The following is a 72089-nucleotide window of genomic DNA, read 5'->3' as shown; positions in this document are numbered from 1 at the left end:
TGTCAATTATACTGGCAACACAGAGCACAGGCAGGGGTTCAGTCTGCTGGTCAAGCTAGGAGTAGTTCGGTGACTGGGTCTTCTGAGACATATGGCTAGCCACAGGTTAAAGCAAATGACAAAAATGATCTAACAGTGTAATAGAAAATACATCCCTGATACATTCACATTCAGGAAATAAAAACAAAAAAACATATCTTCACCATATCGGGGCATTGACTTAGCATCTAAACACAGACATTGTGGAGATGAGCTGCAAAACAGAAGTCTGAAGAAAAACAGCTCCAGCTCTGAACTTCATGGACCGGTCCTTACGAAATACCTCGGTCTCCCCACTGCTCTCTGGATTAATGTACTTTCAGTCCACTTCAGGTTTACTGTTAAATCAAACAAATTATTTTAATCTACATAAATTATATGAAACATCTTACAGACAACTGACGTACCTTAAAGTAACCATGTTTGACCACAGACAAACAGCGACTTGTCCTGCAAACTTCTAGGTGACCATGACTTCTAGGTAACAATAAACAAATGGCAAAAGCGCCTGTTACAGGTTTTTTATTGCCTCCCCCTCTTTAGAAAAACTACACAGTATAAAAAAAGTTAGCTAAGCTAAGAAAATAGTCAGAGTAGTTAACTGGGCCAATTTAGTTACAGAGGAAATATGTCTTGGTTGTTTAGAAGTTTGTTTCACCACGGAAATGCACAGTACTGGCCACAAAGTCAAGAAATTCTGCTCGGAAATTTACGTTATTATTATCTTTAATTCTTACCTGTGAAAGATAAAGGCAGTGGGTCCACTTTGTACTGTAAAACCGTTGTAACTAGTCCACGCAGCACGTTCTCTCAAGATGGCGGTGACGTAAGTAGGACTTAGCTTATACGTAGTCATGCCTATCGTCCAATCAGCGATTTCTCAGGTCTCCAACTGTGACATACCCTTAACGTTTTGTTAATGTTGTAGTGCTTCGTTAATGTTTTTTTATTTGTAATTGTGCTTTGTTAATGTTGTTGTGTTTTTGAATTTGTAATTGTGCTCCGTTAATGTTGTTGTTTTTGAATTTCTAATTGTGCTTCGTTAATGTTGTGTTTTTGAATTTGTAATAGAGCTCCATTAATGTTGTGTTTTTGAATTTGTTGAAGTAGTTTGCACCTCAGGGCCACCGTAGTTTAGGGAGTCAGAAACTTAACAGTAGACACACTTTCTCCATTATGAAATATACTGTTTGCACCATCATGCTGTGGTTAAATTCATTCCTTCAATATGGACAAAAAAGCTGTTTGTAGTAATAGATGGAGAATTCAGGTGAAAAAAAAGTATAAGTTTGCAAGCGTCTTGAAATCATGTCAATAGTTCAAAATCCAGCAGTGTAATTACTTTACACCTTTTGTACAATTATTTCTCGCAAAATACTTCTTTGCACTTAATTTGCAACCTTAAAATTCAAACACCATTAGGCCTCAGTGGAGATTTGAAAGACGTTTCAAGGGTAGAAGTTTTGAATGCTACCCATCATGATTAGTTTTATAGCACTAGAAAATACAACACATGGTTGATCAAAGTACTGCACAACAGGTAAAACAAGAGACACAGTCAAAAACAAATAAACCCTTAAAATGCTGTTGAGACGTTTACTCAAGACACGCACCATACATGCACGCACACTCAACAACGGACACAAAAAATCTGCACAAAAGCCTTTTGTTTCATACAGACACTTTCTGTAGAAACGAAACTTAACTTTAGCTCATCGTCTGACCACTTGGTAGTGACGTAACACACCAGCAGACCAGGAGGCGGACTTTAGGATATAAGCAAGGTGTCTTCCGTGTTTGAGCAGATGCTGAATAGATTCGGGTCTTTACACTTGACACCCACATAAGCCTGTAAGGGTAAGCGTCTCTTTCTTTTTAGCGCTAAAAAGAATAAAATAAGTAAACTCTGATTATTCTGTGTTGGCTGATTTCCTGTTCGTGTGCTCACACGTTTTGGGTCCGTCGAGTTTAAATCACAACAATGCTAACAATCACTGCTACTTTCACACTGGGTTAACAAAACAATGTTTTCAATTAAGATTTAAACACAGAAGCAAAGCAATCTCTTCTTACATGCTGAGGAAGTTAAGTCCAGAGCTTTGGGGCCATGTGACAAAGTGGTTCAGTTTGTGTTCACCACTTGTCTCTTATTTTTATTTCTGATACATTTACTTTCTGTAGCTGGTCATAATGCTTAAATGTAAACATTAGTTTGCAACTTTGCTTCACTTACTATCCCGGGTTTGTTTGTGTTAGCATTATATTGCAGTTTCCATCTAGTTATATGTTTAGTTTAAAGTTACTACTTCTGGACTATTGGTTGAACTTGTTTATTTTGTTTCAAAGTATATTCATGGTATTTGTGTTTATTTTTATTTACCATTGCTTGTCCCTTGTGGATCTGCAGCTGGTCAGGAGTATGGGAGAGGCCGGCCCAGTATTTCCTGCTTAAATGGCTGGATGATGTCACTGATTGCCTTGCTGGGTTCTACCAATTAGAGGGTTTTCTTTGTAGTATTGCTTTATTTGTTTTTCTTTAAAGTAACTTTTGAGTTATCTTATATTACAGGGTCTATTTTGCAGACTATTTCATTATGTTGATGAGTTTGTAAATTAGATTAATAATATTATTCTTGTTTCTGTTTAGACTTTGTTTTTGTTTTTTTACCTGTTTAATTGTGGCTTGGTCCACTCATGTGCAGGTGTGTTGCCAATTGGCTATAAAAACAGTGTTTTTGGAAGCTCTAGGAGAAACGATGGTTGTCAGAGAGTTAAGAAGCAAATAAAATTCATCGGACGTCTCTGGAACTGGTGGCTGGTGCTGTTTGTTTTTGTTCACCCTGTGGATCCACACTACCTTACACGCCACAACATAAAACTCTCAATCACCTCTCGATGTATTCTTTGATTTAGGAGTCATCCAGCACCATGCAGATGAGCATGAAGCAAGCTTCTCATTAAGTCATTTAAAACAAATAGAGGAAGTTTAATTTGGTCTTGAAATAGGAAGTAAGTGCAATGAAGTGAAGACTGGAGTGATATGCTCTTGTTTCATTGTACCTCTTAGAAAAGCATATTTATTATCTTTTTATCTTTTAATAAATTAAAAACAAGAATCACAAAAGAACAGCTTAATTAAAAATATAAAATAGAAGATTGGTTTTAAAAAGGAATTGCTAGAATTTAGAATATAATTGGGTAAACCTCATAATTAACCTTCGTAGGCTACAGCATAACACACCTTAAATCTGAAAAAGAAAATGTTCATAAAGATTGATGGTTCTATGCAAGGTCTTGTAATAAAGTTTTTTTGATGGAGGGTGAATGCTCATTTAAACAGATAAAGTTCATAATATTTTTTCTTCCTTTTCCAAAAGCTTTGGTAAAATTTTACTACATAGTTGCTTTCTTTGGTTATTCCCATGACCTAAAGCAGAAAATATCCAACAGTCTGCAGCAATTAGCAGTTTTAATGAGTTGTCACACACACTTTCACAGCAGTGGAGCTTAAAATGCTGGAGTGAGAGGAAATTTAAAGGGTTGGCCAGAGAGGGAGGAAAGACATTTGACCTTTTGAGTCAGTTTTCAGCTTTGCATTCCAGAGAGCTTGTTATGTTCAACAGATCTATGTGATTTCTAGCTCTCTCAACTTCCTGTGGCTTCTAACCTCCCTTAAGGAAGTAGAGTTTCCACATGTCCTTTATAATAACCACTTGACTTTGGATTGTGTTCTGTACTGATTTCATCAGACCTTCACCTTCTAAGGCTAAATTTACTCAGCCATCTCACACTGAGGACCCACTGCTAAGCTTGGTTTTGCTCTATAATTACTGACCAACCTAATATTACAGAGTAGTACCTCTAAACATATACCAAACCAAGGAACATTACTTCCTGTTTCCAAAAATATCAGCAAATAACTCACGTTATACACTACACGGGGCCATCGTTTCTACTCCAAAAGCTGTATGAAAAAAATGTTAGTTGTTGAATCCACAATCCAGTGCTGATCTTCCCTCCTTCCTGTTTTACTCAGTTTTTTTTTCTGTGCAAACTTCTCATGTAAAATAGCTTTATCCCTTTAGACAAATTTGTGAATCTGAGAGCAAAACAAAGACTATGGCAAGATTCCCAGATGAAAGATGCAGTGCCACAATAGTGGCCTGCAGGCCACAGTGTCCATTGGGGAATATTCCATTGTAAAAGCACAAACGATATTCAAAGAAAAATAAATCCCTTACTTGTGGTTGGACTTTTAGGTTGCAGCCAGAAAAGGATAAGGGTGGATCACCACTGGGTTTTGTCTTGATGTGTTGTGGTTACCAGATTGCCAGTCTGCTACTGCAGTGCTTCCAATGCCTCTTTCTCTTTAGAGGGCAACAGGTTCACATGGATGGCTCAAAACAGACACACCCTCAGTGTGAAGGATTCTTCATCTGAAATATCTGATCAGACTTCAGGACAGAAGTGCCTGCTGCAAATCTTACTGAGGCTCAAAACTGGCAGCCTACAATTAACTATAAATATTATATAGAAAGGAAATGACACAGTGCTTTCTATGAAATGAAAGATCAAGAGTAACTATGGGAATGATCTCATGTCTTCTTTTCCTGAAACCATTTACGTAACCTTCGGCGCTGAAAATATAACAAAAATGGCACAAATGCAGACTGAAAATGGTATTTGTGGTTGTAGTTTTATTTTCCTGGAGGAACCTTGACAAAGTTTAATGAGGTGAGGTGTTTAATTATAAAAGAGCACATTCATGCAGACTCGTGAAGTTTTGTGTATGTTGAAATTATCAACAAAACTATTGTTTTTCTTTGTTTAAGTGCCTTTGAGTATAACTGACATTATATAATTACTACTTTACTCTTAATTATTAACTTTGGGTTTATCTAACCACTAGAAAACAACCAGCCATTATCCTTAATTTATGGTAAGTTTCTAACAAACAGACATGCATTGACTGTTAAAGTTTAACAATAATCTAATACTTTATCTTGGAAGTTTGTTGGCTTTTTGTACTTTGCTGTGCTTTGGAATACAATGTAGTTAAGGTAAATTGTTCAGAGGACGAGTAGGGCTAACCCTATATTTAACCCTAACCCTAAATTTAACCCTAACCCTCAAGGACTTGGCAGACAGGAAAAATGCACTTCAAGCGCTTTGTTTGGAGTTCATTTCGAGTCCAGTGAGGTAAGGGGGGCAGGACCTCGCCAACACTTCCAGCCGAGTGAGGGGCCAACCCTATAAAGCCTCTGGTGTGAGTAAGGCTCTTTGGGTTAACGATGTTGGTCCCCAGGCTGACACTTAGCTGGAAGTCTGACGGGGACAGAGACACCCATAGAAAAGCTCCTCTAACGCCAGCTCGAACTGAAATGCCCTCCAACATGCATCATACCTGGCCACTCCCTCGTTCTTGTCAAAAAGGCTCTGCAGCTCCTTCACGAAGTAGCAAAGCACTTTGTCCAGGGTTGAGATGAGGCAGTGTTGGAAACCCGTGTCCCAAAAGGGGATAACCAACAGGTTCTCCAACAGCAACATGGTTGATGCCTGTCCACAGAAAAAGGACTTGGGATCGATCTCCCAGGGAATGTCGCCCTTGAATCTGCGGACTTGCTTGATCCGTACTCCAAGCTAGAAGACCAGCTTGTCCTTCAAATCCTCCATGTGGCCGATGTACTGCCACTCCCTGGACAGCAGCGCCCGCTGGAATTGAGGGTCTGAGAGATGACGGGTAACCAATGCGCCACTGATTGGATGCCTATATGGCAGTTGTATGTGGACGTGTGGGGAGTCCACATACAACTGCACAAAGTTAAGCTTACCGTCAGCATCAAGGACATCCATGAGTGCTGACTGCAAGCTGAGTGGTAAGTGATCCAGATCAGTTTGGTAATTGGTGGCCTCGTGGATCCCTAAGGTGGAATAAAGGGATTGAAGAGGACCTACCATGTCCTGCAGAGCATACCTGGAGAACAGGAGGTGGATGTCCGGGTCCCGGGCTGATATTTTTCACGCCACATGGACAGACAGACTGGCGATACCGTTAAGATCTACCAGGTCTGTCATATCCACAGGATCCTCATCCTTCTGGCCAAACATGGTCAAAAAGAGAGCCGGCTTCAGGAGGTGGCTCTCACCAATATTCCTGATAGCCTTGTCGACAAGGGAGAGGATAAAAACCAGGTCTCGCCGGAGAACATGACATCGACTGGTATTAGTCAATATTTGCTTCTGCAGGGTCGGCTTGCTTTTATCCTTTCGCTTTGTTATCATCAGCTCCTTTTGGAACTCAAACACAATGCAATTAAACATCTCACAAGCATAAATCCCAAACAGGGACATCTTTGTGAGACGTGTGTCTGGGTCGGTCAAGGAGACAGGCGTGAATATTAGTCTCGGTTGGTAACCACCATCCACATGTCCAATTGTGTACCCACAACTGTGTCTTAGGGCACTCAAGGCCTGTGGGGTACACTGTGTCAGGTCCACATGCTTTTTCAGGAAGTTGTAACAATCCTGAAGAATGTGGACCTGACAATGCAGCAGAGCTAAAAGTGCCATAGCACGTTTTAGCTCCACCAGGCCATCAGTGTCGAACCTGTACGTGATGTCACGTTCAGGTTCGCTAACATAGGTAGAGTGAAAACACATTCTGATGTCAGCTCCCAGAAAGTCTGACAACTTAGCATACTGTGACACAGCATGGCTAAGTGTCTGTGAGTTCAGGGAGCCAACCTCATGAACATCAGACTGGGTGACTTCCATGGTGGGCACAGCATGGCAGTCAAATGGCAAATGACACAAAGATAAGTTTCAAGTTACTTATAATTAAAAATACAAGCTTACATTAATTGCGCAATTACGCAACTATAGTAATGTAACTAATGTAATGTCTTAAATAATAAAATGTACTTTATATGTAAAAGGGGATATAACAAATTTATGTTTACATGTCTCTATGTCTCCCCCATGTATTCAACATGTCCCCCATGTCCAACGTGTCCAGTCAACTAGTCCCATGTGTCCAACGTCTCCAAAATGTGCAACGTGCCTCCCTTGTCCAACATGACCCATGTGTTCAGCGTGTGGTCTGTAAAGAAAAAATAAAACTGAAAATGTTTTACCACATTCATGAAAACTGCACTTTGATCAGTTCATTTTGAGAAAATAGGGCCACAGTGGTCAAAAAGTTTTCAAGAACCAAACTTTGCCATGATAATCGCTCAAGTTCTTGCATTTTAGATCCCAACATATAAAGGGCAGTTATTTGCAATAACTCATAGGGAATTACATTTAGGGGAAAACTAGCATTTGTAATAATGGTTTTCATAAATTTAGGGACAAAATACTGATATAGTGGGTCCTGCTTTTGATGTGGGACCTTAACAGCATTCAGAAAATTCAGTGCCATCCATCTGCTTATTTAAACCAGGCAGTCAAGGAAGACTGGCTATATAGCTATTATCAGCATAAAATTAAATACATTTTACTTAGCACCAACAAGTGGCAGCAGGTACAAAGACCTAGAAAATAGATTCTTGTGGGCCTCAGTTATGTGCAGATTTTTAAATAGTATTTCAGACCAAAAATGATAACCTGGACTGGCTTTGAATTGATAGGGTCTAAGCTGTAGTTGACAGCTACTGTAGGTCACATTTATGACCTAAGCAATTATCTCCTCAACCAAGTATTGGAATATTGGTTGTGAAACATGGATATGGTTGACAGAGCTTTATTACACTGCGATCCAGTATGAAAATGATAAGTCTGGGTGGCTGTCTCTTGTGTCATGCCAAGAATCACAAACCATCTCTGGTGTAAGTAGCAAGGAAATTGACTTCATGTAAGCAGAACCAAATGTGTTTACTCAAAAACAAACACTGAAGCAAGCAGACCCTTCTGAAACATATGCTGCTCCACTGCTTGTCTTTATCAAACATCAAGAGTGTTTTGATTTCAGTGTCTAAATACAGTCTTTCAAATATTCCAAAGTTTCCCCAAATTATTCTTGCTCCGTTTTGTTGTCTATGTCTAAATATGCGGTCAGAATGACCAGATTTGTAGGTCTGTACATCAGATCATTGTTTTAGCTTCTTGTGTCAACAGCAAGTTTGTTCCTTTCAAAATGTAAAAATCATAATTTGCAATCCACATGTGGACTGAACTTAAAATATGACAATTTCAATAACCTTAAGGCAAAAATCAAAGTTGGATAAATTAGCATGCAGTGATATATTTCAAGTCAAATCTTAGAGAAAATTAAAACCTTGAAGTTTTAAATAAATTTTAAATTCAGGAATTTCAGCTTTCTCCCAAGTATCAATTGTTTTTAAACATCATTTGTTGATTACAGAGGTTGAAAACAAAAGACTGACTGAAAAAAACAGAAATTATCAAACTAAACAAAGACAGCAAACAACGCTATGCCCAAAATTATTCATAAACCTGGCAAATTTAAATTGAAAATGTTATGACGTGAGAGTTTAAGAATGGACCAAAATGCAGACAGGAGCTGAGAGCATGTATCATGTTAAACAATTTAATGGAGAAATAAAGACAAAAAAAACATGGAAGCACAGGGACTTGGAGCCAAACAAAAACCAAGAGTCCAGAACAAAACACATTCAGGAAAATCAGGGGAAGTATCCAGGATCAATGGGAATTAACAGGAGGAACTAGCAAGGAGCATGAGCAAGAGAAGGGTTTAAATACCATCAAAATGGAAAACATCCATTTCGATAGGTGTTTTCTCGTCCCAATTGTTAACATTTGTGTGAAAGGAATATTGCTGGAACAAAAGACCTGAGCTAATGAGCTAACAGGTTGCAGGTGTGAGGAGAGAGAGACAACATGGCACAGGGGGCGAGAGAGAGCACACGGGGGGCCTGGAAAATAAATTTAATACTAAGGAATTAAGTCAATCTAAGAAATATAATGGACAAGAAATAAACTAGAATAACCAATAAAACAGAAACAAGACTGAACAAAGAAAGAGACGAAAGAACAAAAAATAATAAATAAACCTCAAAACATCTCAGGATCCTAACAGAAAATGTTTTTCATTTTACCAAGAAGTTTGTTTCTGAAAGGAAATAAGATTGGCATATAAATGTAAAACGTGCAATGTGCATCAGTTTAAAAGAAAAAAAAAGTATTTACATTTTATTAAGAAAATGGTGCACTGATGTTTATTATCTTCTCAATCAATGGAGAAAAAAATATGGAATTACATCTATTAAAGCCTTAATAGGGTTGCAAAGAAGTTCTTCACATTTCCACTGGTATTTCAGTTTGTCTTTGGTAATATCTTGGAGCTTTCTTTCAATAATCTTTAGAAAAGATTATATCTACTTTAGGATTGATGGATTGTAAACAGAGGGACCTGAACACAGGCCTCTTTTTTTTTTCTTTTTTCATGCACTTTTATTGACCTAAGACACGTAGTCTCTGTGTACCCATGCTGACACACCCTGACACCAAATTACCCTACACTATTTTTTTCATCTGAAATTCAACCTACAAAGAAATGATTGAAGGCGCAAAAGTCAGACTAAACACTCTGAAAGATCATTCAGAAGTCTCCAGAATAGCTCATAAAAGTTATGCTTTGATTTTTTTAGCTGGCTATAAATGGAGCTCCTGTGGCTTTTGACAACTCCCCATCCTCCACCCATCTTCTGTTCCACTTTTGTCTTCTCCATAAATCAATTTATGTTTGGGAGTGTGGGGCTGCTGATTGTTTTTACAGAGTGTAGATGTGTAATTTGGATAAATGGTATGTACAAACAGTTTGCTATGACGATGGTAAACAGTCTGGCTGGTTAGAAAGGGAGTGTGCTGATGGTCTCAAGGCATACAATCTGCTATAATTGGTAGTGTAAAATCTGAGCATATTTGATTACTCACCTGAATGATAGGTGTGATGACAGGCTCGTAATAATTCCCCTTGTTTTGTTAAATCGCCCGGATCAAAGTTCCCATTTCTTGTCCCTGCCAGTCCATCATTGTGTTGCATATAATCATAGATATTAGGCTGCCAGAAGGGAGTCCATCCATACAGGTATATTATTTGTGATTTTATACATAGGGTTGAAATGGTACATTCTATTGACATTTTAAAATCTTCCCACAATCTTAGAGTGACGGTCAGGAGGAGTGTGGGGTGTCGGACAGCGGGGAAGTAGGGAGGGAGAGAAAAGGGGGCGGTGGGGATTCAGTTCCCCAAACCACACACATACGCACACAAACTCAGGATGAGTGAGACCTCACACAGGATAAAAATCTTGCAGAGTCCAATGGACCCTGTCTCTTAAGACCACGTCTACATAGTGTATTAATGCTACAGCTACATTCACTGCAGCCAAATATTGCTTGGCCAACTTCTAAATTCCAACTAGCAAGCAGTTGGAATTTAATCCAACTGCTTGCTATGTCTGGCAAAGAACTTTTGCTTGCAGAGACTAAGGATTTTGTCATGTACAAAGTTTAATAAACATGTTTGCTTCTTATAGTTTTCTTGCAGTAGTTGCTTTCCTCTTGACATTTTTCTATTCAGTGAATATTTGTGAAGCATGATTAATGTTTATCAGATTCTTCCCCCTGAGCCTTGGATGTTTGCAGCTGATACTGAGTTACCATAACCCTCCTGGTTGATACTATACTAAATGCTCTCTTTGCCAGGCCTTTGAGGATAGGTGGGCAGCCATGTTTTGGAAGGTCTTGTACGCTGCTTTAAGATTGAAAGGGATTTTATTTAGGCATATGTTTTTTTTTTTTTAAGAGTAAAGGGGGCTTATTAGGCACTGTGCATCTTAAGATGTGCCTTTATAGCCTTTTTCTACCATTTTACAATTATACATTGCTTTGTGTTGGTCTGTTGCATAAAATCCCTATAAGAAACATAAATGAAAAAATATATATATTTTTCAGAATATTTCTGCAATTGTTGTCAATACAATAGATGTGTTCATTCTAAACAGAACAGGATGGGGAAGTTTAGTAAATCACCGGCCAAGGCAACAATAATAAAATTGCAATAAAACCGTACTTATATTAAGTTTCGGTTCACAACAAAGGATGCAAACTGTGTCCAAATAATGTGTTTCATTTAAAGCTGAGACACACTTAATGAACAGGTGTTGGTCCAGCAGAACACGTCATACATTCTTTCTTTATTGTTCATTTGCATGGGGAGACATGTTCATTATGAACAAAAACAGAACACTATAACATTTATGGCCTTATCTAATTTGCAATGCATGTCCCCAGATGTAGCTTAAACAACACAAAACAATTTAAAAAGACACAAAGCAACATAGCAAGATAATAATAAAGTGAGGATGAAAAGAGTGTGTGTTAAAGAGGCCTCCCACTGCCAGTAATTTGACAGTACAAAGCATGAGTTAAGTGTATAAAAAAATATGTTTTTACTTTACAGTTTTTTATGGATGTTTTCTCGTTCCAATTTTTAACATTTGTGTGAAATGAAGATTAATGATTTCAAAACTCTGATGGAGATGCACATGAGGCCAAAAAATACACAGCTGCACTAAATCTGTTCTCACGTTTTGCCTCTTTCTAGTATTTTTCCACTAACTCTAAATTGCACTGTGCCTGAACCCAGATATCCCCAACCTCCGCCCTCTTCCTCAAACATAATTAGAGAAATTTACAGTGAGCTAGCCATGTGGTATCGTGTATATACAATGTGCAAGTGCACAACTTGTTGGGCCTCTTCAAGTGATGTGCCTGGGTTTAAAAGCTCTGGCTGCATTCCTCATAATTCCTCACAGAAAAGCTTATTTGGGCTAGATATTAAAGATAAGTTTCTGGAAGTGTAAACATTTTCAGAATTTTTCAGCATGAAGCCAAGCAGAAGTTTGGAAATCACCTATGTTTAGTTAGCAAATAGTTGGTTTAGTTTACTAACAAATATCCTATGTCAATAGTAAATTCTAATTATTCTAAGTATTTTTTTAGCGCAAAGTTCAGTTTTCTTCACAATTTTGCCTTGTGGTTAAAGCTGCTGTATATAACTTTTATTAAAAATATATATTTTTAACATATTTATTCAAACTCTCACTATGTTGTGTCAGTATGCTGTTTTTGATCCAAAAAGGAATTTCGAGTGTCTTTTATGAGTAATCAAAGGCAACAGAAGCCTATGTATGAGAAATATGAAATGTTAAAAAAAAAATAAAAATATCGAGGACCTACTGCCTTCTCCCAGTGCTCCAGCTATAAACAACCAGAGCCACATTTTATTGTGAAAAACACAAAGTGGTGCATGGTTGGGGAGTGGAAAGAAAATATTTGGATTACAATTAAAAGTCTGAAGTATGGCCTTTATTAATTGGATATTATCTTGAAAGCACAATGCACCATGGTGGGATAATTTTCCCCACAGCATGAAAATGGATGGAGCTAAATACTGGGCATTGCTGGAAAAAAACCTAATATATCTATTAAAAGTTGCAACACAATTAAAACTGGGGCAGAGGTTGTATTATCCAGCAGGACATCTAAACTACAGCTGAGCTGCAATGTAATAATTTAGAAGAAAGGGTATATAAATGTGTTTGAATACCCCTTAAAACATGCAGACTTAAATCTTATTCAGAAACTGTGGTAGTATTTTATTTGCAGCTATGGACTTAGAGACTTAAATCTGAACTCAGATTACTGCTTAAAAAAATAAAATAAATTAAAACCAAGCATCATAAGAGGTAACTTAACTTCTTCAATGTAACATTTCAACAAAATACGTTTGCAGAACAATGCACAGTAGGATGATTAGGACAGTATGTGCCACAGGCAATTTCTTCCTGTATCAGAGCTGATGCAACACTTAGCTTTATGTTTTTGTTTTTATAGGTCATACCTTAAAAGTATAACTGAAGTACCCCAAGTGATCATTAAGAATTTGTTAAAAATAAGCAAAAATCTTGACAAATATATCAGATTTTTACTAAATGTTTTAGGTATTTGTTTGTTACATGGTCAGGAGACAGAAATGATAAATAGGTAGCTGCTGTTGCCACATTCCCCAGTTTTGAGTCAACTGTGATCACACAGTGGGTGGGATTAAGGAATTTCAGTTGTGATTATAGTCACATTTCTTAAAAATCCATTCAGGGCAGAGTGTAAGCTGTGGTAATACCTAAATCACTGCACTCCCCCCAAAACAGTATAGTTATTGACATATTTCTATTTACTTTAATGCATGTTATTCTGTTACTTTACTTTAAGCATGAAATATCAACAAGTTAAAGCATGCCTAAAACAACCTGCCTTTTAAGATTCAAATACAACATCTTCTTTAAATTTCCTTGCTTTGGACTAAAATAAATCAAGCTTTCTTTATCCCTTCCTCTATTTGATAAAACCATTTATGTGGCATTTTTCTATCTCGGTCAGAGTGCAGGTTTTGCTACATTCCTGGTTACAATCAATGTCACCTTTCAGAGGGTATGAAGTCGAGCCAGTTCAGGGGAAATGATGGACACAAAAGGCTCTTTCAGCAGCAATAAGTCTCCCTCCCTAGTCTGACCCAAATCTCCCCCACATGCCCCCCTCATCATAGCTGGCTCATAGAAACTACTCAGACATTCAGCCTTCATCTCGGCTTTACAAGGAGCAGAAACGTGCCTTTGGTCAGGCAGCCAGTAGCGTAGGGTGAAAACATGGCCCCTAGAGGTGGGGACAACTCTCTAGAGGTTGTGGATGTTAAAATATAATGAGAATTGATAGAGATCTGAGACCTTAGATGTTTCATATCAGTGTAGCACTGGTTTGAATTTATTCAAACTGACTGAACATCACTATTTTAAAGCATGACACCTTACCCTGTTCCACCCGCTATAGATTCCCCATCTGCACTTTTTCAGTCTTTACATCTCTGACCTGCAAAGTTTTCTTTAGGTTACATGTACATGTTTACACACTCCCTCCAAGATACACTGAACTACATTCTTACCTATGTATATCATCACACCACACCCCAAAACACACAAGTGCAGCTCCCTTCAGAGCAACCAGGTATGATTGATTCTACATGTGACATGTCCAAACTTGAAAACAACCTGAAACAGGGATAACACCATGTAGGTCTGACCTGCAGAAAGGAACTTTGACCTTTCTGCAGGTCAAAGGTCTGAACATAAATCAATAGTGAAACTCAGATATTTAGTTTAGTGTGCTCCTTATTGTTGAAGTGAGAGTGAATATCATGGTAAGATCAAAAGAGCTGTCTAAGGTCCTCAGAAAGAACATTGTAGCAACTTCTGAGACCAGATTAAAAAATATATCTTAAATGTGTTTAAGGCATCGAGATAAAGGTGTCAAGTAAATTTAGTACAATTCTGTTCACTAATTTACAAGAAACACTTGTTCTCTTATGTCACTTCACATTTAATAAAAAAGTAAATTCAACTGAATTATATAGATTCCAAGTCAGGCAGATGCATGTCAAATCGATATTAGTTATTAATGAAATCAATATCATGAGATGCCCAAGTAGAATGGGCATCTCATGGCAACACCAGGCAGGTGATGTAATCCAAACATTGTTCTGCAGACGTCGGCAGGATTTACGGGAAGGGCTGACCTGGTTTGAGAAACCGGAACAGGCGCATAATCATCAAAATAATACAGTAGCAACCATTCTTAAACAGATTTTATTCAATCTTGACAATAACTTAAACATGTTGGCTTTCTGAGTTTCAAAATCCAGTCACTCACATCTCTCTGGAGAAAAGGCATTTTTATTTACAGAAAAGCAAATGTTTGACATTTCCAATAAAGAAAAAAAAGCAGAGCAGTAAAATGTGAAAATTCTAACAGGTGAACTGAAATCCGCTGACTTGCTTGTTAGTGAAAATACTGAGATAACTAAGATAGCCCTTTTCAAAGTTTCTTCAATAGAAGTCTTGAATAAGCTGCTTCAGTACAGAAAAACAAATTAACATGCTATCCAGCAAATAAAGAAGTCGAGTAGCACCAGTAGTAGAAAGCTTCAAACTTTTTATACCTGAAAAACAATTACTCTAGTTAAATGTGCACATGCTTCAGCTGCTTGTTTGTGAAGATACCAGTGTGTATGACGGCTACCATGATGGTAAAATCAGTATTATAAACATTATGGCAACCTACAGTACACATAAATGTTGTTTGATTTAGCTTTATTTCCAATCTACTCTATGCCATTTATTTCAGTCACTTTTCTTTACCATTTTCACTCTGTTTGACAGAGATTCTTTGAAAAAAAAATTTTTTTTCAAAGCGTTTGCTTTAAAAAAGAGAATTGCATCGTGAAATGACCAAAAACAAAAACTAACCAAAAAATAGTAATAATACTAAAGCAAAAATAAAGAAAAAATAATTTATAGTAGGGCATTCAAGGACAGTTCAAGGATCAACAAAGGACACAGCGATGTAGCGAGTGCCATTGGTTGTGGGTAGACCTTCGTGGAGATGAGTCAGGCGTCCTGGGTGCATGAAGCTCCAGCCTTTTCTTGGTGATTCTATGGAGCAGTTGTACCGATGGAAACGGCAGCCTCCACCCTAATTTGGGTGTAAACAGAGCAGATGAAAAACATAATTGTGTATTTAAGATACATTTTGGAGCCCAAAGTACATCATACAAGAACTTTCACCAAGTCTCTTTAATATATCCTTGCTAGACCACAGGTATTTTCATTTTAAACTCTTATTCCAAGCAAGTGTTGTCCCACCATATCCAACATATGAATGTCAATAGATGCTTTGCTCCAAAAAAAGAGTTTTACTTCTGTCTCGCAAAATAAATTCCATTCGTCTGACTGGAAAAATTTACAACACTTACAAAAACATCACCTAGAAAAACAGTAAACAGTTACAAACATGTAACCTTGAAGGGATTTGAACACCAGACCAGTAGCCAAAGAAAGAAAAATAGCCATCCTAATAGCAATATTAGAATAAACTGCTCCAGTCTAAAGGAACTAAAATGCCAGTCTGTGACTTATTTTCAAAATGCATCTTACCTGAAAATCTGTATTCTTGTTGTTGAGAGCGATGTTGATGGTGAAGGTGGAGGAGTCGTGATGGGGCTTCAGGAAGGCTTGTCTGTGGGGGGTGTATTTAACTACAAAGTTCATCAATGCATATCCCTGCCGTGATAGAACAGAATTACATTGTGTTACTTGCTAGTCAGAGGTTTATACTAAGAAATTAATGCATTTGGAAAATCTGAATGACACACAAATAGAGGCCTGTCAACAACATCAGGGTAAAAGTTTTTATAAAGTTACATGTGCAAAACAATTCCTGGACTGTGTCCTATGTTTAAAAGAAATGTGTTTCTGCCAGCAAAACAACACAGCCAGAAGGGTGGAGCTGTGTGTGGAAAGTGTTGCGGAGGGGTGCTCTGTGAAGCAGAAGGTCAGCTGGAGACTGTAGCTCCAGGGAGGAGCTTTATGGAAATAGTTTATGAGAGATTCAAGGTTTCCTCAAACGTGAATGAAGGAATCAAAGCAACACACCAGGTATGTTTTGATGAGGGTATTACATTAGAATCTGAAAGTCAATTTGACATAATATTCATGATATTATTACTACCCTCGGGGGGTTGATAAGACAAGTTTTAGCTTTTAGAAGAAAGAGGAGGGTTTTGAGTCATGTCAAACTAACTTTTGTGTAATAGCCGGAGAAAACTTTCAATGTGACGGGCGATATGAACTCCCGGAGAAAGTGCAGCCACTCCTTATCAAACCCAATTTGTTTCATGTGAATGTCATCTGTCGGAACTGTCTCGTAGCCTCCAGCGATCCTCTTGTCCTGAAAAAAGGGCGAGAAAAGAAAGTAGTGTGATTAACAATGGAACAAATGACCCACCAATCTCAAATTGTGTGACCACAGTGTTCACCGTGATGATGATGTTGGTGTGTCTGTGTGCCAATAAAACCACAGACAGGGCTGTTGTCTGTCAGCAGGAAGCTTAATGACCCATGCAGGAAAGTCACTTCCAGAACAGAGCTATTCAAAGTGTCTGTATAAATTCAGTCTGTCCCGGCAAACTCAGAGACCCACCGTATTACCAATAGCAACATAAAACAGGCCAAACCCCATAAAAATAAATGCTCATCATTATTTCTTTCTTTAGTGCAGCTTCTCATTTTAGACATGGAAACTATTGTCTGCTAGTTCTGTGTCTATGAGCTTTTCTGTTATAAAGTAAAATAGGAAGGCAGCATTGTAAGAACTCCCAAACCAGGGATGCAATAACACAATCTTGTAGCCCTGGGAAAAAAATTGGATTTGTATCCTTGCAGGGTATCTATTGAACTTTATTAGGTTTAATTGTAACTTATTTTCAGAAGATTTTATGTCACACCCAGTGATTGAAGTTATAACCTTTTTAGGCTGATTGACTCTTATTAAAGCCCATGCTGTCATTCAGCTAAGATTGTGATGTATTTTGAGAGCATGTAAATATCTTAGCCCCAAACTAGCTACTTCAAACTAGCTATTCATGCTTTTGGATTTTTCATTTATTTATGAAACTAAATACATTTAAAAACAAGGAACTAGCTGTATTCAGTTACTACTTCTCCGATATGACTTTTTATATTATATATACTCATTGCAAAAAGAAGATTGTAGGAATTGACACATTTTGTAAGTATCTTGGGTTTCTGTAGTGTATTACGCTTTTTTGAAAAAATTCCATCATTGTTCAATAGCTATTGGCAGTGAGGAATTTGTGGTGAGTGGTTTTGTACACTGGATGTAAGGCTGAAATAATTATAGAAACCAAATTATGCCACATCATTTATACAGTGAAACCCTAGAACAGGGTGTACTTTTCTCTCACCATGACTGTAGATGTAGCCATTAAATCAAAATTTCTACATAATAATAAAAAAACTAAATTTGCTTAGAAGCAGAATATGATTTTTAGACACACAAAATGCTTATAAAAAGCAAAAGATATCACAGAATACAGTGGCCACAGGCATGCGCTTGTATTGCAATATCTTTCACTTTTATGCTCAGGAAGTCTCCACCAACAGTACTGACCTCATGTTTGCCTCCAGACCATAAACCATAGTGCTCCATCTCCTCAACTATTTCATCACACGCCTTCTCTGAGAGCACCGGGAACCAGAACACATCTGGACAAGGCTGCAACACACATGAACACATGCATAGAGTGACTACAGAGAACAGACTTGACTCACATCTTCACCCGGGGTTGTAGCTGCTGTAATACAATACCCAGACATGCTAAAACCAGATGTTGGGATTTCCATGCGACATTATGTCACTGTCTTTTTCGCACTCTCAGTCTGTACATGTGAAGCCACACATGTAAACACAAACCTCCTCCAAGTGGTTCTCAGTGAAAATGTGTGTGTAGTTTGGGTGGATGTACTTCTCCTTCCAGTCCTGCATGTAGAGAGATTTTTAGATAAGCAGACATTTTTTTACACTGTTTGCCGACTTGCATACCTCACAGGACTAATCGCTCTCCCTACCAGTCAGGAACCTTTTTTGCACTACAGCTTTCTATTGTCTCATATTTCTAATTCTTCCATTACCGCTAATAAGTTTTACAGGTGGCTGCTGTTTATTTTGGGAAAAATAGATTTCACATGCATGTAAAAATAATGAAAGACTATAATGACTTACCACAGGGTTTTCAAATATCTGCCACAAGTCGTTGTTGTAACGAGATACGTTGTAATTAGCTGTGGAAATGAGCCTCCCAAACTCATGACGGTTGGTTATGTACATGAATACTCCCTGCAGCAAATAGGGAAATAAGTGCTCTTAAATTCTATACAAATGCTAAAGCTGAAAAATCTCTTGATGTCTCACAATTTACAACAGATGTGCATCTACATAACCATAAAACATGCAGATTTAAAGCTCGGTAAATCCCTTAGTGGTTTTCACTGGCATACAGAGAGAATAAAAATTGATTTAAGTGTGTCTAAAAACACACTGAAATCATGCTTAACTCTATGTTCAAGTAGACAGGTGGCATATAAATAATCTGAGATTATTTATTGGTCAGTCTTCTCTGAGTTGCTCTTGTAAGGACAAGACAGAGTCATTAAGGTGTTTGGTGGGAGGCAAGACCAGAAGGACATCTTGGGATGAAGCAGATCTAGAGAGGACGCTCTAATTTCAGTGTTGCATAGGGAGGGTGCTGTGTGGGACAATCAGACTAGGCTTTGTTAATGTCAGAAATCACAGATTATGGGTCTGTTTTGCAGTCTTGTGGTGTTGAGTTTCCAAATTGCAAATGTCTCGGTTTGTGTCTGTAAAGATGTGATTCAGGCCAAATGCATAAGAAGCGAGGTAAAAGGATGTGTTGTTTTGGAGCCTAGTCTGAGATCAGTCGGTGTGTTCAGTGGGGGAGGTGCTGCTAACGCGTGATTGGCTTGCAAGGGTAAATAAGGGTAAAGCATCAGAGTAGAGGACTTGCAAAATGACTCTTGAGCCCTTTAAAGTCTGTCTAAACCTAGTTACTTACAAATTTAAACTTTTCACAAACAAAAGGTTCACATTATTTTCCCAAAAACTGTAAGAAATCTTTTTTTTTGTTTCTTACACTGTGACAGACATTGCAAAAGCCTTCAAACCCTTGAACTTTTTCTTATTATTTTTTGTTTTTTTACATTTACTCATGTTTCATACCCAAACATAGAGAATATCCTATCTGTTTTTCTTTGTGCATAGTAGAGAAATTGAATGAAAATAATTTATTTGTATTGATGCCATCATACTGGAAGATGAACCTTTGCCTCTTACAGCTCTAGACAGATTTTCCTAATTGCACTGCATTTACCTCCTTCCATCCTCCCTGCAAGTCTCACCAGCTTCACTGTCTGTGTTACAAAAACAAAAAATCATCCTCACAGCATATTGCTGCTCACACCACAGAGACCTCTTTTTTCAGGTTGACAGGAATTAATTATGAACTGATTGCACTGGTTTTTATTTAGAGCTACTGAGAAGTGAATGCATATACATGCCACACTTTTCAGATAAAAACATGAAATAAAAATGATGTATTCTTCTCCTTACATGTCACTAATTTGTTCAACTTGTATGTGGGTTAACCATATAAAATTCCAATTAAATACACTGAAGTTTGCCATCGTAAAATGACAAAATGTGGAAAAAGTTCAAGGGGTCATCATATTGTAGAAAATTCTAGATCTTAATGTTAAATGTTATTGGAACCTGACATTTTAACTTAGCACTGCCTATTACAAGAATCACAATCAATTAGTTTCTGAGTGCAATACCATTGAAAATTAAAATATCAGACAGCAGAACAATCAAAGCAAATATTGACCTTTGGGGACCTGAGCATATGGAATGATTCCGGAGAAGGGGAGTCTTTTTCCCTGTGACTGGTCTACAATAAAGGAGAAGCATCATGTAAATAAGACTGCATAAATTTTACTCAAGAGTAAGAGACAAAGTGACAATTAAAATATGTCCATGTCACACATAGTAGAACTTAGTAGGAGTGAAAACGCGCCTGCATGATCAAAAGAGCAAGATTCCCTCTGAAGCTGATGTTTTTTTGGGATTAGTATGGGAGGAATGCATGCATAGCAGGGTAGTGGTTCATCAGCGGTGATGAGAGGTGACAAGTAGGTGGCACAGAGCGGAGCTAAGTGAACAGTTTAAAGGTGTTCAGAAGAAAAGGAAGACGCAAGATACCTGTCAGCTGCCAAGCATTACAACTGTCTGAGATCATGACAATAATGGTAGAAAAAACAACCAAAGGATGATGGGATGCAAGTAGAGCAGAGTATCTTAATGCTCTGTAGACAAACCATGAACACAGTTGGGTCATGCCTTGGTGACAATACATTTCAAAACATCTACATACTTCCCTGGTTTTGGTTTCCATTGAATCACTGACTTCTTTTAAAAGTTAAATGTGTTGCATTTTCTACTTGCACCATTTAACCTTTTTGGTATGTAAACAAAATCCCTTTTTAATATCTTAACACTTCTGTCACACTATTGCCTAGCTGCCTTGTATTTTTACTACTTCCAGCATAACGTTAAACACTCCAGCATTGCCATTCTATAAAACTAATACTGTAGCATATGCATATATCTTAAAAATATTTTCAGATGTGCCAAAATATGTGCCAAGTATAGAAACAGTGTGGCAGAAGCGTATTAATAGCAAAACATATTCATTGTAATATTAAAAATCCTATACACCATTTTTTCCCATCTTCTTACCATTTCTCTGGAGTTTCTACACAAAGCCATATCTGGGTCCAGTTTCTCCAGAACAAAATGATTCCTTTCTTTAAGTTCATTCCTCAAAACAGTTCCTTTGATGAGATATATGTGCGCCATGTAAGGAATGTTCCACACACCCCTTAAAGCAAAAAGAAACATAAAATCTTTCACTTTACTTCCATACTATCCTAAGGGAACAATGAGAGTTTGGTGAGTTTATTCACTCCATGCATGAGTTAGGATTTAGCAACTACTGACTTGTAGTAACTATGTGGTTAACAAAGTTGATATATGTTATGTGATATTCAAAAGTTGTTTTCTTTTTTTGTTTGTGACTGTTTGGGATTTGTTCTTACGCCTTTACAAAGAGAGTTACAGTGAGAACGATTCTGTAACAGTTGTCCTGCAGTACAGCAAAGCAATTTGCTGTCATGAAAAACACAGAACATATTATGTTGTCTTGAGTAGCAATGGAAGGTGAGTTAAATGTAACACAATCACAGCACTATATGTAATACCTAACAAATGTGCACTTTAAAGGTGAGCTTTCAAGTATTTGCACTGATTCCAATGAGCTACTGGACTTATGTTGCTATGTATCGCTAACAGTGGCTAAGAACGTTTTCAAAACACTGAGATGCATTTGATAAGAGTTACATCAACACTCAGAGATTAAAACTTGCATGCTGTGTTTGAAAACTTGAAAAAAAATAAACGTTGTTAAGTGGTATATGCTTGACTCACACTCGTTTCCTTTGTACAATGTCGACATAATCCTCAGATCGTGCATAGTAGCCGTCCAGACTCAAGGCTCCCCAGAAATTTGACCAGAGCTTGCCATGACGAGTGACAAGTGGTCCAATTACTTTTCTGTGGAGGCAAAGTGGGAAAGAAATGGGTGCTTCTGTAACAGTGGCTAAAACTAGACCAACATCTAATGTACAGACGCCCTGTAAAAACCTTGTGCTGGAGCTGAGCAATTAACTTTTACTTGAAATAACTGCCAATTCAGTAACAAATCCCATAAACATTTAATGCAAACCAGGTCCACTTATTATGCTTGATTGAATTAAAATGATTCCCATGCCTTGTCTCTGGTAGCTCTAAAAATGTTTCACTCTGTCACATTTTGGAGGGAAAGTGCTTCAACAAATCTTATTATTTAATAAAAATATTCTACATGTATTGTGGAATATTGTTTCGTTACAGCTTAATAATAATAAAAAAAAAAACATACCAAAATTGTTTTCATTTAAATTAGATAGGCGTATGCTCTATGACAGACTCGTGCAAAGCACATTTTCTGGTCTTTTCTTTTTTTTTCCCCCCCAACAGCCCAAGTGCCAGTAGAAAATTCCCAGGGTGCCTTTAAATATCCTAGAAAGTCTCTTGCCTTGCATGCTTCCAGTCAGTAACAAAAGCCACAGTGACATCCAGTTTATGGGAAGGTTTCTTCACAAGCATATGCTGCAAATGGGAAAAAAGGGTTTGCATGTATATTTTTTTTTTGTTTCTTTTTTTTTTTAGTATTTCCAAGCAGCATTTTAGGAATGGTGCACCCGACTCCATTTGTTTCTATGAGGAGGGGCAAAAGAACTGGAACCCAAAGCAACCTTTTTAAAACTTTAATTAACTTGGCTGTAATGTTCCTGTGGGTTTGCCACTTCAGGAATGAATCCCACACTTCAGCAAGCATAACAGATGAACTCTGTTATGACTCCTGTTTCAGCTGTCGTGTGAGTACCTGTTTTGTTCAATGAGGAGCTTCAGTGTTTGCCGGTTGGTGAGCATGACGTCGGAATCTATGCTGAAGTAGTAGCCACATGAAGCGTCCTTGCGACAAAGATCCCTGAAAAAATAAACATGGAACATTGTCAAAAATGTCTTGTTTAAATTCATAAGAGAATTTTAAGCACATAGCCTGAGTATCTTTAAACCTTATATAGATGATGAATTATATATGTACAAAAGAAACATTGGTTGTATATTTCATACTTAGTGTCATCTAACCAGATAAATGCAGAGAGCATGAATTGTTTATAGTGGGATTCTATTGATTTTGTCTTTCAGACTGGAGATGCAATACTGTTAAGGAACATACAGTTAACATCTGTAATTTAAACTTATTGAAGAAGTTTTAATTAGAGATGCACCAATAAATCAACTTGTGAACAAAATACAGGAGGACTAGAAACTCAAAAATATATTTTTCCAGCCATAAAAAGCACTGTATGTTAGCATTATGTGCTCACAATGCGGCAGTTGTTATTTAAACAGGAAATGCAATTTCTATGGATTCATTCAACTGTTCATTCAGGATACTATAGCAAAAAAGCTAAACCTACGAATGGTTGAGAATCATTTTTCCTTTTTCTCTACTTTTTCAGTTTGGATAATTTCATAACTGACTTTTTTGTGTACAAAAAATGATGTCTTTTTAATTACAGTTCTTGAAGAAAAGCTTGTGCTGGCAGGTGAGATTGGTGCATCAGTAGCTTAAATACAAAAGGTTTTTCAGAGCTAGTACATTATGAACTGGTTAACTCAATCTTGCTTTGTTTATCAAACACAAAATTCTGAAAGATATTTGATTTATAACAAGCGTACATACATTCCCATGTTCCTGGCTTCTCCTTGGCTCAAATTTTCCTCTGGTCCCACAACTTTGAAGCTCTTGAACACATCCCTATTCTCCTCCCAGAACCTCTGAATGTGCTTCTCGTGATAAACCTCCTGGGCAAGGAGCCAATATTAACAGATTATTGGGCGGGATTTGAACTGCAGTGATCTAGAAAAAAAACCCCAAAAAGCAGCTGCACGCACTCACGTTGTTATGAACAAAGAGTTTCAGTTTATCTTTTGGATAGTCTAGAGTGAGCAGTCGCTGGAAGAATTCAGGGAGGAATGGAGTTGGCTGTTCAATGAACACTCCGACCAGCACGTCTGGATACTCCTGTTTGGATAAAAGGAAAGATAAATCATTTCTGTTTTAAACAACTAATCACTGTGATACAACACTGTTTCAAATAAATCAAGAATATTTACAGTTTGCTTCAAACATATTGATATATAAACATTATGGCTCTGCAGATGTCTTCAACATTACTTAGTGCTATTCTTTGCATTGCATGCTTTTCTCCTACACTCAAGCCAAAGTGATGATTGAAGGCACATAAAAGATTCACAAAATGACACTGTGGACATGCTATACATAGATGGAAATAAAGGAGGACACAGAGATGAGGAAAGACTTTCCCATGATACTCGGCTTAGCCCACACAGGCCAGTCTGGACTTGTGATCGTCTTGACCAGTTCACAGCAAAAGGTCTGGGACAGGGATAAATGCCTTCTTAGCCGAACCGTCTAATTTGCACGTTCCGCAATGACTGTATTTCAGGCACAGGAAAGGAACCTCAAACATCAAGCCAACACAAGCTTAAATTGTTACACCAGGACTGTAGACAGGACGGACCAATAAAGAAGAAAAGGTTGCATTGACAAACTGGAGCATTTACAATGAGGTTTAACACGAAGCAGACACAGAAATTGGGCTTGTCTGGATGGCACGATACTAGTCTTTGGTGGGTTAAGACTTCCAATGTCCAAAGGTTCAAAGTTAAAAGTTCATAAAAGCCACACAGGACTGCCTGTGGACTGAGTTCACCCGAGTAGAAAGGCCTGGTCACAGTGGGAACAGTGTTCCCACATGACCCAATATCCTGGTCGTCTCTGTCCCAAACAAACAAAGAGACACAGCGGAATGATATGTCTTCTCAGGCTATTTTACTTCAGCAAATATTTCTGTATTCTTTGTGAAAGGTCAGCTGGATCCTTTTTATGTACCTCAGTTAGTGTTAATGTAGTTTTAAAAGTTTAAAACACCTTGCAAAATATTTATAGCCATTGGACATTCTCACATTTGTGACACGGTAACTGCAAACTCCAGTCTATTTTATTGGTATTTTATGTAAAGAAAACAAAACAAAACAAGGAAAGCAGTACATACTTGTAAAGAGGATAGGAAGTTATACATTTTTCCTTTTTTTTCCTCAAATCTGAAAGTTGCATTCAACCCTCTTCTGCCAATTAGTTTTTAGAGCTGCAAGAATTTTTTGGCATGTCTCCAGCAACATTGCACATCCAGAGAAAACTTTGTCAATTTTCCTTGCAAATTAGCTCAGTGTCAGTGACCACAAGCTACTGTGAGCATCTGTTTTCAAGTTTTACACAGTCTTTTCTGAATTTTGGTCAAGAGTTCTTAACTCATGACTATGTTTAGGTCCACACAATTTCATTGTAGGTCTGTTTGCATGTTAAGAGTCACAGTTCTACTGGAAAGTAAACATTCACCCAAGTGTCAAGTCTTGTCATTAAAGGAAGATGACCATGTCTTGGTGGGTTTGTGGTGGCAGGAAATTTATAGTCAACATGTGCAGAATTAGCTGAGAAAAGACACATTTTTCTCATTTTACGCCTTTAGTTTCATTGTTTAAATCTAAACCAGGGTTCGAGATTTCCACAACTTTCTCCTGGATCATTTCCTGTATTGTTCTACATATTTTTCTACTGTATTCTAATAAACCCATGAGACCTTTACAGAAAAGCTGCATTTACACCGAGACTAGAATTCACAATTGTAGTCTCCAAGGTAATTGGTAGAAGTGAAATTTTGCAGGGGTATCAGACTAAAGTGTCCTGAATACAAATGCAAGACATGTATAAATTCACTTAAAATTAAATGCAATTTTGCAATGGACCATCACAGAAACTCCCTAAAGCAACATTGACGTTTGTGGTTGAAATGAGAATGGTGAATGATCTTTTTGAAATGCAAAGTTCTGATGTCATTAAACTGTGAAAAAAAACTTTCAAAAACAAAAAAAACGGTGATAGATTCCAAGTTCAATGCCCAGAGTGACAAATACGGTAACATTCTTCACAGATTGAAGCACACTGCCTGAGACATTTCCAAAAGCCTGCCAGTCTTGCCCAACTCCAGCCTAGACTGACAAATTTTCAGCATGACCGCTATAACTCACTATTGTGGAAAAAAGCCGGATTGCGGAGCCCACTAAAAGGCAGGCTGGTCAACAGTGACTCCCCTTTAAATGAGCACTTCTCAAAACCTCAGAAACCATATCCTGCACCACAGCCATGCAATGCTTCCCTTTTCTCCTGAGTAGATCACATCATGTTTGTGCGCCTTAAAAATGTCCAAAAAGTATAAGGCTATTATTGCAGGAAAGAAGGCCGAACTGACAGCCTCACTTATCTGTTGAAAGAAGACAAACCAAGCTCTGCTCCGTCTGTCTAGACGGTTACCCGTAGCTAGACGGCTCGTACTGGAAATACAAGAAACTGTTTCATCTTTTCCTTACTTCACAAAAAATTAGGTCAAAACAATTTCCATGGCAGCAGTTTTAGAAAGAACAAGCAGTACAAACAGATGGAAAAGTACTAAATGTGAATCACTTACATGTAACTGAGAAAAATCCAGAAGATCATCATCACAGTGGCTGCACCCATGTTCATAATTCCATGCGTTGGGGACATAGTTCCCTAGGTAGCTCAAGTACATCTGTGGAAAGAACAAAGTCAGTGTATAATTTTTACTTATTTTCTATTCTAGATTTCTATTCAGCAAAAGTGGTCAAAATTAGTGGGGCAACGAAAAGATTGGTTTAGAAATCAGAGAATGTTCAGTGGTTAATGTAATGGACAAATATATATATATATATATATATATATATATATATATATATATTTTTTTTTTTTTTTTTTTTTGATATATGTAATAAAATTCACTGGAATACAACATTTCAAATATTATTGCCAAATATACATGACTAGCTCATATGTTTTTTTTTCATCTCAATTAACATTTTATTAATTTTTTGTTTTTTTTTGTTTGAAGTGTTGTGTTAATATTATGTTTCATTTGACTCTCTGTCAGTCTTGTAAAAGGAGAAAAGAAAATTCCAGTTTTGCTTTTCCATGAAAGAAATCCAAAGCAAAACATTTTTGAAATGAAACTTATGTACAGAAAATGAAATGAGATCATTAGTGACAAGAAGTCACCACCAATATTGTTTTTAAAACAATCTATTTCACCACTGAGTTGATTTGTCTAACTTTAATACATGAAGCATTGTGTAAATAAAAGCAAGTAGATTTTAGAAAAGTAAGAAATATGTTTGGTAATGTTTTTTTATCTTTTTGTAACAATGTTTCTCAGCAATACGTCTCATAATATTGTAAACCCCTACACATTGTGCCATATAAGCAAGAGACAGGGATTGCATTGAACATTCATAAAATAAAGAAGAAAAAATTCAGAGTGTTTGGTAAAAAAAAAAGTTTTTCAAATTCTGACCACTGCAAAACCTTTTCAAGTGGCATCCTATTATTTTTTTTTATTATTTTCTAAATATTCTGATCTCATTCACTGCTGCTGAGTGCTTGGATATTTATATTGACAAAAGCATGTTGTATAAGAGTATCTAATTTACTTTGCTAATTTCCCCATGCTAAAATAGACATATAATCTTTTTGCAACCAGAATGAGCAGCAGATGATTAAACATGCGGTAATGTTTAACTATATGCCAGTTATTCAACTGTCCAGTCCTAGAAAGGCATGGATTTAGTGCTCTACCATTAAGCGCTTCAACTCCAGCTGGTATGACATTTTGGGGAAAATGACTCAATAAATTGGTGGGTTTTGTTCAAAGCTCGTGTGGCCGTTAGTGGAAAAAGATTGTGATGAGTTAAAGGTCGGGAAATATCAGACTAAACTTCCATAGAACTGCAGCATTATCTTACAGACATCCTGTTAACTTACTGACTCTCTTGGACTGATAACTGAATGATGGCATTGCGCAAATGAGAAACACATGGTCAGAAGCATTAGCAAGCAACCTTGACATGGATGAGAAGCCAACTATGGTCAGGGTCATCTGGCAAGTATCCAGTAGGCTGCATTTTTTTCCACCCAATGTGGGGGAATGTATCAAGTGAAATACACTGTTCATGATGAGTGATTACTGAGAAAGACAAAGGACTAGGGTAAAAAGAAAACCATCTAACATCAAGGTATACCAGATTTTTAAAAGTTGTGGTTTCAAAACCACCAAAAGTTCTCATTATACTGTTCCTAGGGTTTTACAATCCTTACGGTAAGCTGCTAGAGAGACTGGAATATGTCTTATGGAGCATAGTGTAATGTAGTGCTGCTCCTCCCCAACTTGTTGTGGTCAGGTGGCTGAATAAAAGCAGCTAAACTTTTCCCTCACTTATAAGAATGACAAAATCTTCTCTCTGGAAATATCTCCAAGTGTGAATAATGACCATCTTTAAAACCTAAACTGGTTTGAACCTTATTGTCCTACTTTAAGTTTTTCATCGTACTTATTTCCTTACATGTTCTCCATTCATAATTACCATATTTTGTTAGTATTGCCTCAGTTAGTTATGTGCACACAGCCTACTACAAATGGTAAATAAATTGAATATTTATAGCATCACATTAACCAAAATGCTTTAGCACAAGTGCCACATTCACTGAGTTGAACTAGCTAACTAGCTTGGTGTGAAGAGGCTTGCCCAATGGTAAACCAACATCTGGCAGAGAGGGAGCTGGAATTAAACTCATAACTTTACAATTGCAGGGTAACTACTCGTTCCACTGAGTCATAGCTGCCTCAAGGTGAAATAAAGCACTGTTAAAAGTGCACTTGCTTTACATAGTAATGCATAATTTCACAAAAGAACAAACAAACAAAAAAACAGCTTACATTCCAGCATAGTCAAAGTAAATACTGGTTTAGGATGAAATAGCATAACTATGTGAAAATTTAGCATTTTGTTCTATAGATAGTAAAATGTGTCTAACAAGAGTCTGATTCATTAAAAGGAAAGTATGGCCAATAAGGCACTTAAACTTTGATGTGATTTTAAACCACGTTTTTCAACCATCTTCATTCTTCATTCAGACAGCTTGACTAATTACACAGTTAATATCAAGTAGTTATACTCATGTTACTCTATAAAAAACCAAAGGATAAAAATATGTATGTATAATCAACACAATTACCTTAAAGTTCAAACAAACTTTACCAGGTGGTAATTCAAAATGCTTGCTTTAGCAAATGGTTAACAAGGAAAAAAACAATAAATGTTAAATATGTTATTTTTATAAAATAACATCTAACATTATTATAAAATAACTACTGTATGTAATAGATTTTCTGAGTGGCAGTAGAAATAATTGTTGTTGTTTTTTATCTGACTGTTAAAGAAAAAAAAATAGATAATGATACACATTTTGCTTATTTTGGGGGTAGCTTAGAAACTAAAATATTCTTAAAGAGAATGCCATTCATGAGAATTCTTTGCAAGGCCATTCCCTCTTGTACCAAAGAGCAGAGCTTCATACTCACTTTAGTGTTTCCATTTCCATGGACGACAACAGGCAAAGAATTGTACGCTGTGTTTCTTACTCGCACTCTGTCAGTTCCAAACTTAAGAAGCACCTCATCTGCCAAAAAACATAAAGAACACCAGATTTCAAGGTTAGGTTTGAAAACCTGAAATATGCCACACAATGTTAATACAAAGTTAGTTCAGCAAGAACTAAGTCTTCGCACTAGCTCAATAAATTCTAATAATTACCTACCAACAGCCCCGTTCAGATTCTGGAAAATCTGGCACTTGTGGTCCAGAGTCATGTTAAGAGATTCCTGTAAGATGTGAACATAAAAATGTACTAGGCTGTCCAAAGCATTTCTTTTGAAAAATGTCAACACAAAGAAAAACAACGACCTACTCGTTTCAATGGATCCAGGTAAATCTTAGTGTAAAAGAGCTGGTCGTCATCATTGTCGTGGAGATCCCACTGTGAAACTATTCTGTGTACATATGGGGCGTAGCCAATTATACCTGAAAATAAATGAACAGTGTGAAATGCATACCAATGTGTAGATGATATGGTGAGAGATGTTTACACAACTGGGAGGATGCTGGGTGGCTGGCTGGCTTAACAGCCTCCAACTTCATCCGAGGAAGCCATGACGCCTTAAACAAAGTGTGATTTTTGGCAATTATCTGAGGCACACATAAACACAGGGCAGAGACGTTTTCTTTTCCACAGAAAGTAAAAGTGGTTTGCAAAAAGCTGCAATCTATTTGTTATGACCAGCTTACATCACATACTTAAACTCTAAATGTACATTCTCATGGTATACTCCTCTATAACTTGAGTTCCTTTTTCTTCTCTCACTCTGTCGCTCAAGGACAGCAACCACAGTAACAGATTGCAGGGTTTAGCTATGTTGCTGGTGTGTGTCATTTTATATCCCATCATTGGAAAAAAACCTCAGACACTGTAAACAAGTCGATGGACAGACATGACATAATATAAATGGTAGGAACGAGGGAAGAAAGTTCAAAGCAAAATCATCAATTTTATGCAGATTATATTGTTGGTATGTGGTTCATTTTACAGATCCTGGGAAAGTGCAGTGAACATTCTGCCTTAGTCTTCCTATCCTTTAGAGCGAAAAAGACACAATGATTCTCTGATCCCTCTAAAATATTACCTCTGTAAAATACTAAAAAGACATAAGCAATGTAGCATGAAACTTCAGGATTTAATTGAACACGGTAATAGATTTTTATGCTGAATTTACCCCAATTCAAATTTTCCATCATTAATTAGTTTTATCCTGGAATCCCCAGACAAGATCACAGTTTTTGGGATGCTTATTAAGGCCTTTTTGAATGCCTTGATAATACTTTGCATTAGAGCAGCTCAAGGCACTCAAATCCTGATCTATGTTGATGCCCTGCTGTCAGTGCTTTTATGTTGTCTGAAACTAATTGCGAGAAATGTTGTAGTGGAATATGCCAAGCAGTGTGGTGTACATGTCTGCAGTTTGCAACCTTCCTGAGCATTTCCAGCAAATTCCAAAAGTGCTAGACCAAACTGTGATCCAATCGAGGTCATTGAAGAACAGTATGACATTAATTGAGCTTTGCAACTTAATCATTATGCTGGAAGGATGAGTTTAACTAGTGTGGAATCTATGATGTAAAAATTGAAAGAACAGTATATAAAATTGAGACTTGGCACTGGAAAACATTTTGCCTGACAAAACTTTGTTTTATATCGAGGATCAAAATAAAAGTGACCTAAAGTGACCTTCTTGTTCCTCTGTTTAAATATTCACAGTCTAACACCAATACGGAATCTCTCCATCTCAGCTCCATCCCCAGAAGACTTCAGTCTCTGTGACACAACTGTGCATGTCCAAATGCTATAAAACTTTCCTCACTGGTCACTTGGGCGGTAGCCGTAGGAACACAAACAAAACCTGCAATTTCATGCAAACTGCGGCACACTCAGGGGCCCAAGACAAATCCACATGTCAAGTCAATGACAATGAACGCAAAAAGCAGTCTCTGATCAGTCTGAGACAGTAAGGCTCCACTATGGGAGGTCACACCAAATTGATGACCACAGGGAAAGGAGCAGTTCAATGCTCCAGAGAATTGGAAAGATGCGGTTTAGGGTTAGGGTTAGGGTTAGGTAACCCTTGCCACAAATAAGCTTTTGCTTTGTTGCAAAATGTTCTACCTACGTAGAATTTTTAAGTCTGCAAGATGCACCGTTTGCAATTACTTTTAGAAAACACCCCAACATGTAACCGTAATTATGTCTAATCGACCACTGGGAGGATAACAGCTAAAAAAAGATGTCTAAGCATAAGGTTAAACTTTGGGCAAATTTCCTCCTCCCACATTCTGCTCACCATAGACAGGAAATACTTCACAATCCAAGTTTATTTGGAAAATATACTCAAATTTTACACCAGGAATTAGCAATAAAGGTCCTGGGGTTTTCTATTTTAAAACTAACACATGCTTATTGCTATTCTTTGTTGGTGCTGCAGCAGTCTTTACACCGAATACTAGAACACTGTGCTTAGCCCACTGAATTCCAGAAAGGCCTGCAAGTCTTCAGAGTTCAACAGCTAATGGTGGAATGTGTTACACCCAGAGAACTGGGGTGAGTAAGTGGTTTCAACCTGTGTAATCCATCATTACTTCAACTTTCTACGTATGCATAGAGTATGCTGCAATAAAATCTTCTGAAAATGTTAAGACATAGTGTAAAGTGTGGTTAAATACAGGTATCAAGTTGGGGGTGGTTTAGGAGTTATTGTACCCTAAAGACATAATATAGATGGAAACCCACATGTTTAAAGCTCTGTGTGAAATCCATGTACTTAAACTATAGAAATACATCTATATTAGTGTGTAAAAGACTGTTATAAGCTGAGACAGACAGTTTAAATAGCTATATAAACAAGCAGTGATTCCAGTGTTTCTTGCATTCTTCTAGATTATGCCTTCAGGTAAAGTGCTGAGACACTGTTTGTCCTCTTACAGGTTCTATTAGCGTTTTTGCATCATATCGTCAAACCAATGCTAAAACCATACAAAAATGTCTTAATAGAAATTTAAAACAAATTTCAAATGGTGATTTGATTTAAAAATGTTAACTAGCCAATGTTAGCTATCCAAACCAACCTGCCCCTATGTGAAAATGCATGTATCCCCAAGTTTCCATTTCAGCAAAATTCTGTTTTAAAATATCTGTTATCTCAGTGGTGCATAAAAAAAACTTTATTTGATGTGGTACATGTTATGAAAAGCTATATATGTGTTAAAAATATCTGGTAGAAAGAATTTAATGCATGACTTGTGATACATATTTGATTGACAACTTTTACTGATATCATTGCACATTTTTACAGAACATCTGCAAATGTTCTTTAAAACAACAAAACAATAAAAAAAATAGAAGTTTGAGAAATGTGGTTGTCTCACTTTTGTGCTAGTCAATGAACATATTTTAGGTGCAACGTTAGTTTGTTCCTGTGGGTGAGTTTGACAGTGTGAACAGGAATGATCAGGCTTCCAACAACAATCAAAACACTTCAGTCCTAAAAGACAAACTGAACTTTTGGAACCCACCTCCAGAGTTGAGGTAGCGCTTGCCACTTCGGACTAAAGGGTACTTGTCAGCTAGCCTCTTATCTGGCCATATCAATCCCTCTGCAGCAAAAAGCACTTTGTGATTGGCTTGTTGGAACTTCCTGAGAATCTCCTCTGGTCCCCCAGCGAAGATAAGATCATAACTTATGGGGGAAGAAAGCAGATAAAATATAACAGATCGTTAGCCTTTTATTTATCCAGGAGGAGCAGTTTTGTCTTCAACATATTTCACTGAGTTTGACACGTAGTATAGGGTTTGGTAAGACTGAATTTTCTGAGAGCCTGTGCAGTGCCATGGTTTCAAATGGGGTTTATTTTTCCAGACATTAACACACACAAAACAACATAATTATTCAAAGGGTTGATCTTAAAGTATCAGTAATTTAATTTATTTGGTGCTTTTATTGGTTTGGTGTGTGCAGTTGGCCTTTAAAATCATGAGAATTTCACAAGAGTCATTGACTCGTTAACATCTTCAATTAATGGGAGCTTATTCTGCTTGTGTGACAGCACGAGTTTGAAGGCTTGAAAGCATATACAGCTTGTATGTAGGTCTAAAAATAGTGCAGTATATGGCCCATTTATAGAAGATGGCAGGAAAAGTAAAGGTTGAGCCACGAGAGGAAGCCTGAGGAAGTTGAAAAGTTTTGCTAACATCTGGCAGACACATGTTCATATAAAGATCCCTTGCGACTTGTTAAATCATAAATCACATACTTATCCCATTAACATAGGCCTGCTCTCCATAAAACCATTCAAGATTGTGTCTGAGAATTACACGGAAATAAATTCAAGACAAATCCAGCTTGGAAATCTCAGATTTCCATTTATATGTATTTTATTGTATTGCTTTTCAGGCTGTCTGTAGTGTTTACCAAAACCTTGGAGCTTCAGTAATGGAACTAAAAAGGTTAAATAATATCATATGATTGAGAAGGATATGTTAAAGGATTTTAACACTGAATTGAGTGTTTGATGAGTTAACCAGCAGCAAGAGGACCAGCAATGCAAAACATGGAGCTCTTTATTTATCATGGCAGAGGGGCAGTGCAATATCTGCCTAAAAGAGATCCAGGACACCCTGACTAGAGTTTATTGGAAGCCAGTTCTACAAAAGTACTCCCACAGGATGATGCCAATACTTTATGGAGTTGTGATGAGGATGATGGGTAGTCTTAGTTTTTGCTCCCTACAGCATTTACCATGAAGACCAGAAAGTTACATTTTGGTCTCATCTAAACAATTAAACTTGAGCGCACTTGCTGTGGACTCTATTCACTAATTAGATTACTTTTGTAAGCAGTTGATTTCATTGGAATTTACTTAGGGATATCATAGAAAATTATTCCATGCCACAGTTTTAAAGGTTTTGTTTGATAAATAATTGTATAACCATGTACCATTTTCCTTCCACTTCCCAAACATAAAATATATTGTGCTTTTCTATCTCTGACAGTACCGACGCAACGTTAAAGTTTGAGGCTGTAACTTTACAAAAATGTAAAAAGTTATAGGGAATGAATAATTTTGCAAGGCATAATGCAAAGGACATTCAGTAATAGGTTTTAGTCTGAAATTATGCTGCTTGACAAGTAGGCCTGTCACGATAGCAAATTTTGCTCAACGATTAATTGTCTCAAAAATTATTGCGATAAACGATAATATTGTTTGAAGATCTTTTTACACTGATTTAATGGAAATGACGTAATAATGCATGCGATTTCCTGCCAAAGATAGATACACATTATTTTCAAAAGAACACTTAACACTGGAGCTGATAAACAAAATAAACAAAACAACCAAAAACAAAAATAAAATGGATTCTCAGTCTCCATTAACAAAAAACTCACTTGAAAAAAAAAACTAAACATAAAGCCAAAGTGGAAATAAATACTGCATTCAACCAAAAGATTATGAAGTCTGTATATTATGTTGCCCTTCAGTAATAATTAGATTTAAATAGAGAAGATGGGCACATCTGACTACCTGATGCAATAGTTCACACTACATGATTTTTTGCTGCTATTTTTCCCCTTACAACAATCTTAAAACGTTGGTCTTTCTAAGATTGTGTGGTGTGTTATGGTAGATCGTCTTGGCCGCTCCGATCTAAATCAGGGGTTTTCCCCGACTGGGAGCTTAACGCAGCCTGTTGAATGTGACAGGTAGCCAATCAGAAAGCGCGGATTCTCCTCCTGGCTTTCTGAGGGGAAATTACAGAGGGGAATCCCAAACAGCTGACACGGCGCAACCCGAAGTCCAGCGGACATTGGAGATGATATGTGGAAACAACATTAATGTTTATTCAACATGCAAAGAATATAGAAAGGACAAGGGGAGGAGTTGGAGCGAAATTGCTACCGCAGTTGATAAACCCGGTAACTTTTCAGCTGTTCTTCGTTAACGTGACGTAAATAGGTTATAATGATTTTCATTCAGTCAGGACTGACACTAGCCACATGCATTGCAGGTAGATTGTAGTAAAGCATTGATTAATGCCTGGTTTTAAAATTAGTTCATGGACTTGTAGCCATTATTTTGTGCCCATTGTTGGACACCACACGGCAGGAACGAACCCGATCGAACCGTTATAGCTAGGATTTCTGTCGGCTCATGTGTGGTCTGTCAGGTTTTGAAAATGGGCCGACAATCGGCCGACAGCTCTAAGATCGTGTAGTGTGCGCTGGCACTAAGGAAATGAGGAAGGGAGGGTCAGTGGAGAGCACCGGAGTTGAGCCTTTTTTCATTCGGTGTCATCAACAGAAAGAGAAAAAGGCCGGAAGAGACGATAATGCCGATAATTAAAATGACGTCAATAGTTTTAATTTATCACGATTAATTGATGTACCGTTTATCGCGACAGGCCTATTGACAAGTGTTTGTAGTCTTTTCTATTCATTTCAGAAACTATGCATGTTTCTTTACAATGAAAAACTGCTAAATTAATTCATACTTAACTTTATAGTTGACTGAATCATAAAACAAGAGCTAAGGCCGAATTAGTACCTGCCAACACTCTCCTGGTGGGCCAGGAGGATTTCAAGTATAAAACACACTGAATTACTTGTAATCCTCTGACATTTCCAAGTAGTTTATTAGACCACAACTGCTTCTTTTCAAAGAGAGAAAATTACTTTCTAACAACCTCCTTCAAGGTGCTATGAGCTGCAATTATGACTAAAATTATAGATTTGAGACGTCACTGTAAATATTATTTTTTCCTCTATTTAAAGATAACTTGTGCAAAATGTTTATTTTTAATCCCCTCACTTTACCCATGGAAGTATTTTCCATCAGTGTTAAAAAATTACAGCTCAGCTACCTGTATTTGAGAATTGTTCTCCTCATGTACAATAATGCCTATTTTTGAATGTTTGATTGGTGTTTTTGCTTCAACAAAAACACCTTTCACTAAGAAGTTCTGGCTTTCAAATATGTTATTACAGCACATGGTGGTTAGCATTTGCACCATGCTGGCTCCCTTTTTTGGTTGGAACTTAAATGTAGATCAAATGAAAGGTAAATCAAACTAATATTAGTAAAGAAACAAAACAAACTCAAAGCCAAGAATGTAATATGTTACAATAAAAAGACTGATGCAAAATATAAATACCTTTACATTAGTTTGGCTCATAACATACCTATCCACAAACAAAATGACAAGATCTTCCTGAGCAGCCAGATTCTCCATGGCCTCCTTCAGTAGTCTGACTTTTTGCCCTCCACCAATAGAACGACCAACATCACCGCCTTTCCACATCTCTCCCATTCCCAAGACCTGATGCAGACAAAAAGACAGACAAAGTGTCTAAACTGTGAACTTGCTTGAACACATAAAGTTTGGCTGTGAAAATGTCCATTTACATCGATATCTAAGCAACCATAAGTCTGAAGAAGACTTATGGTTCAACCATAAGTCTGAACCATAAGTCTGGAAAACCTCTGAAGGAGTTGGCCCCATGTTTCTATGTCATATGTAAGAGAGCTGGAAGGAACATCTCACTAATTCCTATTTATAAATGCTACCAAAAAACGAAAATATCCATGTACATTCTTTAATGGGGAGATTTATTTCATGTGTGTTTATGCTGATGAACAGTGGATATAAAGAGTCTACCCACACTTCTTTAAATACCATGTTTTTGTGATGTAAAAAAAAAAATACTTTTTAGAACAACACATGTCTAATTCAACTGGAAAAAAATTCTAAGAGGGAAAATATGAATATATAGATTACACCCCTAATCCACATTTTGATTCAATTCCAGTCTTCTTGTATGCACTTCTGTCATCAGAAGCAGAACTAAATCTAAGAGATGATCTGTGAAAGAATTCCCTGGAGAGGGCTATGGATGAGAGAAGTGATCAGAGATTTGGGAATCTTTATATAACAGTGGACAAATACTGCTGAGTTAATAAATGAAACACCTACAGAAGAAGACTGAATAATGATGCTAGTTTAAGATATGCAAAACAAAGCAACTAGGTTTTTGCACCATTTCAACCACCAAAATTTGAACTATTTTACCTCAAACATTTGTGCTTTAGTTAATGTTTGAAATCAGGATTTATTTACAAAAGAGATGATGATAATTGACAGGAAAAATTAAGACAGGAAGTAGAATTTCATTAGTAATCTTCTGTGAAATTTATACTGGTAATTAAAGTCTTAAGTAACTTGATAGAGATATAAAGCAGTGTAAGAAATAAAGTAAATTGTTTTCTGTTATACTGATATAATTACAGTACTTCTTTACTATTTAGAAAAAGGGTACCAATTAAGTATATCTATGAAATTAAAAACATAATAGCTTTTAAATGAATATTAATCATACTTCTCATTAAGCCCACACTTATGTGTTTTTTATTTATATGTTTGATGAAATTCTAATTTTAAATTAAGTTTTTAACAATTATCATTTAATCACAATTAAGGGTGAAGTGAATTAAAAGAAAAATTAAGATTTCAAAAATAATTTAATTTACTGAAAATGATAACGAAATTAAGACGCCACTATAGTTATCTTCTTTGGTTCTGTAACCTGATTACTGAAGATTTGAGATTAGTATTGTAATCAAACTACTGTAAAAGTACTGCATATAGGGGCACATGAAGTTAGCAGTGCAGGCATGTCACCACCAACCTCCAAGCTAAGAACAAACAAAAAAAGTTTCTTTTAACCACAAAAGTCCATTATGGCACTACATCATGGAGTTTCCCTTTGGGATGTAAGTTTTCCTCATCTTTGTTTCCTTTAACAGGCTCAATTGATTCTGGCAACTGTGTGTGGGAAGTATTTTCCTGCTGCGTGTGTGTTAGTTCTGTATAATTACAAACAATACAAATGTTTGGGCATGGATTTAGTAAATGAGATACTCTTACCTTCACAGTGTAGTTGAAATAATTGGTGGTCTGCATAAAGCGCTGGAAGCCATCTGTTTCCTTAGTTGCCACAGTTAAGACCACCAGCTTTTCTGAAATGGACACAACTTTGGTTAAAATTCATCACGTATTTTTTGGCTGCTAAATTATAGGGATGAAGGGATATGTCCCTCCACAGTGAAACTACAACGTATAAAGTTGTAAAAAAATTGGCTGGAGTTAAAACATATGCGCAAATATTTATTTTTCTAAGCTTAAATATAAGTATTGAGATTCCCTCTGCTATCCTATGAAGCATGTCCCTTGTAAACCTCAAACCTATGTCAACATACTGTTGACCATTTGGTTAAGCAGTCTGAACCTATGTCTTGATTTAGGAATGACTGTTGTAATTTTAATTTTATTTAAAAACAGTGGCATATTTTCAAACATAGACTCAATTATCTTTTTCCTCTTGGGATAGAGAGGTTCCCAGAAACCTCAGGGACATTTCCAGTTGCCTTGAGTGCTGAAGTTTGAGGTTTAAGGAAGGGTTAACCAAACACACATTTTCACCAGTGGTCTAATGTAACACTAGAAAGAGGAAGAGTTTTTTGAATAGCCTCCAAACCTTGAATCAAATATGCTCTGTTTGTTTGAGGAGACAAGTTGAGGAAATTTCCAACACCTCTACATCTTGTTCATCAGTTGTTATTACTGTATGAAGGGAGAAGACTAATTTGCTACTGGCAGACAGTAGAAGTCTGCTAAACGTGTGCTAGTTTTCAGAGAGGGTAACAAAAACGTATTGGCCCATTAAAACAGTTTTATAAGACTACTTGAAAATGAAAAGCAAATCTGACCTATATTTATTAGACAGCGTGATTACATCAAACACTTGTAAATAATTTATTAGTCAGTTAAACAACATTAAATTGGTTATGAATCGAGTCTGAAAGAGAATCCCACTGTATCTTTTAAAGGGCTTTAACAGAGCTAATTGAAATGACATTTTGAGCCTCGTCATAGCTAAAGAGCAAGTACAACTCTGATCTCACTAACTTCACACAACAAACTATAATAATGCATTTCACACTGATGAGGTATTACATTATGACCACCTGGGTAATAGTGTGCTGGTTCTCTTTTGATGCCACACCCATGTTAATCCTTCAAGGAATGGACTTTTCTAGATCCCTGAATGTATGATGCATTATATGGCACCATGATGTTGGTGGCAGAATTTCTTTTTACCAAGTTGAGGTTGAACCTCTTTAGATTTAACTTTATTATCCTGCATAGTCCATAGGTGTGTGGTGTAATTGAGATCTAGTGAGTTTTGGAGGCCTAGTAAGCACCTCAAACCTGTTGCTGTGATCATTTGCTTTCAGGATGAGAACATTATCCTGATTTTTATAGGTCAGTAGTCCAATTCTCATAGTCATGTGCCCACAGCTGGCACTTTCAGCAGTGGGAAGGGGTCAGCATAGACACCCTGACTGGTTTGAAGCTGTGTAGCACAAAACATATCAAAATGTGATCTGCCAGGGTTTGAAAAACTTTTCTATCAGAACCTACTCAACTTCTTCCAAATTAGAGCTAAACAACACCAGCAGTTTGATCAGAAGACATGGTTCAAACTTCATTGCCCACTTGCAACAAAAGAGCATTGGTCACTGTTACTTTCTTCAACCACTTCCAATAGGTACTGCAGGTAACACTGCAAAATAGGAAGAGCTTCAGTTATAGAGATTCTGTAATCCAGTCCATCCCAATATGAAAAGTGTAAAGATTTGTGGAACTCTAAAATCTTTACACTTGAATATTCTCTTCCTGCTTCAAACACATCAACTTTAAGAACAAAATGTTCACTTGCAGCATGATATATCCCACTCCTTAGCAGATAGTATAATGAAGAGATGATCTGTTATTCACTTCACCTGTCTTTAGTTACAATGTTATGCCTGATCATCTTGTGCCTAACCTAAGGTTAGGCACAAGATGATAATTGTTACTTTCTGTTCTAGTATTACAATACATTATCCCAAAAAAGGCAGTTCAGAAGACCATTGGTTTTACCCTGTGGAATAAAATGTAACCTATTGTGAGCAACATGCATTCCCTGTTCCAGTTCTAAGTGTGAAGGAAGACTTGTGCAAAGCACTGCCAAGGAGATAATGTCCCTAAGGAAACACATTTTCCTACATCTGTGTAAAACAGCAGGAGCTGTTTAACAGAGATGTAAAACATTTCCAAACAAGTTTGGATGAATGGATGAATGCATCAATTACAGGCCTCTATTTCCCCTAACAGTTAAATCTACACCCATTGTCAAATGTTTCTAATGTATGCTAAAGGGGAAAAAGCAACTAACACATCACTTTTATTTAAAGAATAAGTATTAAGGTTCACCCTTCCTTTATGTTGCTACTGTATTTTGTAGTCACATGCTCACTGTTAAATCCTTGAGCAGTTCCTTACTGATGATAATACTTTTTTTGACTTATTAGTCCTTACTATCTATCACAGTGTACTTGCTTCTGTTGATACATATACTTTTTAGAAGGTGATCACAGATACTCAATTCAATTAAGATCTAAAAAGTTTCCTGGAAGTAGTTTAAAATCTTAGGACGTTGTTATCAATGTTTCTTTAAAGCCTACAGTTTCAATTTACAAAAAAAAAATAGACAGATAATTGTCAAATGTTTCTGGACTTTTGAAAGAAGTTACTCTTGGTGGACATTATTTAACTCTGGTCAAGGAGTTATTTTTTAGAATTATGAGTAAAACGACTACCTTGGCTATGCATCAAACCCAAGCATGTACAAGAGCAGAATGTGTCACTGTTGGCTCAACACTTTGTAGAGTTAACCTTGTCCTCTCCAAAGATATAATTTTCAAAATATCCCACATTGTAGCAAAAGTCATTCAGTTACTCATTTATGTTTTTCTTGGACATAAGCTTGGACAAGCATGTCTTGTCTCAAGGCCAAAGCTGAGAAAAAAAATGTAAAAAATATGTGAAAATATTTTTAATGTTGAAGCAACAAAGCTATATTTTCATCTTATTACTCTGAACAAATAGTTTGAATTTTAAACATTCACAAAGAGCCAAACAATGAGAGGTTCAACGTCAGTGAAGACAATGAAAACTAAAAAAGCTGAGATCCAGATATCATCAGCAAATAAGGGAGCTTTTTATGTAGCTGGTATTTTAGAAGATGAGTGTCCAGTCAGAATAAACAACATTCTCTCCTGGCAGTGCTGTTTGAACAGCCCAGGAGGAGAGGAATGTAGAGCAAACGGTGCTACTGAATTTCTTCACCAAGAAAGGCATAGACTCTAAGCAGTCTTTCCATTGCACAATTTTTGTGGCCCACGTTTGGTTGAGATGTTTGGCTAAACTTTCACACTTCAGTGAGCAGAAGTCCTGATTTACTCACTAGAGAATAGCTAAGGTATAGGTTTCTTTTCAAAAAGGAAAGCATTGAGGGAGAGTATCACAAGCTTATATAAAAGAGTAACAGGATTTGTTTGTTGAGGCTTATGAGTGCAAACTGCTGCTCTATTTTGGGCATTCAAACAAAAGAAGGTTTTTATTACAAGAGTCACTAAAACTCTCAATTCAGGGGAAATTCAAGTCATTCTACGAACTTTGATACCATTCCTGTGATCAATGTAAGCCAGATCATCAGTGCCATCTTTTCTATTCATGTTTGTATTTCTTCAAAACACAAATCAGAAAATGGGAAATCTTCCCAATCTCAGGAGATAGCGCCATCTCTTGAGGAAGATAATTCATCAGTAATTGTTTATGTTTTTAGCTAAAAGAGAAAAAAAAGAATAAGCATATTTGTGCGAAATATTAAGAGAACTTTGCAAGATGAAGATAAAACTCAAAGAAGTCAGATTAGGGTATTTGGAAGTGAGTTTGGCACATTGCAGTAATCTAGTCAAATAAGAAAAAAAGGGAAAAACATAAAGACATCCTATTTATGTTCTTTTAATGTTGCCCTAATGCACAAAATTTTCATGACATTATAGGCCCACTCTGAACCCACAGAAAAAAAAATAATATTTTCAATTACATGTGTGAAACCACAGGCACTTTAGCCTTAGGATGTGGCATGGTCTCTAAAATATTTTGCCAAAAACAATTTTTATCACGTCAGAGAAAATATTGCATCAAGAATAGCTCAAAATTCTACAAAAGCAGCTTTGATGTTTGCTTCAGGTGGTGTGCCAGCAGTTATGAGGCCATTTTCTTTGGACCATTAAGTTTCCTATTACTGAGATAATCCTCACTGATAAATTAACATTGCACATTATGAGACAGATTTACCAAACTCCATAATTTAGCAACTGTTAACAAGTCATAAATAAAGTCTGTGGAAGTGTTCATTTCAGTGGGCGAGGTCCTAAAACTGCACTTAAAACTGCACCTGATATACTCCCAATTTTATTTTATTTTTGAAATAAGCAACCATTATGGTGACCATGCTGACTATCCTAGGCATTCATGACTCTGTTGTGATGAACCAGCTGTAGGGTAGCAGAGAGCAGCAAGAAGGGTCTGAGCAGCACTGAGACCTTATCTGTCTCTTACTACAATGCCACGTCATGATGATAGTTTTAATATATATGTAAAAAAAAATAAAAAAATTCTTTTTTTAAATAAATGCTACATACTGCAGCTTTAAGATATTTAGCTGCAGTTTTGGTTTGGTTCAACTTTTGGTTTTTATTCAATTTCAAATCACACACACAGACCTGATTACTGCCAAAGCTGTAGAATTAAAAAAATCCCTTTAAACAACTCACTGACAGCAATAGAGGTATTGAAAAGTAACACACCATAACCCAGTCTAAAAAGAAAAAAGAAAACCTCGAGAACAGATCAGAAACAAAGCCACTGACGTCTATCAGTCTGAGAGTAAAACTAAATGTTTTTAAAGATTGGTGACTCTGGAAGGCCACAGTGTGTGCTATTCTTATCTACAAATGGAGAAAACATGGAACAAGGACAAGCCTTTCAAAAAGTGGCCAATGAAAATTACATTGGAATGTACCTTCAAGTCATCCAGGACGTCATAAAAGAACCCCAAACTAATTTTAACCTAAAGATTTACTGACTTCTCTTGGCTAAGTTAAGGACAGAAGTGATTATTTGAAAATAAGAAATAGAACGCCAAAAATAGCATCAGTGGTAAAATAATGAAAAACCACTGATGACCAAAAATAACACAAATGCCTGTCTGTCTTACTATGCCCAAAATGATTGTGACGGACCCTAAAACCTCTGACAATATATTCTGCAGACTGCTGAACAAAAGACTAATTTTTTGGAAGGTGCAGTCGATGAGATTACATCTAATTTAAAACTGATATAGCATTTAAGAAAAGGAGCATTGTACATGTAGTCAAATAAGGTTGCTGCTGTTTCATGATTGGGACTTAAATTCCTTCCTCCAAGGCTTTTGGAGTTGAAAAATACACTGCACTCCAAAATACACACCTCTAAATAGCTTAACAAACAAAATGAAGGTTTTGTTGCCTAGTCCAGATTTGTAATTAAATCTCATGGAAATGCCACAAGGTGACCCTCAAAAGGTAATTAATTATTGACTAAAATGCAACAATTCTGCAAATACTATTGGCATTGTCACTTTTTGTAAGCTATGCAATATGGTTGATGGCAGATGTTGTCACCAAGGCTGAAACAACCAGTGGTTAGGTTTAGGACACAATTACTGTTTCACATAAGCCTTCGATCACTCTCAGGATTTCTTCACTTTTCTAGAAACTCACTATGGTATAACATCTTTTGACTACAGGCAACTGAACTATTACTAATAAAAACTTCAAAGAGCATAAATCCTAATATTCTTGAATATTTATTTATTTATTAAAAATGCAGATATTTCCTCAAGAAAACTAAAAAAAAAACATAACAGTATGTCTTTAAAGTACATATGAGGATGTTTTGTGTAACTCAGTAGTTTTTACAGTGCTTTACCTCAGACACTCTAAGGTAAAAACAAACAGCTCAACACATGTTTGGCTGAAAGAAGGCATGGACCCAACCATGTGGTGATATAGTGACAATGTCTTATGGGATGATTATAGACCATGCCTGCCAGCAGGGTTTGTTAGTTTGTTAGACTGGCATTACAGTCAATAGAGAGTGTTGTTTTACAGAATGGTATGGACAACCTTAGGTGGAGTTTCCTTTACTTTTCCATAAAGTTCTCCTTGCTGTCACGTCAGAGATGTCTGGGTAAGGTATAATCTAGAGTTGCTTTTACTGTGTAAAAGAGAGACACTTTACTAGATAATGAATGATGGTGTTTACCAAGCCTCACCTAAGTATTCCTTCAGTGTTCCAAAATAAATGTTACCATTTAGGTCTCCTGGGCTAGTTCGACGACATCTGCATCATTTTTGTGTTTAATTGTATTTTTGTTTGTATTAACTCTGATTGTATTGCATAACACTTAAACAAGTTGTGCATTTTTTAAAAGCATTTAAATTTTTTTCTTCAAGTATTTTATAAGCTTTTAAACTTTGACTCCTATTTAAAATCTTTTTCTTGAATACATTTCAGACGGAATGTAGAATATATTGGCAATATCGATATTGACTGGTATTAGTCCTTTCTTAAAATATCTGTATCGGTCCAATAAATAAAACTGGGCTGATATTAACAACCAATATTTATTTCCATCTTGCTGCCATTGGTTTCTGGTGGAGGTTTGTCATGTGGTATGTGTTTGGTCATGTGTCAGTGGCAGTGGTGGAGTGAAATGAGCGACGTGTTCATGTTTTACTACTTTCCACTCTGTAAAGCTATTTTGTGTAAGGTAAATCTACCAATTTGCATGTATGGAATGGAGAAAGTGACTTTTTGATTACCTTATTTTGCACAAAAAATTAAAACAGATCATAATTTTAATTTTAACACTCCTTAGCTATGATATTACTCCTTCAAAAACATCCAGATTACAAACATTTGATAAGAAATAATCAGTTCATGGGTATTTTGTATACATAATGAGGATGGATGTTAAGAAATGGGAATAGTATGTAGATATGCACAAAACAAATGATTTGGTAACTTAACATTAGGGCAGAACAAATCAAGGACTTGAAAAACACATGATCAAATTATCAAATTAAAGATACATCTCTCTAAATACCCTAAAAAATACTAAAATATTTGCTCTTATACTAAAATACAAAGTATTCAGAATCAGAGCAAGGCACACAACCTTGCAGAGTTTCTAACTTACACCAAGACCTACATGTTAAATTCACTACTTTGTTAGAATTGCTGTTCAAACAGTCAAACATAAGTGAAAGGGTCCTTTCAGGTGGCTGGACAGCGGCTGTCTGCATTGCCCAATTTTTGTAACCTTCCAAAACTGACCACGCCAACAGCAATGTCCACTGTTCCTAGTGACCGGCCAGGTGCAAGCTGGTGAGAAATGGAGAGCTCTGCATTCCTGCTTCTTCCACTGCTCCCTTTCACTGTTGAATCACTGTCTGTATCTGAGCTCTGGCCGTGGAAGGGTACTCTCAGGAAGGAGATGGGGAAAGCTGTGAGAATGTGGTGAGTTTTAGATTCTCACAATGAAAACTCACATCTCTGCTGTGAAATAAGCCTATTCCTTTTTTCTTATTTCTGACTCAGCTAATGCAGCAAGAAGCCTGTCCAGTATGATTAGTTTCACATTATGTTCCACTCACAAAGCATTCCCTACAAATGGTAAATCTTAATAAGTTCAAGGTTCGTTTTTGTCAGTTGTGCATGGAACCTACAGTGAAGTGTTTACCTTATAGTTAGGACCCTATAGAGTCCTGTAAACCAAGAAATTAGTCCTCTTTCATAAACTTTAAAAAATTCTAAATGTAAACCAAACATGTGTTGAAAGTGCTCTGGGGATTTAAACCACAGCCTCCTGGGTGTCCTGGAAGTGAGTTCACAAAGGTCATTTCCTCAACCCACTGTACTGCACAGTGCCAGTCCAAGGCATAAGAGAAATGAGCAGCAACAAGCAGGCCAGCTAAGGAGGATGGGGGTACTAGTATTTGACTTTTCACATAAATTATCCTTGTGAAGTAATACAACCAGCAGGCTCAGCCAATGTAATTTTCATTTTAATAACTGTAGTCTTTTAAGAAAGTGTAAATATTTTATCTCCATTAATGCTGCTTTGAATGCAAAGAATGTGATCACTTTAGGGTTCAGTCATTTTAAATAGCTAAAAACTGCAGAAATGGTGCAACCATCTGACAAAATGTTATTCTTCAAAGGCTTCCAGGACTTCTTTTATTTATTCAATATTGTAAAAATTCACATAGACAGTTTCTTATCTATGTGTATCAAAGATGAGGAACTACTCCTGATATATATTCACACAAACTCATCTAAAAAAAATCCAAATTAGCCCTTAATTTAGTTTTAGGCTCAGTAGTAAAATATTTACTTAGAGATTGTAAACATAGCACAACATATCAATCAGACTCTAACAATTTGAAAGAAATATCCTTGGTGGCTTGAGGGTGATTCAGGTTCTATATCAAATTCTGGTCAGGGTTCTACACAATCTGAGACCAGAAGTGGATCAGAGATTTCGGTACATTGTTTTACATTTAAATTTAGATTGCTGGATAAAAAGCAAACTCATTCTTCTGACTAAAAGTATGATAAACTAATGTTTTTGTTTCTAGTGGAGTGATTCTTCCAGTATTTTTTTTTTTTTTTTTACAGGCCTATATAGCAATGTATCTTCAGATTTTCAGACTAAAGATAAACATTTAAACATCCACATATTTTACAATGTGAATGTCTGTCTGGATTTGAGGGTAATTTGGTACAATCCGCCAGAAGCAATTTGCCAACATGAAAAGGATATCTAGGTCAATAAAAGTTAAACATACGAGTTTAACAACCTATACGTTCAAAGAGGAACTCTTTTCAGTTGCCCATAAACAGACTTACAAGCACATCTCCGTTTCTTAATTACGTTCTAAATGAGTTATAAACGTTTTTGTTTGTTTATTTTTTTAATTTCCCATGTTTGGTAGCCTATATTATGTCTAATATCTACCCGTTGCGGCATTTACAGAAAAACTTCAAAGACCCTCCTCACCACTTAGCGCTTCTGGCACTAAAACTTTTACTGCCTCTCATATGTAACATAAAAGCTGCGCCAACAAGACAAGACTGCGAGAAACCGCACAATCAATTTCACGCCGTAAACATATGTTTGCTGCAAACACTATGACATTCCCACACGTGAATGCACCCTGCACGGTCATATAGGCTACAGTGACATCATTTTCGTGGTATAAATCTTAGGCATAAGCCCAGAAGTTCCCTTCACATAGTGAGCGGTATTCACACATTAACTCACTTTAAAATTAGAATAGGCGCAAAAAAAACAGATGATGTCTTACCATTAGGAATAGGCGCAGGAGTTTGAGGCGCATTACTTGAGAAGACAGAACTTCCAAACTTCATGTAGAATGATAACATCAAACAGAACCTGAAGGGATCCATGGCTGTCGCTTGTGCTTATTACCGGTCAGTGTGACCGACTGAGCTTCTAATTCCCTGTCCGTCAAAACCAGCCCCGGAGGGGTCTAACTGTAAGCTCTCGCGAGGTTAGAATAATTGAACAAGTATAATAGGGCGTTTGCTGGACGAGCAGACCTGCAGCCACTGGAGACAAGTTTCTTCAGCTGCGGAGGGGGGTTGTATATAAGGAGCACAATTCAGAGAAATTAGAGCCCAGCAGGCGTGGTTCACTAATTGCCGCAGCAGCCACTTGCGTTTCCGCAGCAGAGGGCATGAGGAGGGAGGAGAAAGGGAGGATAACGGTCCTCCTCATGGACACAGGGACGTCCTGCGTGAAAGTGCGACTAAACACAGCTGTGTTTGTGCCCCACACCCACTGACTGTGTCTCCACTATGGTTTCCTCCCCTCTGAGTGTCAAGCTGGCCATTTTAGCTGTGCACCCACGCTCATTAAGAGAGACTCACGGAAATCACACCCACAGCACAGGAAAACTTTACAATTGTGACACCTCCATTTTAAAACCTAGCTTTCAATAAGACAAGGAAAAGTATATGCCCAATAACAGTGTTTTTGTATTGATTCAAAAAAAAACATTTTAGGTGTTACATTGAAAATATATACTCCTGCAAACTGTGCTCTGTGAGAAAAACCTGTTGAACATTTGCTTAGGTACTACCACACATTTAAATTATTTTATTCTTTTGGTTTGTTTTGGGGCTACGTAGGAGGTGTTAAGGACCCGCACAACATAATGCAGGATTATGAAGAGATAAGGAAACCATAGTTGTCTAATTGTATCCACTCCTTTTTACAGGAGTAAAACTCATGTCACAACAGTGGTATTTGTAGTTAGAGAACTGAGTTTGTCAAGATTCCATCAACCAGTGTTGACAGATGTTTATTTAGCAGTTGGTACCTTTTCTGTTATATACATCAACTGCTATGGTATAAACCAATTGTCCCTCCTTACTTTGGGAAATGGGTGAATGAAGCAAAAACACAGGCACTGAATGTGGCTTCCAATTACTGTCAGACTTAATCTGTGTCCCAGCTGAACCTTAAACCAAATGCTACATCTCATTTGTTTCTCTCCATTCCTTATTAATAAGAAAAGACGTACCTCCCCCAACTGGTTTCTCCTCCTCGCAAACACTTGACAGGACATTGTGATGACTGGCAGTAAATTATTTCCATAACATAAGCAGAGGGAATGAATTGTAAGAATCCAGATTTACAAGGAGTGAGTTTTTTTATGAAGAGGATTTTGTTTTCCATTGAAGTCATAATATATATGGGCTTTAGAATAGAGTTGCCACCTTAAGCTCTAACATAATTTTTTGGCAGTGAGTGGCAGTGCTGATGACTTCCAGCATATGTAATGACATCATGGGTTTATGAATCCGAATGCCGAGTGAGTAGAAATTCAAGCTTTTATGTGAAGTAAATTACACACTTCCAGTGAGGCCCTGATAAACCTTGGAAATGCAGAGCTGTGCCAGAAAACCAACATAGGAAGCTTGAATAGGACGTCAGCCATTCTTTTTAGCATGCAGCTCACGCTAGAGTGAGTCTGGAGCAGGCATGTTTATGGAAATTGGTATGTCATGAGAAAATTACCACTTTGACGCTTGCTGTCTGTCTCCTGTATTGTAACACATCAGAAAAAGGTCAGTCTCCCCACTGTGAAACTCAAACACAAAGTAACAACAACAGATTACCCCTCGTCTTGGTTGTTGCTTAAAGGTGTCAGTTCTAAATTTGTATTCAAAGGTGATCTTCAACAGCTCAAGACAAATACATGACATAAATACATTCATTTGTTTGTTCAGTGGCTTGTGAGGGACTGTCTGAAACATGAAAATAATAGAATATGGGGGGGCGGAAACGGTGACGCATTTTTGCAGAATGATATATGGTGTTGCTACATTTCATTGGCTTATTTCGTTTCACACCTGCCAACGATTTTGAAATTCATTATATTTATTAGTTTGAGGAGACCATTACATGTGTTAATATCCTTTGAGCGTATTATTGTTCCATCAATGTCATGTTCTGAGAAGTCAAATACCCACAGTGTATTGGAAAAGTATCCATGCTCCTTATTTTCTTTCCACACTTTGAAATATTTAGATGACAAATTTCATTGCGTTTTGTTGAGTTTTATGAGACAGACCAATACAAATTAAACCATTTTCGAGAGGGATAAAAAAGATATGTAGTTTTCGCAATTTTTATAATCTGCATTTGTGTTCAGACTCTGTTACTTTAATATCTTTAAATAAAATCAAGGCACCCAAAAGACTACAAAAATCACCTAACAGAGCACCCTCATGTGTAGTTTATTCTCACTATAAAATCAGCTGATTTTATAAGTGTCTCTTTTTTTAAGTCTCTCGTTAAATGCTCAGAGTATTGCAGAACTCAAAACATTTTGGTTGGACACGGCTGCCCATTTAAAATGACAGGCTGGGAAAGAAGATAGCATTTTTAAAAAGCCTTCTGGAGGTCCACTGTACCTATGAAGGAGCTGCAAATATCCACTGGGCAGGTGACCAATCCATGAATTTTGCTGAGAGAAGTCTTGAAAATAGAGTTTGGACAAGCAGTAGAAAAAAAAAAAAAACTGCTGAAAGAAAGCCACAGGAAGTCTCATTTGTAATTTGATACAATTTAGGGCATGTGACCATGATTTAATTTATTCTGAGGTAAATGCTTTGTGAAACAAACACTGCACATAATCCAGGATACACCATAACCACCTTAAAACATTGAGGTGGCAGCATCATGCTGTGGGGTGCTTTAGTTAATCACTTTTTTTTTTCCCCAAAACTTTGTAGGAATAAAATAAAATAGGAAATACCCTAATGGTGATATTCCACCTATTCAGAAGTTTCTCACCAACCTCCAACTCAAAATACAAATTGACTACACAGCACACTAGTTTAGATATTTATTTAAAGTAATACAGTATTACAGCATTTTTTACCATGTGATTAGGTGGTACTTTCAATCAATCAATCAATCAAATTTTATTTGTATAGCACATTTCAGCAGCAAGGCATTTCAAAGTGCTTTACATCATAACAAACACAGAATCACAATGCAATATAGAATCAATCATTAAGTCAAGTTACATCAATAAATTTGTAATTGATTACATTTCAAATACAATTCTAAACAGGTGGGTTTTCAGTTGAGATTTAAAAGAAGTCAGTGTTTCAGCTGTTTTACAGTTTTCTGGAAGTTTGTTCCAAATTCGTGGTGCATAGATGCTGAAAGCTGCTTCTCCTCGTTTGGTTCTGGTTCTGGGGATGCAGAGCAGACCAGAACCGGAAGACCTGAGAGGTCTGGAAGGTTGATACAATAAAAGCATATCTTTAATGTATTGTGGTGCTAAGCCGTTCAGTGATTTATAAACTAACAACAGTATTTTAAAGTCTATTCTTTGAGCTACAGGGAGCCAGTGGAGGGACTTTAGAACTGGTGTTATGTGCTCTATCTTCCTGGTCTTAGTGAGAACGCGAGCAGCAGCATTCTGGATCAGCTGCAGCTGTTTGATTGATTTGTTGGACAGACCTGTGAAGACGCTGTTGCAATAATCAATACGACTGAAGATGAACGCATGGATGAGTTTCTCTAGATCTGGCTGAGACATTAGTCCTTTAATCCTGGAAATGTTCTTCAGGTGATAGAAGGCCGACTTTGTGTTTACTTTGTGTTGGTCTAGCCAATTAAAATCCCTATAAATCACATTAAGGTTTACATTGGTAATACAACAATGCAAAACCTCAAAATATTTTACAAGACAATGTGTTTGTACAACTCTACCATTCTGAGTTAGTACTTACATACACATAGTAAACTGTAGGTAGGTGGTGGCAGTAAGACTGGCGACAATTTTAAATGTGGAGTACAGGAGGTGTGGGCGAGAAAATGACATTTAATTGCTCAAAAATTGTAAAATACCTCAGTAAAGAAGTGGATGTGGTTAGTTGGAGGAGGACAGAGTAAAAGGCTTGGAGCCTGTGTGGACAGCAAGGCAAAGCTGCAAATAATTATCTCCACTCTGCCCAGGTATCAGTGGATGCTGCAATGACCCTCAAGCAATAAACATTTTAGCCAAAAAAAAAACAAAAAAACACATGGAATTTTTTTCATGTCACATTGGACAGTGTCAGCTTTTCTATTTCGTTTTATTAATTATTTTATCAACTCACAAGTCTGCAGACTTCCCTGATGACGAGCATTAATGATGCCGTTTCTTGACAGCAGTGATGTATCCTCTGTTTTGGTGCTGTTGTGGAGACAGTGGGTTTGCAAGCACTGTATAATTAGACTACACTTAGAAAGTAGACTGCAAAAAGGTTGCTGAATAATAAGCAAAAAATGTCTTCAAGTGAACGTAGCCATGTTAACATTTCGTTTTAACTTATTTTGTTTTCTTCAATAGCTACAAAACTGTTAGGTTATTTAGAAAGTTGTTCATAGGCTACACAAGACAGCAAATTTCTTTCAGAAGTAGTTGGGAAAAACCTTGGATTTCAACCTACTTTCTACACCACTTTCAACTTCTTTTAGTGGTAAAACTGGATGGTTTTGTAATCATGCTGGTGAGTCACATAACCTAGAAACTCAGCCCCCTAAACCTTTTCTCAGGAACCCACAATTGCTCTGTGATTGTTAAAGAATGGGTTGTATTTTTATCCCAAACTCTTTGATCACTTCACAGAAAGTTTAATTATAATCCAGATTGGTGGAAAGCATATTGGTCATTTACTTTAGTCAGCTCATCCTCCTAAAAAAAAATGTAATCTCTGTGCCATGCCCTGTTTAGTTAAGACTCTTCTGGTCACACTTATGGGAATGCAAAGCATCTATTGACCTGGGGTGTGGTGGAGGGGTGGACTATAAAGGACCTCTTAAGAGGATTTGCTATATTTGCTATTGGTTTGTTTAATAAAAGACTCAAGAACTTTACCCAGTGATTTTTTTTTTACGTTTTAGTACTCATGCAAAACTTGTCTGTAAGAGGTTTTGATTATTTCACTTCAAACTTTATCTAGGATTTTTTTTTTAAAATGTGAGCAACAGGGAAGATATTTGCACATCTTATACCTCATTTAATTTTACATTTGGCAAATTGAGGTACTTGGACAGTGTTCTCAGAATTACACATAATGAGTTCTTTAGGCAGTTTCATTAGAATATCCTTATATGGCAACCAGATGTTAAAACCACAAAGCTTGTGAAAATAAAAAAAAAATAAATAAACCTTCCTATAAACCTTTCCTTAGAGTGCACTCTGATTGCCATAAGGGACAGTCACACACTACTAATTAGCTTTTTTAGTTAAGTTTGGAGACAACAAAAACAATGCTTTGATTCCAATCATTGAAGACAGTCCTGCCAGTAAATGTGACACATCATATATTTATATATCCAGCTGGTCATGGGGAGAAGTTTGGGCATAGGGCAGCTTGAACATTGTTTACAGGGAAAACAAAAGATATTTTAATTTGGTTACTATGTCTCTCACATTGTTAGAGAACTATGTTATGTAGATTTATGTTAAACCTGTTTGATTATGGGGTGGCACGCGATTCAGAGGTAAAGAGGCTATTAATCTTTGACGCAGTCGTGCATAGTTTCTTTGCTGCATATCTTCCACTCTCTGCCCTTTTCCTGTCTAATTACTGCAATTAAGGGTCACTAGTACAAACAGTTCTTTAAAAGCCCTTTCTTGTTATTTACTTTTACGTTCTCATTTTTGTTTTGATAGAAAGATTGTTGTTCCCTCCGCAAGTCAGGTATTCAGTAGTCCCACCTTTTTCTGACGGAGAACTAAGGTCGCAGATTTAAAGGCGCTAACACACCTCTCAGCTGTTTCATACTCAGCATTACACACAGAACATCATAGCCTGAATGCAGAAACAGAACAAACAGACAAGCAAAGATAAAACCCTGAGTTTTTCAAACATACCCTCGTCTCCATGACTACACTTTAAGATGTTGTTCATAAACATCTATAACAGGACTGAGAACAAGAACTGAGCTTGTTCAATGGGAACAAGCTCAGTTTTGTGATAAGAGCTCTTGCTTTAGTTGTTCAAGAACTGGATAAGCCATAAAGCATGCAGATCCACAAAGCAAAATGAGGTCCATAAAACCACATTTCTTACACCTCGGTAACTTTACGACGGTGGACAAAAGCCACAGATCTTCTAAATCTGAATCTCAACTAATGGTCAAAAACTTTTTTTTTTTTTTTTTCAAACACTGTAATATGTTTCCAAGGAGGTTGAGAAGTGTGACCTCTTGATATCTGGAACATACTTTCTGGTCTGTGGTTTGCCAAAGACCTGCTGTCAACTAGACCCATTAGATAAGGATCATGGCTGAAAGAATAAGGTTTCGGACATAAGTTGCAGAAATAAACTTCTACTGTTGGGTGGCTGGGCTCAACCTTACAGATACTGTGAGGAACTCCATCATCATAGAGAAGTTTGAAGTAGAAAAGCTGCTGTTCTGCAGATTTTCAAGGCATGTCCCACTTGGAGGAGATTAAGTAAACTCAGAACTGGATGGAGGGACCCTCTTTTGGTCTGGCAACACTACGGGTGAGTGTTGCTGGGAACAGACATTTCTGGTTTCTTTCCTGAACCTGATGCACCAGCATCACAGTTTTGGAGAAACAGAAAAAAAGATTTGGCTGGAATTTTTGTTTAGTCTTTCAGCAAGTCACTTTTGTCCATTTACCTAAAAACAGGATCTGAAATGTACTTACCATACCTTGACCAGGCATATTCATAACATGGTTACTGTGTTAGTGTAGCAAAGAGGAACCCCTGTTTAAAAAGCCTTGGCATCTAAAAACTCAACACCATGTGCTATCTAGGCAATCTAGCAGTTTTTAAAGCTTAAAAGTAAATAGCTTTAATTTGACCCTAATTGTCTAATTAGGGTTATAAGAAGAGATCCAACTTAAAAGGATGATAGGGCTGTTTATTGCAAATTAAGGGTGAAAGTAGTTGCCCAGGAAGCACAGGATCTGCCATGCTCGGTCACCATCACCCTCAAATGATAGAGAAGGTTAACTAAACAATAACTTTACACAAACAGAACAAGATGACAATGTGTTTGTTTTATATAAAGAGAAATGTGATTAAAGTTCTTTCTTTTATTATTTAAAAAGTGATTGAGCTTTTAAAATAATATAGATTTCCTTTATATTCAGTGCTAACTTTAAATTATTATTAATGTATCAGACTCTGTGATCTATGTTTATCGTTTTATTGAATGGAAAGATTATGTTTTAATGTGGGAGGCTGCTTTAGCCAGAGGAATTGTAAACAGTCAAAACGTGTTTGCATTCATTTCTTTCCGTGTCACGGAGTGCAAATAATGTGGTAAGAAAAATCTTAGGTTCCAATTTTTTTTTTTTCTTTTAACTGGCTTTGTAAAATGACGTGGCCAAACATTTTCCAAATTTCGCCACTAATTAGCTGATCAGTTGTGATCGTCTCCTGGATATTCCACTTACATAGGACTACTGAGATTCAGGCTCCGACATGAAAAAGAAAAAACATCAGAACCAAAAGAAAACTTGCACAATCAGTTGGAATGAGGACTAATCGCCCTGTCGAGATTTGGTTTCGATAAGTGCTGCCACACTTGACTTAGAGTGTGTAATCCTAGATTCCTGTAAGACTGTTTGTCTTCTTTCCATTTAACTTAAGAGGCAAGCATTACTTTCATCAGACGTTTCTGCACACTATTAAATTTTCTTCTGAATGTTAATTTTCATAAGTTTGAAGATTATTCTACATTATTTGTTGTGGTTTTTTTTTTTCTTTGATAGTTTTTCTTCACTGGATATTTTTTGATTTTCTTCAACTGGGACTTAAACTTGAAGCAGTAGTGTGTTTTTAGATTTTTAAGTTCATTTGTTTTTAGTGTTTTGAGCCTTGTGTGTGTGTTTTATGATTGAGCTCTCCATAATGACTATGGAGAGCTCTCTTCAGGGTTGACTGGCTGCCTAGGACATACAAACCCAGAGGCAGAACCTAAGTCCCATCCTCTGCTTCCATCAACAGGCATCCTGCCACACTTAAAGAAATGTTTTTGAATCTATGTTTATTGGATGTGGCTTTGGTTGTTAGGAGTTGCCATTAATTCTGTTTGTCCATTTTTGGTTTTAGTGTTTGGATAGGCAGGGAAGCAACAATCAAATGTTTTACTCTTAGATGTTTCCACCTCTTTTTTTGTCAGTGCTTTTTGGAATTTTTAGTTCCACCACTAAGACTAGTCTAGACTGTCTAAATTATGTATCCTTTGGGCCACTTTAATTTATGAACCACGTTTTACTGAAATCTGACTTCTTTTCAAACCTGTCAAAAATCCAGATGGCTTTTAAACTGGCTTGCTAATTATTAGTCTGTAGCTTTGCAGCCATCGTCCCACATCATGATGCTGTCATGACCTTGTTTGACTGTGGACATGGGTGAGTGAAATAGTGCAACCCACTTAGCCAATACAGTATGCTTGACTTATGAAGAGCTTAACTTTAGCTCCTCTTTTATACTTGATTTGTCTTTCTCATTCCAGAGTAAAGTAAATAATTATGTGACAATTACAGATTCTGTCTTTAACCTACTAGGTGTGTTGTTTCCTTAGGCTTTGCTTGCACAGATGTGGATTCAGCCATGTGTTTGTCCCCCTATGTTTGAAACACAAATAGCTCAAATTCCAGTGAGTGCCTTTGTGAACACCCCGACAGAGTCACCCCATTACAGAGCACAATGCATTCCACAGAGCTCCCAGTGCATGCTAAGTTGCAGAAATGATTAAATTAATTTTTTGAATGACTTGTCACAGGATGAAATGGCTCCACTGGCTCAGATCTGTATATGTTTATGAACCACAGTTTGCATTAAAAAAATCTCCTGATTAAAAAGATAAATCATAGCATTTAAAATTATATTTAAGGTCCATATTCTTAAAAATAAGACAATCCAGATATGTTTAATGAACAGGGACTGCTTGGTTAAAAACTAAATGTTTTTTTTTTCCCAATACAATGGGAATCTGTCAGGGGTGTAAACAGGGTATAACAAATAGCCGCTGGCTGGTCCATCTGGCAAATCCTATTCAGTCAAACAGAACGAATCAAAAATGTCTCAACTGCTGTTTGTTTAAATTGCCTGACTCCCATATAGAGAGCATACAGATACTTTACAGTTTATGAGAAGCCAAGTTTTGACATGTGTCCATAAGAACACGTTAAAGCTTTGGTCCAAACAGGGTGTTCCACTTGACATCTTCTCACTTGCACCAGCTAAAATGTGTTTATTTCCCACAGATTGAGATCTCTCAAGCAGCAAATCACTGTGTCATTGACATCTATGTATTCCTGTGATCGCTAAATCTAATTCACACCAAATGTTGACTATTACTCAACCTCTCATTTTGTAGTACAATATTCAGTTTAATCAAGAAATGAATGTTTTCCAGCAGTGAATCAGAGATGTTTTCTTTCTAGGGGTGAGGGGAGTTTTCTGGTTGTCATTAGATATGCAGCTAAACCCTTTCAGAGAGAAATGAACACGTAGAAACAGATTTTCTTTTCCCATTCTTCCTTGAGTTACAGCTCAAAATAGGAAATTAAGGGGGATGCATAGTGAGGGCTACCAAACCAGATATCAGAGAGGGGTGTATGTATATTTTTGAGACTGGAAATACAGTGCCATAGACAGCTTCCAGAAAGTCTTCAATAAAGTAAAACTGTAAAATTGAACAAGTTGCAATTGAACAATTTTGCAAATTTTATTGAGGTGGTTTTACAGACTATTCGCGCAATTTAAGCCAAGCTCAGTTTCAATACATTGCAAGGACTAAACATTTTATTAATTCACAGTATTAGTGCAAAGGTAGAATACAGGCTTTATCTGTTTAAAAGTTACACTGCATCACATTCTGTCCCAAACCAATGGTTATGCACAAACAAAATGCATCTGAGCATCTCAAACTTGTACTGTGCTGTAAAAATGATCAGATCACTGGAAATGATATTTTACCAGGTTTACCTTGGTAATACAGTATGTATGCCATTAAATTAGAAAAAGACAACCAACTCAAGATCTAGTCATGAAGTCTCGAAATCAATAACGGAAATAGATCTGGTGAATTAAATCCACTTATGGTAATTCTACAAGTAAGTGTCGGCTCACTGAAGGCAAGAGTAAAACACTGTTGACAGAGGACATCTTAGGTTTACACAGGTATAATCAATTTCTCTAACTGGCAGTATTCTTTACAAAAATAAAAGTCTACAGAATTTTAGGACTTAAATATGACAAAATGGCTTAAGATGGGTCTTTTTTTTCAAAGTTTGCAAATTGATGGGGATTGTAAAAAAAAAAAAAAAGCCAAAACAAAAAAAATTATAAAACGCCTAAACATGACTATAAAAATACTGGCATTATTAAGAACATAATCCATGTCTTCCTTGTTACATTTTCACTTGATCAAAGAGCAAGTAGCTGCCAGTGGCTTTAATAGAACCTATTGGCTTTGTATGCTTTCAAATATTTAAACTGCAAAACTATCACAATGGAACTGCAAGAACATGGACACACAGATCATGCCATGCATGCTCCACAGAATGGAAACAAAAATAAATAAATAAATAAATCACCTTGATATATGTAGAATTAAATGCAGGTGTGTAATTTTCAAAATCAGCAGTAATCAGAACTACAGTACAACAGCATGCATTTCAACCTGAGTTTGTCCAAAAATACAGATTAGTATGGAAAAATAACAAATAGATAACCAACTTCTATTAGTGAGTTTTGAAATTGTTCATTTGGAAAAATGAACCACTACTAAGTAATTATCTAGCTCCCTCTCCTGGTCACTGCTGACATGTCATAGGAAGCTACAGTTCATCCCTAAAAAAATAAAATACCCACTGTGTAAATAATATTATAGATGCCGCAAAACCTTAAAACATTACAGTATATGTAGCACTTAACACACACTCAAAGCTTGTTTGCTTTTCACAATTCCAAACTTCTACATTACATGAATCCTTTACCACGCCACCTAAAATTGGCAACAAGTGTGTTAAATATCTGAATGGACAAAATTCTATTAGCATACTTTTTCAAAGTGTATAACAGAACATGGCTGTTTTTCCTTTTCTAAATCTTAAACCAGTGTCTTCTTACTGTAAACAAATATTTCATAGTAGTTATTAAAACTCTTGGGCTCAATATGTAATCAGTAACCATTATGTAAATACACCCTATAAATAAACACAGCAACATCCATACAATCACTGCTATTCAAAAAAATTAAAAATAATAACAGAATCCACACAGTCACGGAAACATGACAAACAAACCTGAGCAGCTGAAGCAAAAACAAGCCTTCTACATTTCATTGTTCATGCAATGTTAGAACTTTTGGGCTCATTTTTGTATTCTATTTATTGAAGGTTGTTTGAGCGATCTGTATTTTGGGACTGATCATCATGGCTTGTGGCCTTGTTCCACCAAGAATGTGATGTAGAAATCCTGCTTGGCTCCTAGTCTCAGTTGGTAGTCTCAAAAAACATGAAATCCTGTTGTTAACGAGAACAAGAAGAAAGTGTTAATGAAGCCAAAACTAAAACTGGTATTCATGTAACACTTATTGGGTGGAAATGTATCATAAAACGGCTTGGAATACATTTACTGAATGTAAATCGACAGTTAGTCAATAAATCATATTTTACCTTTATTTTATTGTATGTGCAGCTCATTATTATTAGTTTGATCCAGGTGCTGACTCAACTTTTAAGTCTGGTCCACAAAACACAGTTGCAGTGAAGGCTTTGGGGAGGTCACTCCAAAAGATTAATAGTAACCAGCTTTATCTATTCAAAAGTCAATTTCGATGCGAGTTTGGTATAGTGATACTAAACTGTATCCAATGCTTAACTCTAGATCTTGATTTTATGTAAAACTAAAAACATTAAACCAGAGTTTAACGTGACCATGTAATGAAAGGCTAAAGGCCTAAAATGAAGATCTCAATCCAAAGTCAACACCTTCAAACTCATCTGAACTTTGTAGGTGCCAAAAGGGAAACCAATGCCTTATTGTTATGGATAGATGAGACAATAATTGACAAGATATATGTTTGGAAGAGTCAGAGGTGAGATTTTCCAACCAACAAACATTGTTTCAACTGTCAGTCAGAGTGTTGGTAGCATTATGCTGCTAGGTTCTTTTGCTGCAATCAGTGCTGGCACAAAATTGAAGGAATTATGAGTAAGAAGGATTTCATCTCCATCCCTCTCTATATGAATTGAAGCACACACCAAATCTTTCTTTAGAGTAGATAAAATAGAATAATAGTGAGCTTTCGGAAAGCCAAGCCCTACTGGAAATTTGCAAACTACCCTTAACAGTCAAGTCCATGTTAGAAAAGTAGCTGAAATACCCCTCCGATTCTGCCTCGTTACACCTTTAGACAACCAAAATTGCAAGATTGCATTTTTTAAAGCCAGAATCATGCTAGCAGCTTGCTGAAGACTAAAGAAAGCCTGTGGTCAACTTGCCTCAGGATATTTACTTAAATACTTAATTGGGCGTATGTAAACAATTGACCCTGTGTGGGGAAGAAAACAATCTCTAAATTCAACCCTGTGTAAGAAAAATAATCAAATAAATCATCAAACCCCCAAATTAAAATGGCATTCCTGGTCTTTGTAGGTCAATGTAAACATGTCATTCAAACTGTACCTCAAACAGTCTTGGATTTAATGTCACTGAGTTCGTTTTAGGTCATAAATAATACTAAATGTAGCCTCAGTGGTAATCTAATTAGAAGCTCCATGAAGATCCTGACTACCAGCAACAAGTTACATTCCCAATGAGAGCAGGGTCAAACGAGGCTATGGTGTCTGCAGCAGCCGCACTTATAGAGATTCTTGCTTGCAAATTACAATGTGAGAATCCCCAAACTGCATCCTTTACAAGATCTTGACATTACAGGTCATCATCACATTTCAGGCTGATTTACTGCTATAAGTACATATGAAAAATATTTTTATGCTGCACTTACAATGAGAAAACATGCGCCGATCATTACAGCTTTCATCCTCACATCCAGATCCATGGGAAACTGGATGCCAAAGTTGTCAGCGTCTGTGAATGCCTCCCGTAGCAGTCCTGTCCACTGTTTGCTGATTTTTCCAATCTTGCTGACTTCGTCCATTGTCAAAATCTGCGATAAAAAGCATCCATGACATAGAAAAGGAGTATGTTGAATTAGGATAAGGATCAGTGAGCAGTTTATATTTATGTATTTCGTTACTCATGGCCAAAGGAATGTCTTTATTTCTGTAAAGTTTTCAAAGACCTGAGGGAGAAATCATGGCCATAAAACATGTTTCATTTTCCCATCCTCAGGGTCTTGTAAAACGTCTACATCACTGACCCCGATCCCCCTTCACGGCTCAGTCTAATAAAACTATGCGAACCACAGAACAAAGGCCAGATTGTACCGAAATGTGAGTGTGTCCTGTTCCTCACTGCAAACTCCCTGACATTTGTTAAAGGGAAAAGCTGTTAGACTGTTATGACTGATTCAAATCATTTAAATAAAGAGCCCCACCTCGAAGTCAACATCAGGAAGGCAGCTCCAGCCACAGAAGGGCCCATGGATCTTCAGTACAGGTTCATTGTGTTCATTTGCTACGATAAATTTAGGAGACAATGGATGCCACTGCTGAATCACGTAGCCCACTGTGTTACCGGGCGGAGCCTGCACCTCCAGCTGTAAGAGGCAGAGAAATGTGACTGGTATTTACACACCCTAAACCACCACGCTTTCAAAATACATGCAAAACAGAAAGAACAAATATTGTGTCATGCATAAGTATCATTAACCTTGAACGTTTTGACATGATGCCACAAAAGTAAACCTATTTGATTAGAATTTTATTTAAGAGTTCTTAAATAAAATTTATTTACGCAGGTTGTCGTCCTGCTTGAAGATAAACTTACTCCTGAGTCTCAAGTCTTTTACAGCCACTTACTGCTTTGTGTTTAGCTGCATCCATCTTCCCATCAATTCTGACCAGCTTTCCTGTCCAAACTGAAGAACAACATCCCCACACCATGGTGCTGGCACCACTGCTTTACCATGGAATGGTGAGATAAGGATGTTGTGTGGCTATAGATATTTTGCCACACATAGTGTTTTGCAAGGTCAGAATGTTTGTTTTTGGCCTCATCTGACCTACGCACCTACTTCCACATGTTTAATGTGTCCTGTTGAGAAGATTTTGCTGGCTTTACCTTCAGAACTGTATTTTTTGTCACTTGTCAATAAAGGCCAAATTTGTACAGGTGAAAAATGATGATTTGTCCTATCAACAGATTTTCCCATCTGAGTTGTGGCTCTCTGCAGCGATCACTGGCCTCTTCCCTGTTTCAAAGCTCCCCATTCTCAACCTGTGCATTGAACCAGACAAACAAACCTTGGTAGGTTTGGGTGGCATTTTATTTAGGGACATAGAAGTAAAATGTCCTTTGAAACTTTCATCATTTTATTATTATCATAATTTTTTTTTAAAGCATGCATAATTTTTCTTCTACTCCACATTAGCCTGCTACTTTCTATGGGTCTGCCACATAAAGTCCTAACAAAATTAATGTAATAATGAAAGTAACGTGCCAAGTATAAAAAATGGGGCTGAATACTGGTGAAAAGAAGTGTAAATAACATTTGAATGCTCCCATTTGATTTCTAAGATCCAATTCGTGACCAGGTGATTGAACTCACTTCTTGTAAACAGCATGGGAAGAAGCAAGACATGCACTTCAGCGGCCTGGTGACGCTGATGATCTCCTGGCCAAAGTTGTCAAGGACATGGATGTTAAAGGGCCGCAGGGGGCCGCAGCACTGCCGGCTCAGACAGTCATTCTCCTCGACGGCGTAGAACACATTCTGACCCATGGCGTTTCGCACCTCATACTTGTTATTGCTTTCAAAACCGACTAGGGCTGTGTGAATTGAAGCATACAACATTAGCTGTTGTTGCGGCAAAAGAAAATGAAAATACTCATGCTATATACTGTACCTTCAACAACCTCAACCTTCTGTTTGATGAGGAGCTGATCCACCTGGAAAACCACATATAAGTATTTCTTTTTTTTTTTATGCAACCAATAAAAATAGAAACAAAGAAGGGAGGTTGTTGGGAGGTGTTTTAGACATTATGTGACAGGGTTAACAAGGCTTGGACAAATGAGACAATGCATGAAGTGATACCAAAGGTGTATGGTGACAGATCATGTGACACACAGGTGTAGTTCATTTCATCAAACATGCAACTTCTGAAGGTCACTGGTTGCACCAGAAACGTTTTAGGTGTATGTATTCAAAGTTTAAATCTATGCATGTATTCACCCTTTTAGCAAGAGGGATGAATACATGCATATTTTTAAGTTATTGTTATTATTACATAAAGATATTTCTTTATTTCACTTCACCAACTTAGAATATTTTGTGCAGATGTATTATCTAGAAATTAGATTAAATAAAGACATTTAAATACATGTTGTATTGTAACAAAAATAAACAAAAATGCCAAGAGGGGTGATTACTTGCGCAAGGCACTGTGAACATACTTTTAACTTTTTCAATGCATATCAAGGTGCACTTTAAGGGGAACATGCTCTTACAGTTGTCAGGTACTCTAATCCTGGCGGACACCCTGGTATTCCTGGGCTGGGCACCGCGTACATGTTCATGTCTTCAGAATGCTGGGAGACCTGTTGATGTGTAAGAAACTGTTTAAAACAGCAAACTGGCGCCATCTTGTGAGAATTTAGGTCACAGTCATAAACAAATGCTGAACCATCGCAGTTGAGGAAATTCAGACAGTGTCTTTGCTTCTTTAAAAAAAAAGAAAAGAAAAAAAAGTTAATATCTTTAAATATATATATATAAAAAAAAAAATTAGGACGTGTGTTTTCCCTCAAGTCATCGGTGTCGCCCGGGGGATCTCAGTGCTACAGGGGTCTACGTGCTGGTGGGCGACACAGACATTCCTGGTTATATCTGGAAGTGAAAAGCTTCCAGATATAACTCGGCGGCGTGGGAAATCCTCTTACTTGCTTTAGTTTACACGCGAACAACAGACTTAAACGCGAACCCCCACAATAGGCACGCCAGCCGTGTCCCTCCTTTGTGGAGGTTGCATCAATGGAGATCGCGGCGACGGGTCGTGTTATGCATGGTTTACTCCTAACGTCTCGTCAGTTGGAGAGAATCGAGCGCACACCGACGTCTCATCTGCCCACCTCTTCATTGAAACACTCGGGCAAAGCTTTCCGTAAGACTACTTTTTCCACGCGTGTCGCCCACAGCTTGAAACTCCACATTAAAACCGAGAAATAAAACGCGTGAAAAATAAATACTCACCGATGTTTGACGTGCTACTTCCAATAATAACGGGTCACTCAGAATGGAAGCAAAGCTGTGGAATAAACCTCTAATCTGATTGGACGACGTCACAGCACTTCCTACTCTCCTGCGCCAATGGGAATATAGCACAGTAAGCGAACAGAAGCAAATAGAAGCGACTAGAGCGGAAATAAATAGAGCACACGAAGGTGTTGAAAGCTGGGAGTTTTAATGCAGGAAATCCTTAAATAATAATAACAACATACATCTATCAAGTGTTTCATCTGTTTTTCTACCTTATTATCAACTCAGAGATAAAGTTTGAGTCAACAACAGAGAATAAGAATTTATTGTTTGGCCACTCTTGGAGTCAAAGTTTAAATCTATGATTCCTAATGTATATAACTATATTTACATAAACACAACTAAATTTCAGCATAGTGAGAGAGCAGTTGTTTTATATATATTTGTTTGTTGTAACAAAACATGACATTTTAAAACCGATAAAATTAATAAGAGTAAAAATAAGTGTGGTAGATCAGAGGGGCAAGATCATCTAAAGATTTAAAAACAAATAAAGAAGTTTGAAAATGAACTTTAAAATGGACAGGCAAGCATTGCAGAGAGGATAAAATTGGAGGGACATGCACTCTTCTTTGTATTCCAGTTAAAACATGTGCAGCAGTATGAACTGAAAGGATTGTAAAGATGATTTAATAAATCCAAGGTACAAGTACCGATAATTACAGCACAAACCAGTCCACTTGTTACAAAGGCATGGATTACTACTTTTAATTCATCTTTCGACAAGATAGTTTTTTTTAAGCATTTATTAAATTTGTCAAAGTGAAAAATTTAGAAGCAGATTTCTGGTTAGTGGGATAAACATTCAGCATTAGGTGTTTTTGCCATATCTGAGGGTTCCACAGCTTACTCCAAATTTTGAAGGATGTTCACAGTGTCAGGAGGAGCTTATGCTGAAATTTGTCAACCTAAAAGTCAAGTTCTTCCATGAGTTACTCCCGTGCAATGGCCATCTGGTCATTTGCATGCTGAAGAAAACCATTCACTGTGTCCTTACAAATCAGAATTCCAGATTTTTGGTGTGGATTTATTTATTGTGTTACTTAACTGAATGAAGAATAATAATATGAACGATGACCCCTGACCTTTCTCTCAGTGCTTTAATATTACAGTCCACATAATAAATTTGGTGTCTTCTATGTGATTATATAGAGCAGAGGTGTCAAACTCAATTTCACCAAGGGCCACTTCAGCATATTGGCCACCCTCAACGGGCCACATTGACGGTATAAATCAGGAATGCCCAAGAGCAGTCCTCCAGACTGCAACTTTTAGATGCGTCCCTGCTAAAACATACCCCAGACAAAAAGTTGACTTCCCTCATTAGCAGCAACTCAGTTCTGTAGAGGCCTATGAATGAGTCAATGATCCAGGTGTGTTAGAGAAGGAGCGCATCTAAATTTGCAGAGTGATAGGTCTGGAAAACTAGACTTGGGCAATCCTAGCATAAACGTATGAAAATACAATGTTAAAAATAAATTAAACAACACCTCATATTGTTAAATAACTGATTTTATGTATTCAAGTTTTAAATATTACATTTGAGTTTGCATGGATGTAAAATTACTGCTCAGTTTAAAAATATGCTCAGTATTTTTAAACTGCTCAGCTAAACTTCGCTCTTTAGCTTGTTAGCTTGTCGATGTTTCAGTTTTATTCGCTGGGAAAATTAATAATCAGCTTGAGGTGACTCTGCTGCACTCTAGTGGCGAGAAGCCGTAATGTTGGCTGGTAACAATCGGGAAGGCATTATGGGAGATGTAGTTTGTAGTCAATTCGTGCTCAAAACCTATTTTAAGTCAATTAATGGGGCTGTAAAACGGTGGTGGGGGAGAGGGCCACATTAAAATGACGTAGCGGGCCACATGTGGCCCGCGGGCCTTGAGTTTGATACATGTGATATAGAGGCTTCTAAGCCTTTAAATAATATTTTTGAGCAAAAAAAAAAAATCATCATATAAAGATGTAGATGGCTCTTAATGATGGATTAATTTTGATGTGGTAAAAGTTTAATATCTTAATCTCCTGCAGGGATCTGAACACAGTCCTACTTACAATAAATCACCCAGACAAGGGTGTACAGAAAATGGATGGATGGATGGATGGATTCTGTCTGCAGTTATAGTGTTTTCCTGAGGTTGAGATGAGAGCAGTAGTGGAGAAGCGGAACCTTTATTTGGGGGGCGTTGCTTCCGGGTTGGTTTTAGGGCGGACTTCCTGTTAGCCTCAGACGCAAATGTGAATGCTAAAAGCAGGACTTCCGTCGTGATTGTTGAATTTTATTTCATTATTCTTAATGTTAGTACACAGTGAAAACACACGAAAACTACTCTGTAAGATGTTTACCTCTTATTTTATCAGGAAATAACACCGCGTTGCGGTTCCTGTCCATCAGTAGACGTTTAGATTAGCAGGATGCCAACCCGTGCTGGGGAAGTCCCGCGGGGTTAGGTGATTAGAAGACCTTACTCCTGTTTTTAGTAGTTTTTTTTCCAGGTTTGTTTGAATAATATTCAGTGCAAGTTGCTTGTTGACTCATAAAGTAGTTCAGATCATGAGTAAAGCCCAGCCAAAGTTAAAGGTAGAGAAACTATTCTTTCTTCATGAAGTGTGGGAATTCAGAAGTTAAAGTTGAAACAATGCCATGTTACATTTAATATTTTTTGTAAGTCATGTTGTTCTGTTTTGGATCATTATTAAGTTAAAATCAGTGTACATTTTGATATTCATGCCAGCTAATATACATCGAAATGCAGTAAAACTAAAAACAGTTGCTTTATCCTGTTTAATCCACTGTACCTTGGTTGTTCTCATCCAAGTGATGGGATAGTAAAGTGAAAAAGGTAATGTATGAAGTTACTTGTTAACAGTCAGAAAAGTTAATGAGGTTTATAAAACAAAGGTAATGTAAATTATCAATATTGTACACTGTAAAAAGGTTGTTGAAACAGACAATCTGAAAATCAGCGGTTCTGTCATCATTACTGAATCTTATTTTATTATTCTTTAGATTGTGATTGGCCAGTTGAATGGATTCTAACAGCCTTTATTGCTCACACCTGATATGTGTTTGTTGTGGAGGATGAGATGCTACAGCTCACAGAGAGCTGAGAGGACATGGTGTACTGGTAAAAAATAGAAGTATTTGGAAAATGTAGGTGATCATAATCAAAATTGTCATCACAATTTTCCACAATTTTATTGCATTTACAAATGTTCTTTAAATGCAATACCACTGTATTGTATGGTATTGCATTTAAAGCTAATATGTTGCTTGCAAAGTGGACTGAGAATACATTTCAAGCTTGCAATGTTGCATATTAATTATTAAAAGCATAAAGTAAGTTGTTTAATTGCCCTAGAGTAGGAGAGTTGAATAATAGAATATTCTTCCAAATGATATCAAAGCACAAACACAAAAAACTCTAAATTTGCACTATGGCACTTTGCATCCACTAGAGTGCAGTGTTGAGCTAAAGGCACAGGGTAACTTTGGCCAAATGCTGGAGTTACCCCTTCAGTGGCAAAGGGCTGCACTCAACCCTACTCAGCGCGCACAGATGCACACGAATGCACTTGCTGCCGCTTAATAAATTGTGCGCCGTTGTTGGGTCGAGTATCCTTATTTGCGAATACAAATTACCTGATTTTCTCAAGGGCTACTGATTTTTTTCAAGCAACGCTAATGAGAACAAATGATGACTCGCACGCAGATCTGCTGACACTTCAGGTGCAAATGCCTAAAAATGTGTTTTAATTGATTGGTTTTATGGCCATCGCTTATAGTTTCCTTGTGTGGGTAAAGCAATAGACAACTTTGGTGTTTTAAAACTGTAAAATAAAAATGTTTAATGTATTGGGACTCAGACAGACATGTTTCTTTAGCATATCAACTGCTCACAGAGAAACAAAACACATGTTCTTCATCAGTGTGATCAAAACAAAGTGATGCAGTGACTGTGAAATAGTCGCTCTCATCTGAATAAACAGACTGGACAGTCAGGGGTCTTTGAAAGACAGTCAGATTGACTTACTGACTCCCACAGCCCACTTACTCCCACTGGGGTAAAGCCTTTGGATAATATGCATGTGTGTACCAATCATAGAGGCTTTGCACTTGACATTCCTACCTATTCTAAGATTCCTTTTCTTCTTCTTTGCTCTTATTTTTTTTGTGTAAAGGTACTGCTCTTTATACGCTTGGGTAATCTTTCGTGCACTCCTAACGAGGTTGTCAGATTGGCCGCATAATGAGGAGCCTAAAGATGAATGTAAAAATACCCCCATTACACCACTTTCATCCTCTTGTTCATTAGGTTAGCATATAAGGTTACAGTGCATCTAGCCCCTATGTTGTACATGGAAAATTGAGTGTGTCACTGAAGGGGCAGCTTAACCTTGAAACGATTTTGATCTTCAGTGTAGATATAATTTATTTTTCTTATGGAATTTTGGTGACTGACAGAGGTTTTCTTGAAGTATTCATACCCTAGTTTAAAAATATTCCAATTAATCATTTATATTTTTTATTCCCCCCCAAAAACCCAGCTTTTGTTCCATCTTTGTCTCTCCACCTCTGCCCATCCCTCGCCTCCCTCTGTCTCTTCATTTCTCTCATTTCTGCACCCCTGTCAAGTGCTTTGTTTGCTCTGACTTTCCATGTGGTTATCTGAGCGCAGACAGTATGCCTCGCCCTGGCACAGGACCTCAGTTTCCAAGGCAACTTTATAATTGTTTTGGATGCGTTCCAGACGCCACTGGATACCAAGGCATTATTGATGTCAAAAGAAACATGTATGAAATGAGGAGATGTGGAGGTGTCCATATGGTTCCGTACACAGCCATGCAAAGCCATTTAACGCTTTTCTCTTTTTTCTTTTTTTTTTTTGCAATGGGAGTTTTTGTGACATCGCTGAATAGATCCCACATGTGCCGCATGATATTTCATAATTTTGATCTCTCCGTATCACAAAAGGAGATAATAGCATGTGAAGTGAGCCGCTGAACTGTGCAATATTTCTCCTATTCATGTCATTAAGTCATTGTTACAGTATGTTCTGCCAACCTTACTGAATACAATGTGTCTATTATGCTTCTTTAGCCCAAAAAATAGGAAGCGAAAATAAGAATTTGGTCCATCTGAGCTCAAGTCCATGGCAACAAAAAGGTTGGAACTGTGCTGCTACTGGCTTTAATTCACCACAAGCAGGCTTTGTTTTGACAGGAGAGGCTGTTTGGTTGTCACCATAACCATATTGCGACTCCACAACCCACCCTTCTTCTTGCACACCAACATATGCACAGCATCACAGAAGCTCTTAGCCACGAATTGTGGTCATTAAAATAACATATATTGTCAACAGCAACGAGATGAACCTAATCGCTCCGGCTAAATTACCAATCTACAAATGTCTCTCACAAGTTGCTCAGGGAAACTCTTGGAAATAGTATTTTTTCATGTTTAACTGTGTAACTAAAATAAGGCCCTGACTGATCTTTTTTCCCCTTTTCTCCCCTTCTGATCTCTAGCCTCCCCTCCCTCGGCTTAATTTATGACCTGTGAGGAGGAACCCAGGGAGTGAGAAGTGAGTGAGACTGGTTTGAAAGCCGTGAATAGGGAAGGGGACAACAGGCCCTCCAAATAACACAAAAGAGGCAACCACAGCTGTTTGGAGGCAACACAAGCCTCCGCAAGACACTGTCTTCTTCCAGACCTACACCCGTGCTGCCTTTGCAAGCAGCATGCTTGTGTTTGAAAGCTGTAACTTCACTTCTTGTAGGTGAGAACCAATACATTTTGAAGTTCAAATGTGTGGAAAGAGAAAAGTATCTGCATGAAAACATTTTCTGCCTGAAAAGAGTGAAAAATCATGTTGTGGCAACGCTGTACCTGTGGCAACAAAGTAAAAAAAATCTGCTTTATTAAAAAAAAAAATTTAATAGTTTTATAACATTAATGTTTATCTTACCCTATACAAAGTTTAGGGTAAGAAATGAGTTTGATGTTTTCAATTCAATACTGTCGGGAAGTTTGGGTCAACTGAAGTTCATCTTCCACTGCATAACTTGGAAGTGCTTTTTGAATGTCTGCGTCTTTCTGTTTGACTTTGTTTACAGTGGCTTGCAAAGTATTCATACTTATTGAACTTGTCACATTTTGTAAAATTAAAACCAGAAACTATGAGGCATTTTGTTGAGATCTCATGTAATAGACCAAGACAGAGGCATAATTAACTGGGAGAAAACTGACACATGGTAGTGAGACTATAGTAACTCTTATGTGTTTTTTTGCAAATAAGCTAAAAAGTGTATTTAGTCTCTCAATTCGATACTTACTCATACTTTTCATTTCAGTATCAGTCATTTGGGAGATGTTTCCACCAGCTGTGCACATCTAGATACATGTTTTGCATGTCCAATTGCAAAACAAGTCAACACATGAATATTTTCTGATGCAAGTCATTACAATGGAGCTTGGAGGTTGTTGCCAAACTAGAAGGTGAACCTTCACCACAGTCTCAAGTCTTACATTTTATCCACCTTCACATAGAACCTGACCAGCTTCTGTCTTTGAGGAATAATACTCCCTACAGCAGATGCTTTTTTTCTTTAAAAAGTTTACATTTCATTCAGCCAATTCACCTTCTTCCACTTGCTGTGTCTCTGCTGTGTCTCTTACCTGCACAGTTTTTTTTTTTAGAATACTTATTTAAATAGTTGTCCTGTCAACAGATTCCTTCATCTGAGCAGTGGGTCTATTAAATTCTTCCTGAGTTTCTGTGGATATCTTGCCTGCTTCTCTTATGAATGTTTACCTTGCCCAGTCCAGTCGGTCAGTTTTAGTTGATGTACATGTCTAAGTTTGGAGTTTTATCATACTCTTTCCACTTTGAGATGATGAATTAACAGGCACTCTGGAAAATATTGAAAGCTTATGATTTGAAAAAAGTTATACATCACTTTTATGATCTTTATCTGTTAAAAATATGCTCAAACCATGCATCATTTTTCTTAGGTTTAATAATTATCTATGACTTTGTTTTGTTCTATTTTTGAATAGACATGACAAAATATGAAAACCTTTAAAGGGCATCAATACATTTGCAAGCTAGTTATGCAGCTATTAGGCTGCCATTATATTAACCTTGTATTGATAGATGTTTTACGTCTTTGTGCAAAGGTCAATCAAAATTACTTGGGTAGATGAAAATAATTAGTATGGTTTTGAATGCA

At 37.1% G+C, this 72089-nt stretch overlaps 2 protein-coding genes across 4 annotated transcripts; both read right to left on the bottom strand.

Moving 5' to 3' along the window:
- Nucleotides 1–14707: 14707 nt before the first annotated feature.
- On the bottom strand, nt 14708–48596 carry plod2 (procollagen-lysine, 2-oxoglutarate 5-dioxygenase 2). 2 transcript variants are annotated; one of them, XM_032551699.1, is made up of 20 exons: nt 48190–48596; nt 38750–38841; nt 37008–37144; nt 33346–33509; nt 30134–30246; nt 29984–30047; nt 29748–29845; nt 26787–26888; nt 24137–24262; nt 23921–24042; nt 23054–23158; nt 22054–22179; nt 21307–21448; nt 20396–20458; nt 18718–18831; nt 18409–18474; nt 18106–18210; nt 16717–16863; nt 16071–16196; nt 14708–15609 (listed from the first exon to the last, which is right to left on the bottom strand). In XM_032551699.1, exons 1-20 carry the CDS (start codon nt 48290–48292, stop codon nt 15454–15456), a joined length of 2271 nt encoding a protein of 756 aa, XP_032407590.1. In that variant the 5' UTR covers nt 48293–48596; the 3' UTR covers nt 14708–15453. The 2 variants fall into 2 exon arrangements, with proteins under 2 accessions (XP_032407590.1, XP_032407591.1); XM_032551700.1 differs by lacking the exon at nt 20396–20458.
- Nucleotides 48597–58108: 9512 nt separating this feature from the next.
- LOC116712059 (phospholipid scramblase 1) lies at nt 58109–64877 on the bottom strand. 2 transcript variants are annotated; one of them, XM_032551789.1, is made up of 7 exons: nt 64791–64877; nt 64049–64138; nt 63445–63487; nt 63147–63367; nt 61974–62135; nt 61422–61583; nt 58109–59934 (listed from the first exon to the last, which is right to left on the bottom strand). In XM_032551789.1, exons 2-7 carry the CDS (start codon nt 64115–64117, stop codon nt 59905–59907), a joined length of 687 nt encoding a protein of 228 aa, XP_032407680.1. In that variant the 5' UTR covers nt 64118–64138; nt 64791–64877; the 3' UTR covers nt 58109–59904. The 2 variants fall into 2 exon arrangements, with proteins under 2 accessions (XP_032407680.1, XP_032407679.1); XM_032551788.1 differs by lacking the exon at nt 64791–64877 and adding an exon at nt 64481–64732.
- Between the last annotated feature and the right edge of the window lie 7212 nt (nt 64878–72089).

This window comes from Xiphophorus hellerii, chromosome 21 (assembly GCF_003331165.1).
Source record: "Xiphophorus hellerii strain 12219 chromosome 21, Xiphophorus_hellerii-4.1, whole genome shotgun sequence".
NCBI lineage: Eukaryota > Metazoa > Chordata > Actinopteri > Cyprinodontiformes > Poeciliidae > Xiphophorus > Xiphophorus hellerii.
This window is presented reverse-complemented; position numbering and strand designations above follow the sequence as displayed.

What these genes read in the sequence shown, in the direction of transcription:
- LOC116712059 (XM_032551789.1), bottom strand. Translation starts at nt 64,117, where the DNA reads ATGAACATGTACGCGGTGCCCAGCCCAGGAATACCAGGGTGTCCGCCA. An exon ending in GAAGGTTGAGGTTGTTGAAG is followed by an intron (nt 63,368 to 63,444) that starts GTACAGTATATA and finishes CAATTCACACAG; the next exon opens with CCCTAGTCGGTTTTGAAAGC. An exon ending in TCGGCGCATGTTTTCTCATT is followed by an intron (nt 59,935 to 61,421) that starts GTAAGTGCAGCA and finishes CGTTAACAACAG; the next exon opens with GATTTCATGTTTTTTGAGAC.
- plod2 (XM_032551699.1), bottom strand. Translation starts at nt 48,292, where the DNA reads ATGGATCCCTTCAGGTTCTGTTTGATGTTATCATTCTACATGAAGTTT. An exon ending in ACCTGGATCCATTGAAACGA is followed by an intron (nt 30,048 to 30,133) that starts GTAGGTCGTTGT and finishes CACATCTTACAG; the next exon opens with GAATCTCTTAACATGACTCT. An exon ending in CTGAGAACCACTTGGAGGAG is followed by an intron (nt 18,211 to 18,408) that starts GTTTGTGTTTAC and finishes TGTGTGTTGCAG; the next exon opens with CCTTGTCCAGATGTGTTCTG.